This window comes from Crinia signifera, chromosome 6 (genome assembly GCF_055691185.1).
Source record: "Crinia signifera chromosome 6, ASM5569118v1, whole genome shotgun sequence".
NCBI classification, from domain to species: Eukaryota; Metazoa; Chordata; class Amphibia; order Anura; family Myobatrachidae; genus Crinia; species Crinia signifera.
In genome coordinates, this window is record NC_139222.1 from 59,093,573 (window position 1) to 59,165,661 (window position 72,089).

A 72,089-nucleotide genomic window follows, 5' to 3' on the forward strand; every position below is an offset into this window, starting at 1 on the left:
TATCATTTGGTGTCTAAGTCATGTTTCCCTTATTTTCCCTTCCCAGATACAAGCCCGTTTGAGTGTTTGGGGCACTTTTTAGCTAAAATCATCCTACAGGGCCTAACTGCATATGCTAAAGCCTGCATATTTTGAAGGGTGTAGTTGCCCCTGCAACCTCCAAAAATATCAGGATTTACTTCCCCAATAACCTGCTAACTCACCCCTGAAATACATACTTATTCACCCTATTTTGTTAATTGGACTCATTTCTCATTTGAAATGCCCATTTTTGGGGGGAAAGAAATGTGCGTCTTTAAAAGGTGATTTCTACGATACCCCACTTTTGCGCGTCGGACCTCAACTTTTCCGGTAAACGCAGAAAAACCGCAATTTTCAGGAGAAACGAGACAGACATCCCCTCCCTCTGCCACCCACCCGCCCAACTGACAGCCAGCCATTAGACATGCACAGATAGTTCTGAGGGTCTGTCTGTGATGTCATAAAGGGCCTGCTGATCAATGGGCAGCTTTCTGATTGGCTGCTGTATTTGATTGACAGATGGAAGCTGGCAGCTGATTGGCTGTCTAGCCTAAAGTGCTTTACACACCTCCCTGATGGTACCACTGGCTAAGACTCCACCTCAGCTCATTGGGTAATGAAAAATTAGAACAATTGATGGATGAAAGCAGGCAGGCCGGCCATTTTGGGACGCTCATTGGACTTGTTTAATGCAATGCACCTTTGTATATTCACATGCATTCGCTTCATGCTGTAACCACTGTGCATAAAAATTTGGAAACATGGCATACAGTGTATCATTTGGTGTCTAAGTCATGTTTCCCATATTTTCCCTTCCCAGATACAAGCCCGTTTGAGTGTTTGGGGCACTTTTTAGCTAAAATCATCCTACAGGGCCTAACTGCAAATGCTAAAGCCTGCCTATTTTGAATGGTGTAGTGGCCCCTGCAACCTCCAAAAATATCAGGATTTACTTCCCCAATAACCTGCTAACTCACCCCTGAAATACATACTTATTCACCCTATTTTGTTAATTGGACTCATTTCTCATTTGAAATGCCCATTTTTGGGGGGAAAGAAATGTGCGTCTTTAAAAGGTGATTTCTACGATACCCCACTTTTGCGCGTCGGACCTCAACTTTTCCGGTAAACGCAGAAAAACCGCAATTTTCAGGAGAAACGAGACAGACATCCCCTCCCTCTGCCACCCACCCGCCCAACTGACAGCCAGCCATTAGACATGCACAGATAGTTCTGAGGGTCTGTCTGTGATGTCATAAAGGGCCTGCTGATCAATGGGCAGCTTTCTGATTGGCTGCTGTATTTGATTGACAGATGGAAGCTGGCAGCTGATTGGCTGTCTAGCCTAAAGTGCTTTACACACCTCCCTGATGGTACCACTGGCTAAGACTCCACCTCAGCTCATTGGGTAATGAAAAAATTAGAACAATTGATGGATGAAAGCAGGCAGGCCGGCCATTTTGGGACGCTCATTGGACTTGTTTAATGCAATGCACCTTTGTATATTCACATGCATTCGCTTCATGCTGTAACCACTGTGCATAAAAATTTGGAAACATGGCATACAGTGTATCATTTGGTGTCTAAGTCATGTTTCCCATATTTTCCCTTCCCAGATACAAGCCCGTTTGAGTGTTTGGGGCACTTTTTAGCTAAAATCATCCTACAGGGCCTAACTGCAAATGCTAAAGCCTGCCTATTTTGAATGGTGTAGTGGCCCCTGCAACCTCCAAAAATATCAGGACTTACTTCCGCAATAACCTGCTAACTCACCCCTGAAATACATACTTATTCACCCTATTTTGTTCATTGGACTCATTTCTCATTTGAAATGCCCATTTTTGGGGGGCCAGAAATGTGCGTCTTTAAAAGGTGATTTATACGATACCCCACTTTTGCGCGTCGGACCTCAACTTTTCCCGTAAACGCAAAAAAAACGCAATTTTCAGGAGAAACGAGACAGACATCCCCTCCCTCTGCCACCCACCCGCCCAACTGACAGCCAGCCATTAGACATGCGCAGGTAGTTCTGAGGGTCTGTCTGTGATGTCATAAAGGGCCTGCTGATCAATGGGCAGCTTTCAAATTGGCTGCTGTATTTGATTGACAGATGGAAGCTGGCAGCTGATTGGCTGTCTAGCCTAAAGTGCTTTACACACCTCCCTGATGATACCACTGGCTAAGACTCCACCTCAGCTCATTGGGTAATGAAAAATTTAGAACAATTGATGGATGAAAGCAGGCAGGCCGGCCATTTTGGGACGCTCAGTGGACTTGTTTAATGCAATGCACCTTTGTATATTCACATGCATTCGCTTCATGCTGTAACCACTGTTCATAAAAATTTGGAAACATGGCATACAGTGTATCATTTGGTGTCTAAGTCATGTTTCCCATATTTTCCCTTCCCAGATACAAGCCCGTTTGAGTGTTTGGGGCACTTTTTAGCTAAAATCATCCTACAGGGCCTAACTGCAAATGCTAAAGCCTGCCTATTTTGAATGGTGTAGTGGCCCCTGCAACCTCTAAAAATATCAGGACTTACTTCCCCAATAACCTGCTAACTCACCCCTGAAATACATACTTATTCACCCAATTTTGTTCATTGGACTCATTTCTCATTTGAAATGCCCATTTTTGGGGGGCCAGAAATGTGCGTCTTTAAAAGTTGATTTCTACGATACCCCAGTTTTGCGCGTCGGACCTCAACTTTTCCCGTAATTGCAGAAAAACCGCAATTTTCAGGAGAAAGGAGACAGACATCCCCTCCCTCTGCCACCCACCCGCCCAACTGAAAGCCAGCCATTAGACATGCACAGATAGTTCTGAGGGTCTGTCTGTGATGTCATAAAGGGCCTGCTGATCAATGGGCAGCTTTCTGATTGGCTACTGTATTTGATTGACAGATGGAAGCTGGCAGCTGATTGGCTGTTTAGCCTAAAGTGCTTTACACACCTCCCTGATGGTACCACTGGCTAAGACTCCACCTCAGCTCATTGGGTAATGAAAAATTTAGAACAATTGATGGATGAAAGCAGGCAGGCCGGCCATTTTGGGACGCTCATTGGACTTGTTTAATGCAATGCACCTTTGCATTTTCACATGCATTCGCTTCATGCTGTAACCACTGTGCATAAAAATTTGGAAACATGGCATACAGTGTATTATTTGGTGTCTAAGTCATATTTCCCATATTTTCCCTTCCCAGATACAAGCCCGTTTGAGTGTTTGGGGCACTTTTTAGCTAAAATCATCCTACAGGGCCTAACTGCATATGCTAAAGCCTGCCTATTTTGAATGGTGTAGTTGCCCCTGCAACCTCCAAAAATATCAGTATTTAATTCCTCAATAACCTGCTAACTCACCCCTGAAATACATACTTATTCACCCTATTTTGTTAATTGGACTCATTTCTCATTTGAATTGCCCATTTTTTGGGGGCCAGAAATGTGCGTCTTTAAAAGGTGATTTCTACGATACCCCACTTTTGCGCGTCGGACCTCAACTTTTCCCGTAAACGCAGAAAAACCGAAATTTTCAGGAGAAACGAGACAGACATCCCCTCCCTCTGCCACCCACCCGCCCAACTGACAGCCAGCCATTAGACATGCACAGATAGTTCTGAGGGTCTGTCTGTGATGTCATAAAGGGCCTGCTGATCAATGGGCAGCTTTCTGATTGGCTGCTGTATTTGATTGACAGATGGAAGCTGGCAGCTGATTGGCTGTCTAGCCTAAAGTGCTTTACACACCTCCCTGATGGTACCACTGGCTAAGACTCCACCTCAGCTCATTGGGTAATGAAAAATTTAGAACAATTGATGGATGAAAGCAGGCAGGCAGGCCATTTTGGGACGCTCAGTGGACTTGTTTAATGCAATGCACCTTTGTATATTCACATGCATTCGCTTCATGCTGTAACCACTGTGCATAAAAATTTGGAAACATGGCATACAGTGTATCATTTGGTGTCTATGTCATGTTTCCCTTATTTTCCCTTCCCAGATACAAGCCCGTTTGTGTGTTTGGGGCACTTTTTAGCTAAAATCATCCTACAGGGCCTAACTGCATATGCTAAAGCCTGCCTATTTTGAATGGTTTAGTTGCCCCTGCAACCTCCAAAAATATCAGGATTTACATCCCCAATAACCTGCTAACTCACCCCTGAAATACATACTTATTCACCCTATTTTGTTAATTGGACTCATTTCTCATTTGAAATGCCCATTTTTGGGGGGCCATAAATGTGCGTCTTTAAAAGGTGATTTATATGATACCCCACTTTTGCGCGTCGGACCTTAACTTTTCCCGTAAACGCAGAAAAAACGCAATTTTCAGGAGAAACGAGACAGACATCCCCTCCCTCTGCCACCCACCCGCCCAACTGACAGCCAGCCATTAGACATGCGCAGGTAGTTCTGAGGGTCTGTCTGTGATGTCATAAAGGGCCTGCTGATCAATGGGCAGCTTTCTGATTGGCTGCTGTATTTGATTGACAGATGGAAGCTGGCAGCTGATTGGCTGTCTAGCCTAAAGTGCTTTACACACCTCCCTGATGATACCACTGGCTAAGACTCCACCTCAGCTCATTGGGTAATGAAAAATTTAGAACAATTGATGGATGAAAGCAGGCAGGCCGGCCATTTTGGGACGCTCAGTGGACTTGTTTAATGCAATGCACCTTTGTATATTCACATGCATTCGCTTCATGCTGTAACCACTGTGCATAAAAATTTGGAAACATGGCATACAGTGTATCATTTGGTGTCTAAGTCATGTTTCCCATATTTTCCCTTCCCAGATACAAGCCCGTTTGAGTGTTTTGGGCACTTTTTAGCTAAAATCATCCTACAGGGCCTAACTGCATATGCTAAAGCCTGCCTATTTTGAAGGGTGTAGTTGCCCCTGCAACCTTCAAAAATATCAGGATTTACTTCCCCAATAACCTGCTAACTCACCCCTGAAATACATACTTATTCACCCTATTTTGTTCATTGGACTCATTTCTCATTTGAAATGCCCATTTTTGGGGGGAAAGAAATGTGCGTCTTTAAAAGGTGATTTCTACGATACCCCACTTTTGCGCGTCGGACCTCAACTTTTCCGGTAAACGCAGAAAAACCGCAATTTTCAGGAGAAACGAGACAGACATCCCCTCCCTCTGCCACCCACCCGCCCAACTGACAGCCAGCCATTAGACATGCACAGATAGTTCTGAGGGTCTGTCTGTGATGTCATAAAGGGCCTGCTGATCAATGGGCAGCTTTCTGATTGGCTGCTGTATTTGATGGACAGATGGAAGCTGGCAGCTGATTGGCTGTCTAGCCTAAAGTGCTTTACACACCTCCCTGATGGTACCACTGGCTAAGACTCCACCTCAGCTCATTGGGTAATGAAAAAATTAGAACAATTGATGGATGAAAGCAGGCAGGCCGGCCATTTTGGGACGCTCATTGGACTTGTTTAATGCAATGCACCTTTGTATATTCACATGCATTCGCTTCATGCTGTAACCACTGTGCATACAAATTTGGAAACATGGCATACAGTGTATCATTTGGTGTCTAAGTCGTGTTTCCCATATTTTCCCTTCCCAGATACAAGCCCGTTTGAGTGTTTGGGGCACTTTTTAGCTAAAATCATCCTACAGGGCCTAACTGCAAATGCTAAAGCCTGCCTATTTTGAATGGTGTAGTGGCCCCTGCAACCTCCAAAAATATCAGGACTTACTTCCGCAATAACCTGCTAACTCACCCCTGAAATACATACTTATTCACCCTATTTTGTTTATTGGACTCATTTCTCATTTGAAATGCCCATTTTTGGGGGGCCAGAAATGTGCGTCTTTAAAAGGTGATTTATACGATACCCCACTTTTGCGCGTCGGACCTCAACTTTTCCCGTAAACGCAGAAAAACCGCAATTTTCAGGAGAAACGAGACAGACATCCCCTCCCTCTGCCACCCACCCGCCCAACTGACAGCCAGCCATTAGACATGCACAGATAGTTCTGAGGGTCTGTCTGTGATGTCATAAAGGGCCTGCTGATCAATGGGCAGCTTTCTGATTGGCTGCTGTATTTGATTGACAGATGGAAGCTGGCAGTTGATTGGCTGTCTAGCCTAAAGTGCGTTACACACCTCCCTGATGGTACCACTGGCTAAGACTCCACCTCAGCTCATTGGGTAATGAAAAATTTAGAACAATTGATGGATGAAAGCAGGCAGGCCGGCCATTTTGGGACGCTCAGTGGACTTGTTTAATGCAATGCACCTTTGTATATTCACATGCGTTCGCTTCATGCTGTAACCACTGTTCATAAAAATTTGGAAACATGGCATACAGTGTATCGGTGTCTAAGTCATGTTTCCCATATTTTCCCTTCCCAGATACAAGCCCGTTTGAGTGTTTGGGGAACTTTTTAGCTAAAATCATCCTACAGGGCCTAACTGCATTTGCTAAAGCCTGCCTATTTTGAAGGGTGTAGTTGCCCCTGCAACCTCCAAAAATATCAGGATTTACTTCCCCAATAACCTGCTAACTCACCCCTGAAATACATACTTATTCACCCTATTTTGTTCATTGGACTCATTTCTCATTTGAAATGCCCATTTTTGAGGGGAAGGAAATGTGCGTCTTTAAAAGGTGATTTCTACGATACCCCACTTTTGCGCGTCGGACCTCAACTTTTCCCGTAAACGCAGAAAAACCGAAATTTTCAGGAGAAACGAGACAGACATCCCCTCCCTCTGCCACCCACCCGCCCAACTGACAGCCAGCCATTAGACATGCACAGATAGTTCTGAGGGTCTGTCTGTGATGTCATAAAGGGCCTGCTGATCAATGGGCAGCTTTCTGATTGGCTACTGTATTTGATTGACAGATGGAAGCTGGCAGCTGATTGGCTGTTTAGCCTAAAGTGCGTTACACACCTCCCTGATGGTACCACTGGCTAAGACTCCACCTCAGCTCATTGGGTAATGAAAAATTTAGAACAATTGATGGATGAAAGCAGGCAGGCCGGCCATTTTGGGACGCTCATTGGACTTGTTTAATGCAATGCACCTTTGCATTTTCACATGCATTCGCTTCATGCTGTAACCACTGTGCATAAAAACTTGGAAACATGGCATACAGTGTATTATTTGGTGTCTAAGTCATATTTGCCATATTTTCCCTTCCCAGATACAAGCCCGTTTGAGTGTTTGGGGCACTTTTTAGCTAAAATCATCCTACAGGGCCTAACTGCATATGCTAAAGCCTGCCTATTTTGAAGGGTGTAGTTGCCCCTGCAACCTCCAAAAATATCAGGATTTACTTCCCCAATAACCTGCTAACTCACCCCTGAAATACATACTTATTCACCCTATTTTGTTAATTGGACTCATTTCTCATTTGAATTGCCCATTTTTGGGGGGCCAGAAATGTGCGTCTTTAAAAGTTGATTTCTACGATACCCCAGTTTTGCGCGTCGGACCTCAACTTTTCCCGTAATTGCAGAAAAACCGCAATTTTCAGGAGAAACGAGACAGACATCCCCTCCCTCTGCCACCCACCCGCCCAACTGACAGCCAGCCATTAGACATGCACAGATAGTTCTGAGGGTCTGTCTGTGATGTCATAAAGGGCCTGCTGATCAATGGGCAGCTTTCTGATTGGCTGCTGTATTTGATTAACAGATGGAAGCTGGCAGCTGATTGGCTGTCTAGCCTAAAGTGCTTTACACACCTCCCTGATGGTACCACTGGCTAAGACTCAACCTCAGCTCATTGGGTAATGAAAAATTTAGAACAATTGATGGATGAAAGCAGGCAGGCCGGCCATTTTGGGACGCTCATTGGACTTGTTTAATGCAATGCACCTTTGCATTTTCACATGCATTCGCTTCATGCTGTAACCACTGTGCATAAAAATTTGGAAACATGGCATACAGTGTATTATTTGGTGTCTAAGTCATATTTCCCATATTTTCACTTCCCAGATACAAGCCCGTTTGAGTGTTTGGGGCACTTTTTAGCTAAAATCATCCTACAGGGCCTAACTGCATATGCTAAAGCCTGCCTATTTTGAATGGTGTAGTTGCCCCTGCAACCTCCAAAAATATCAGGATTTACTTCCCCAATAACCTGCTAACTCACCCCTGAAATACATACTTATTCACCCTATTTTGTTAATTGGACTGATTTCTCATTTGAAATGCCCATTTTTGGGGGGCCAGAAATGTGCGTCTTTAAAAGGTGATTTCTACGATACCCCACTTTTGCGCGTCGGACCTAAACTTTTCCCGTAATTGCAGAAAAAACGCAATTTTCAGGAGAAACGAGACAGACATCCCCTCCCTCTGCCACCCACCCGCCCAACTGAAAGCCAGCCATTAGACATGCACAGATAGTTCTGAGGGTCTGTCTGTGATGTCATAAAGGGCCTGCTGATCAATGGGCAGCTTTCTGATTGGCTACTGTATTTGATTGACAGATGGAAGCTGGCAGCTGATTGGCTGTTTAGCCTAAAGTGCTTTACACACCTCCCTGAAGGTACCACTGGCTAAGACTCCACCTCAGCTCATTGGGTAATGAAAAATTTTGAACAATTGATGGATGAAAGCAGGCAGGCCGGCCATTTTGGGACGCTCAGTGGACTTGTTTAATGCAATGCACCTTTGTATATTCACATGCATTCGCTTCATGCTGTAACCACTGTGCATAAAAATTTGGAAACATGGCATACAGTGTATCATATGGTGTCTAAGTCATGTTTCCCTTATTTTCCCTTCCCAGATACAAGCCTGTTTGAGTGTTTGGGGCACTTTTTAGCTAAAATCATCCTACAGGGCCTAACTGCATATGCTAAAGCCTGCCTATTTTGAAGGGTGTAGTTGCCCCTGCAACCTCCAAAAATATCAGGATTTACTTCCCCAATAACCTGCTAACTCACCCCTGAAATACATACTTATTCACCCTATTTTGTTAATTGGACTCATTTCTCATTTGAAATGCCCATTTTTGGGGGGAAAGAAATGTGCGTCTTTAAAAGGTGATTTCTACGATACCCCACTTTTGCGCGTCGGACCTCAACTTTTCCCGTAATTGCAGAAAAACCGCAATTTTCAGGAGAAACGAGACAGACATCCCCTCCCTCTGCCACCCACCCGCCTAACTGAAAGCCAGCCATTAGACATGCACAGATAGTTCTGAGGGTCTGTCTGTGATGTCATAAAGGGCCTGCTGATCAATGGGCAGCTTTCTGATTGGCTACTGTATTTGATTGACAGATGGAAGCTGGCAGCTGATTGGCTGTTTAGCCTAAAGTGCTTTACACACCTCCCTGATGGTACCACTGGCTAAGACTCCACCTCAGCTCATTGGGTAATGAAAAATTTAGAACAATTGATGGATGAAAGCAGGCAGGCCGTCCATTTTGGGACGCTCATTGGACTTGTTTAATGCAATGCACCTTTGTATATTCACATGCATTCGCTTCATGCTGTAACCACTGTGCATAAAAATTTGGAAACATGGCATACAGTGTATCATTTGGTGTCTAAGTCATGTTTCCCATATTTTCCCTTCCCAGATACAAGCCCGTTTGAGTGTTTGGGGCACTTTTTAGCTAAAATCATCCTACAGGGCCTAACTGCATATGCTAAAGCCTGCCTATTTTGAAGGGTGTAGTTGCCCCTGCAACCTCCAAAAATATCAGGATTTACTTCCCCAATAACCTGCTAACTCACCCCTGAAATACATACTTATTCACCCTATTTTGTTAATTGGACTCATTTCTCATTTGAAATGCCCATTTTTGGGGGGAAAGAAATGTGCGTCTTTAAAAGGTGATTTCTACGATACCCCACTTTTGCGCGTCGGACCTCAACTTTTCCCGTAATTGCAGAAAAACCGCAATTTTCAGGAGAAACGAGACAGACATCCCCTCCCTCTGCCACCCACCCGCCTAACTGAAAGCCAGCCATTAGACATGCACAGATAGTTCTGAGGGTCTGTCTGTGATGTCATAAAGGGCCTGCTGATCAATGGGCAGCTTTCTGATTGGCTACTGTATTTGATTGACAGATGGAAGCTGGCAGCTGATTGGCTGTTTAGCCTAAAGTGCTTTACACACCTCCCTGATGGTACCACTGGCTAAGACTCCACCTCAGCTCATTGGGTAATGAAAAATTTAGAACAATTGATGGATGAAAGCAGGCAGGCCGTCCATTTTGGGACGCTCATTGGACTTGTTTAATGCAATGCACCTTTGTATATTCACATGCATTCGCTTCATGCTGTAACCACTGTGCATAAAAATTTGGAAACATGGCATACAGTGTATCATTTGGTGTCTAAGTCATGTTTCCCATATTTTCCCTTCCCAGATACAAGCCCGTTTGAGTGTTTGGGGCACTTTTTAGCTAAAATCATCCTACAGGGCCTAACTGCATATGCTAAAGCCTGCCTATTTTGAAGGGTGTAGAGTGCCCCTGCAACCTCCAAAAATATCAGGATTTACTTCCCCAATAACCTGCTAACTCACCCCTGAAATACATACTTATTCACCCTATTTTGTTCATTGGACTCATTTCTCATTTGAAATGCCCATTTTTGAGGGGAAGGAAATGTGCGTCCTTAAAAGGTGATTTCTACGATACCCCACTTTTGCGCGTCGGACCTCAACTTTTCCCGTAAACGCAGAAAAACCGCAATTTTCAGGAGAAACGAGACAGACATCCCCTCCCTCTGCCACCCACCCGCCCAACTGACAGCCAGCCATTAGACATGCACAGATAGTTCTGAGGGTCTGTCTGTGATGTCATAAAGGGCCTGCTGATCAATGGGCAGCTTTCTGATTGGCTACTGTATTTGATTGACAGATGGAAGCTGGCAGCTGATTGGCTGTTTAGCCTAAAGTGCGTTACACACCTCCCTGATGGTACCACTGGCTAAGACTCCACCTCAGCTCATTGGGTAATGAAAAATTTAGGACAATTGATGGATGAAAGCAGGCAGGCCGGCCATTTTGGGACGCTCATTGGACTTGTTTAATGCAATGCACCTTTGCATTTTCACATGCATTCGCTTCATGCTGTAACCACTGTGCATAAAAACTTGGAAACATGGCATACAGTGTATTATTTGGTGTCTAAGTCATATTTCCCATATTTTCCCTTCCCAGATACAAGCCCGTTTGAGTGTTTGGGGCACTTTTTAGCTAAAATCATCCTACAGGGCCTAACTGCATATGCTAAAGCCTGCCTATTTTGAAGGGTGTAGTTGCCCCTGCAACCTCCAAAAATATCAGGATTTACTTCCCCAATAACCTGCTAACTCACCCCTGAAATACATACTTATTCACCCTATTTTGTTAATTGGACTCATTTCTCATTTGAATTGCCCATTTTTGGGGGGCCAGAAATGTGTGTCTTTAAAAGTTGATTTCTACGATACCCCAGTTTTGCGCGTCGGACCTCAACTTTTCCCGTAATTGCAGAAAAACCGCAATTTTCAGGAGAAACGAGACAGACATCCCCTCCCTCTGCCACCCACCCGCCCAACTGACAGCCAGCCATTAGACATGCACAGATAGTTCTGAGGGTCTGTCTGTGATGTCATAAAGGGCCTGCTGATCAATGGGCAGCTTTCTGATTGGCTGCTGTATTTGATTAACAGATGGAAGCTGGCAGCTGATTGGCTGTCTAGCCTAAAGTGCTTTACACACCTCCCTGATGGTACCACTGGCTAAGACTCCACCTCAGCTCATTGGGTAATGAAAAATTTAGAACAATTGATGGATGAAAGCAGGCAGGCCGGCCATTTTGGGACGCTCATTGGACTTGTTTAATGCAATGCACCTTTGCATTTTCACATGCATTCGCTTCATGCTGTAACCACTGTGCATAAAAATTTGGAAACATGGCATACAGTGTATTATTTGGTGTCTAAGTCATATTTCCCATATTTTCACTTCCCAGATACAAGCCCGTTTGAGTGTTTGGGGCACTTTTTAGCTAAAATCATCCTACAGGGCCTAACTGCATATGCTAAAGCCTGCCTATTTTGAATGGTGTAGTTGCCCCTGCAACCTCCAAAAATATCAGGATTTACTTCCCCAATAACCTGCTAACTCACCCCTGAAATACATACTTATTCACCCTATTTTGTTAATTGGACTGATTTCTCATTTGAAATGCCCATTTTTGGGGGGCCAGAAATGTGCGTCTTTAAAAGGTGATTTCTACGATACCCCACTTTTGCGCGTCGGACCTCAACTTTTCCCGTAATTGCAGAAAAACCGCAATTTTCAGGAGAAACGAGACAGACATCCCCTCCCTCTGCCACCCACCCGCCCAACTGAAAGCCAGCCATTAGACATGCACAGATAGTTCTGAGGGTCTGTCTGTGATGTCATAAAGGGCCTGCTGATCAATGGGCAGCTTTCTGATTGGCTACTGTATTTGATTGACAGATGGAAGCTGGCAGCTGATTGGCTGTTTAGCCTAAAGTGCTTTACACACCTCCCTGAAGGTACCACTGGCTAAGACTCCACCTCAGCTCATTGGGTAATGAAAAATTTAGAACAATTGATGGATGAAAGCAGGCAGGCCGGCCATTTTGGGACGCTCAGTGGACTTGTTTAATGCAATGCACCTTTGTATATTCACATGCATTCGCTTCATGCTGTAACCACTGTGCATAAAAATTTGGAAACATGGCATACAGTGTATCATTTGGTGTCTAAGTCATGTTTCCCTTATTTTCCCTTCCCAGATACAAGCCCGTTTGAGTGTTTGGGGCACTTTTTAGCTAAAATCATCCTACAGGGCCTAACTGCATATGCTAAAGCCTGCCTATTTTGAAGGGTGTAGTTGCCCCTGCAACCTCCAAAAATATCAGGATTTACTTCCCCAATAACCTGCTAACTCACCCCTGAAATACATACTTATTCACCCTATTTTGTTAATTGGACTCATTTCTCATTTGAAATGCCCATTTTTGGGGGGAAAGAAATGTGCGTCTTTAAAAGGTGATTTCTACGATACCCCACTTTTGCGCGTCGGACCTCAACTTTTCCCGTAAACGCAGAAAAACCGCAGTTTTCAGGAGAAACGAGACAGACATCCCCTCCCTCTGCCACCCACCCGCCCAACTGACAGTCAGCCATTAGACATGCACAGATAGTTCTGAGGGTCTGTCTGTGATGTCATAAAGGGCCTGCTGATCAATGGGCAGCTTTCTGATTGGCTGCTGTATTTGATTGACAGATGGAAGCTGGCAGCTGATTGGCTGTCTAGCCTAAAGTGCTTTACACACCTCCCTGATGGTACCACTGGCTAAGACTCCACCTCAGCTCATTGGGTAATGAAAAATTTAGAACAATTGATGGATGAAAGCAGGCAGGCCGGCCATTTTGGGACGCTCATTGGACTTGTTTAATGCAATGCACCTTTGTATTTTCACATGTATTCGCTTCATGCTGTAACCACTGTGCATAAAAATTTGGAAACATGGCATACAGTGTATCATTTGGTGTCTAAGTCATGTTTCCCATATTTTCCCTTCCCAGATACTAGCCCGTTTGAGTGTTTGGGGCACTTTTTATCTAAAATCATCCTACAGGGCCTAACTGCATATGCTAAAGCCTGCCTATTTTGAATGGTGTAGTTGCCCCTGCAACCTCCAAAAATATCAGGATTTACTTCCCCAATAACCTGCTAACTCACCCCTGAAATACATACTTATTCACCCTATTTTGTTAATTGGACTGATTTCTCATTTGAAATGCCCATTTTAGGGGGGCCAGAAATGTGCGTCTTTAAAAGGTGATTTCTACGATACCCCACTTTTGCGCGTCGGACCTCAACTTTTCCCGTAATTGCAGAAAAACCGCAATTTTCAGGAGACACGAGACAGACATCCCCTCCCTCTGCCACCCACCCGCCCAACTGAAAGCCAGCCATTACACATGCACAGATAGTTCTGAGGGTCTGTCTGTGATGTCATAAAGGGCCTGCTGATCAATGGGCAGCTTTCTGATTGGCTACTGTATTTGATTGACAGATGGAAGCTGGCAGCTGATTGGCTGTTTAGCCTAAAGTGCGTTACACACCTCCCTGATGGTACCACTGGCTAAGACTTCACCTCAGCTCATTGGGTAATGAAAAATTTAGAACAATTGATGGATGAAAGCAGGCAGGCCGGCCATTTTGGGACCCTCATTGGACTTGTTTAATGCAATGCACCTTTGCATTTTCACATGCATTCGCTTCATGCTGTAACCACTGTGCATAAAAATTTGGAAACATGGGATACAGTGTATTATTTGGTGTCTAAGTCATATTTCCCATATTTTCCCTTCCCAGATACAAGCCCGTTTGAGTGTTTGGGGCACTTTTTAGCTAAAATAATCCTACAGGGCCTAACTGCATATGCTAAAGCCTGCCTATTTTGAATGGTGTAGTTGCCCCTCAACCTCCAAAAATATCAGGATTTACTTCCCCAATAACCTGCTAACTCACCCCTGAAATACATACTTATTCACCCTATTTTGTTAATTGGACTGATTTCTCATTTGAAATGCCCATTTTAGGGGGGCCAGAAATGTGCGTCTTTAAAAGGTGATTTCTACGATACCCCACTTTTGCGCGTCGGACCTCAACTTTTCCCGTAATTGCAGAAAAACCGCAATTTTCAGGAGAAACGAGACAGACAACCCCTCCCTCTGCCAGCCACCCGCCCAACTGAAAGCCAGCCATTAGACATGCACAGATAGTTCTGAGGGTCTGTCTGTGATGTCATAAGGGGCCTGCTGATCAATGGGCAGCTTTCTGATTGGCTGCTGTATTTGATTGACAGATGGAAGCTGGCAGCTGATTGGCTGTCTAGCCTAAAGTGCTTTACACACCTCCCTGATAGTACCACTGGCTAAGACTCCACCTCAGCTCATTGGGTAATGAAAAATTTAGAACAATTGATGGATGAAAGCAGGCAGGCCGGCCATTTTGGGACGCTCATTGGACTTGTTTAATGCAATGCACCTTTGTATTTTCACATGTATTCGCTTCATGCTGTAACCACTGTGCATAAAAATTTGGAAACATGGCATACAGTGTATCATTTGGTGTCTAAGTCATGTTTCCCATATTTTCCCTTCCCAGATACTAGCCCGTTTGAGTGTTTGGGGCACTTTTGATCTAAAATCATCCTACAGGGCCTAACTGCATATGCTAAAGCCTGCCTATTTTGAATGGTGTAGTTGCCCCTGCAACCTCCAAAAATATCAGTATTTACTTCCCCAATAACCTGCTAACTCACCCCGGAAATACATACTTATTCACCCTATTTTGTTAATTGGACTCATTTCTCATTTGAATTGCCCATTTTTGGGGGGCCAGAAATGTGCGTCTTTAAAAGTTGATTTCTACGATACCCCAGTTTTGCGCGTCGGACCTCAACTTTTCCCGTAATTGCAGAAAAAAAGCAATTTTCAGGAGAAACGAGACAGACATCCCCTCCCTCTGCCACCCACCCGCCCAACTGAAAGCCAGCCATTAGACATGCACAGATAGTTCTGAGGGTCTGTCTGTGATGTCATAAAGGGCCTGCTGATCAATGGGCAGCTTTCTGATTGGCTACTGTGTTTGATTGACAGATGGAAGCTGGCAGCTGATTGGCTGTTTAGCCTAAAGTGCTTTACACACCTCCCTGATGGTACCACTGGCTAAGACTCCACCTCAGCTCATTGGGTAATGAAAAATTTAGAACAATTGATGGATGAAAGCAGGCAGGCCGGCCATTTTGGGACGCTCATTGGACTTGTTTAATGCAATGCACCTTTGTATTTTCACATGTATTCGCTTCATGCTGTAACCACTGTGCATAAAAATTTGGAAACATGGCATACAGTGTATCATTTGGTGTCTAAGTCATGTTTCCCATATTTTCCCTTCCCAGATACTAGCCCGTTTGAGTGTTTGGGGCACTTTTTATCTAAAATCATCCTACAGGGCCTAACTGCATATGCTAAAGCCTGCCTATTTTGAAGGGTGTAGTTGCCCCTGCAACCTCCAAAAATATCAGGATTTACTTCCCCAATAACCTGCTAACTCACCCCTGAAATACATACTTATTCACCCTATTTTGTTAATTGGACTCATTTCTCATTTGAAATGCCCATTTTTGGGGGGAAAGGAATGTTCTTCTTTAAAAGGTGATTTCTACGATACCCCACTTTTGCGCGTCGGACCTCAACTTTTCCCGTAAACGCAGCAAAACCGCAATTTTCAGGAGAAACGAGACAGACATCCCCTCCCTCTGCCACCCACCCGCCCAACTGACAGCCAGCCATTAGACATGCACAGATAGTTCTGAGGGTCTGTCTGTGATGTCATAAAGGGCCTGCTGATCAATGGGCAGCTTTCTGATTGGCTGCTGTATTTGATTGACAGATGGAAGCTGGCAGCTGATTGGCTGTCTAGCCTAAAGTGCTTTACACACCTCCCTGATGGTACCACTGGCTAAGACTCCACCTCAGCTCATTGGGTAATGAAAAATTTAGAACAATTGATGGATGAAAGCAGGCAGGCCGGCCATTTTGGGACGCTCATTGGACTTGTTTAATGCAATGCACCTTTGTATTTTCACATGTATTCGCTTCATGCTGTAACCACTGTGCATAAAAATTTGGAAACATGGCATACAGTGTATCATTTGGTGTCTAAGTCATGTTTCCCATATTTTCCCTTCCCAGATACTAGCCCGTTTGAGTGTTTGGGGCACTTTTTATCTAAAATCATCCTACAGGGCCTAACTGCATATGCTAAAGCCTGCCTATTTTGAATGGTGTAGTTGCCCCTGCAACCTCCAAAAATATCAGTATTTACTTCCCCAATAACCTGCTAACTCACCCCGGAAATACATACTTATTCACCCTATTTTGTTAATTGGACTCATTTCTCATTTGAATTGCCCATTTTTGGGGGGCCAGAAATGTGCGTCTTTAAAAGTTGATTTCTACGATACCCCAGTTTTGCGCGTCGGACCTCAACTTTTCCCGTAATTGCAGAAAAACCGCAATTTTCAGGAGAAACGAGACAGACATCCCCTCCCTCTGCCACCCACCCGCCCAACTGAAAGCCAGCCATTAGACATGCACAGATAGTTCTGAGGGTCTGTCTGTGATGTCATAAAGGGCCTGCTGATCAATGGGCAGCTTTCTGATTGGCTACTGTGTTTGATTGACAGATGGAAGCTGGCAGCTGATTGGCTGTTTAGCCTAAAGTGCTTTACACACCTCCCTGATGGTACCACTGGCTAAGACTCCACCTCAGCTCATTGGGTAATGAAAAATTTAGAACAATTGATGGATGAAAGCAGGCAGGCCGGCCATTTTGGGACGCTCATTGGACTTGTTTAATGCAATGCACCTTTGTATTTTCACATGTATTCGCTTCATGCTGTAACCACTGTGCATAAAAATTTGGAAACATGGCATACAGTGTATCATTTGGTGTCTAAGTCATGTTTCCCATATTTTCCCTTCCCAGATACTAGCCCGTTTGAGTGTTTGGGGCACTTTTTATCTAAAATCATCCTACAGGGCCTAACTGCATATGCTAAAGCCTGCCTATTTTGAAGGGTGTAGTTGCCCCTGCAACCTCCAAAATTATCAGGATTTACTTCCCCAATAACCTGCTAACTCACCCCTGAAATACATACTTATTCACCCTATTTTGTTAATTGGACTCATTTCTCATTTGAAATGCCCATTTTTGGGGGGAAAGGAATGTTCGTCTTTAAAAGGTGATTTCTACGATACCCCACTTTTGCGCGTCGGACCTCAACTTTTCCCGTAAACGCAGAAAAAACGCAATTTTCAGGAGAAACGAGACAGACATCCCCTCCCTCTGCCACCCACCCGCCCAACTGACAGCCAGCCATTAGACATGCACAGATAGTTCTGAGGGTCTGTCTGTGATGTCATAAAGGGCCTGCTGATCAATGGGCAGCTTTCTGATTGGCTACTGTATTTGATTGACAGATGGAAGCTGGCAGCTGATTGGCTGTTTAGCCTAAAGTGCGTTACACACCTCCCTGATGGTACCACTGGCTAAGACTCCACCTCAGCTCATTGGGTAATGAAAAATTTAGAACAATTGATGGATGAAAGCAGGCAGGCCGGCCATTTTGGGACGCTCATTGGACTTGTTTAATGCAATGCACCTTTGCATTTTCACATGCATTCGCTTCATGCTGTAACCACTGTGCATAAAAACTTGGAAACATGGCATACAGTGTATTATTTGGTGTCTAAGTCATATTTCCCATATTTTCCCTTCCCAGATACAAGCCCGTTTGAGTGTTTGGGGCACTTTTTAGCTAAAATCATCCTACAGGGCCTAACTGCAAATGCTAAAGCCTGACTATTTTGAATGGTGTAGTGGCCCCTGCAACCTCCAAAAATATCAGGACTTACTTCCCCAATAACCTGCTAACTCACCCCTGAAATACATACTTATTCACCCAATTTTGTTCATTGGACTCATTTCTCATTATAAATGCCCATTTTTGGGGGGCCAGAAATGTGCGTCTTTAAAAGTTGATTTCTACGATACCCCAGTTTTGCGCGTCGGACCTCAACTTTTCCCGTAATTGCAGAAAATCCGCAATTTTCAGGAGAAACGAGACAGACATCCCCTCCCTCTGCCACCCACCCGCCCAACTGAAAGCCAGCCATTAGACATGCACAGATAGTTCTGAGGGTCTGTCTGTGATGTCATAAAGGGCCTGCTGATCAATGGGCAGCTTTCTGATTGGCTACTGTATTTGATTGACAGATGGAAGCTGGCAGCTGATTGGCTGTTTAGCCTAAAGTGCTTTACACACCTCCCTGATGGTACCATTGGCTAAGACTCCACCTCAGCTCATTGGGTAATGAAAAATTTAGAACAATTGATGGATGAAAGCAGGCAGGCCGGCCATTTTGGGACGCTCATTGGACTTGTTTAATGCAATGCACCTTTGTATTTTCACATGCATTCGCTTCATGCTGTAACCACTGTGCATAAAAATTTAGAAACATGGCATACAGTGTATTATTTGGTGTCTAAGTCATATTTCCCATATTTTCCCTTCCCAGATACAAGCCCGTTTGAGTGTTTGGGGCACTTTTTAGCTAAAATCATCCTACAGGGCCTAACTGCATATGCTAAAGCCTGCCTATTTTGAATGGAGTAGTTGCCCCTGCAACCTCCAAAAATATCAGTATTTACTTCCCCAATAACCTGCTAACTCACCCCTGAAATACATACTTATTCACACTATTTTGTTAATTGGACTCATTTCTCATTTGAATTGCCCATTTTTTGGGGGCCAGAAATGTGCGTCTTTAAAAGGTGATTTCTACGATACCCCACTTTTGCGCGTCGGACCTCAACTTTTCCCGTAAACGCAGAAAAACCGCAATTTTCAGGAGAAACGAGACAGACATCCCCTCCCTCTGCCACCCACCCGCCCAACTGAAAGCCAGCCATTAGACATGCACAGATAGTTCTGAGGGTCTGTCTGTGATGTCATAAAGGGCCTGCTGATCAATGGGCAGCTTTCTGATTGGCTGCTGTATTTGATTGACAGATGGAAGCTGGCAGCTGATTGGCTGTCTAGCCTAAAGTGCTTTACACACCTCCCTGATGGTACCACTGGCTAAGATTCCACCTCAGCTCATTGGGTAATGAAAAATATAGAACAATTGATGGATGAAAGCAGGCAGGCCGGCCATTTTGGGACGCTCATTGGACTTGTTTAATGCAATGCACCTTTTTCTATTTTCACATGCATTCGCTTCATGCTGTAACCACTGTGCATAAAAATTTGGAAACATGGCATACAGTGTATCATTTGGTGTCTAAGTCATGTTTCCCATATTTTCCCTTCCCAGATACAAGCCCGTTTGAGTGTTTGGGGCACTTTTTAGCTAAAATCATCCTAAGGGGCCTAACTGCATATGCTAAAGCCTTCCTTTTTTTGAATGGTGTAGTTGCCCCTGCAACCTCCAAAAATATCAGGACTTACTTCCCCAATAACCGTCTAACTCACCCCTAAAATACATACTTATTCACGCTATTTTGTTCATTGGACTTATTTCTCATTTGAAATGCCCATTTTTGGGGGGCCATAAATGTGCGTCTTTAAAAGGTGATTTCTACGATACCCCACTTTTGCGCGTCGGACCTCAACTTTTCCCGTAAACGCAGAAAAACCGCAATTTTCAGGAGAAACGAGACAGACATCCCCTCCCTCTGCCACCCACCCGCCCAACTGACAGCCAGCCATTAGACATGCACAGATAGTTCTGAGGGTCTGTCTGTGATGTCATAAAGGGCCTGCTGATCAATGGGCAGCTTTCTGATTGGCTGCTGTATTTGATTGACAGATGGAAGCTGGCAGCTGATTGGCTGTCTAGCCTAAAGTGCTTTACACACCTCCCTGATGGTACCACTGGCTAAGACTCCACCTCAGCTCATTGGGTAATGAAAAATTTAGAACAATTGATGGATGAAAGCAGGCAGGCCGGCCATTTTGGGACGCTCAGTGGACTTGTTTAATGCAATGCACCTTTGTATATTCACATGCATTCGCTTCATGCTGTAACCACTGTGCATAAAAATTTGGAAACATGGCATACAGTGTATCATTTGGTGTCTAAGTCATGTTTCCCATATTTTCCCTTCCCAGATACAAGCCCGTTTGAGTGTTTGGGGCACTTTTTAGCTAAAATCATCCTACGGGGCCTAACTGCATATGCTAAAGCCTGCCTATTTTGAATGGTGTAGTGGCCCCTGCAACCTCCAAAAATATCAGGACTTACTTCCCCAATAACCTGCTAACTCACCCCTGAAATACATACTTATTCACCCTATTTTGTTAATTGGACTCATTTCTCATTTGAATTGCCCATTTTTGGGGGGCCAGAAATGTGCGTCTTTAAAAGTTGATTTCTACGATACCCCAGTTTTGCGCGTCGGACCTCAACTTTTCCCGTAATTGCAGAAAAACCGCAATTTTCAGGAGAAACGAGACAGACATCCCCTCCCTCTGCCACCCACCCGCCCAACTGAAAGCCAGCCATTAGACATGCACAGATAGTTCTGAGGGTCTGTCTGTGATGTCATAAAGGGCCTGCTGATCAATGGGCAGCTTTCTGATTGGCTACTGTATTTGATTGACAGATGGAAGCTGGCAGCTGATTGGCTGTTTAGCCTAAAGTGCGTTACACACCTCCCTGATGGTACCACTGGCTAAGACTCCACCTCAGCTCATTGGGTAATGAAAAATTTAGAACAATTGATGGATGAAAGCAGGCAGGCCGGCCATTTTGGGACGCTCATTGGACTTGTTTAATGCAATGCACCTTTGCATTTTCACATGCATTCGCTTCATGCTGTAACCACTGTGCATAAAAACTTGGAAACATGGCATACAGTGTATTATTTGGTGTCTAAGTCATATTTCCCATATATTCCCTTCCCAGATACAAGCCCGTTTGAGTGTTTGGGGCACTTTTTAGCTAAAATCATCCTACAGGGCCTAACTGCAAATGCTAAAGCCTGACTATTTTGAATGGTGTAGTGGCCCCTGCAACCTCCAAAAATATCAGGACTTACTTCCCCAATAACCTGCTAACTCACCCCTGAAATACATACTTATTCACCCAATTTTGTTCATTGGACTCATTTCTCATTATAAATGCCCATTTTTGGGGGGTCAGAAATGTGCGTCTTTAAAAGTTGATTTCTACGATACCCCAGTTTTGCGCGTCGGACCTCAACTTTTCCCGTAATTGCAGAAAAACCGCAATTTTCAGGAGAAACGAGACAGACATCCCCTCCCTCTGCCACCCACCCGCCCAACTGAAAGCCAGCCATTAGACATGCACAGATAGTTCTGAGGGTCTGTCTGTGATGTCATAAAGGGCCTGCTGATCAATGGGCAGCTTTCTGATTGGCTACTGTATTTGATTGACAGATGGAAGCTGGCAGCTGATTGGCTGTTTAGCCTAAAGTGCTTTACACACCTCCCTGATGGTACCATTGGCTAAGACTCCACCTCAGCTCATTGGGTAATGAAAAATTTAGAACAATTGATGGATGAAAGCAGGCAGGCCGGCCATTTTGGGACGCTCATTGGACTTGTTTAATGCAATGCACCTTTGCATTTTCACATGCATTCGCTTCATGCTGTAACCACTGTGCATAAAAACTTGGAAACATGGCATACAGTGTATTATTTGGTGTCTAAGTCATATTTCCCATATTTTCCCTTCCCAGATACAAGCCCGTTTGAGTGTTTGGGGCACTTTTTAGCTAAAATCATCCTACAGGGCCTAACTGCATATGCTAAAGCCTGCCTATTTTGAATGGTGTAGTTGCCCCTGCAACCTCCAAAAATATCAGTATTTACTTCCCCAATAACCTGCTAACTCACCCCTGAAATACATACTTATTCACACTATTTTGTTAATTGGACTCATTTCTCATTTGAATTGCCCATTTTTTGGGGGCCAGAAATGTGCGTCTTTAAAAGGTGATTTCTACGATACCCCACTTTTGCGCGTCGGACCTCAACTTTTCCCGTAAACGCAGAAAAACCGCAATTTTCAGGAGAAACGAGACAGACATCCCCTCCCTCTGCCACCCACCCGCCCAACTGAAAGCCAGCCATTAGACATGCACAGATAGTTCTGAGGGTCTGTCTGTGATGTCATAAAGGGCCTGCTGATCAATGGGCAGCTTTCTGATTGGCTGCTGTATTTGATTGACAGATGGAAGCTGGCAGCTGATTGGCTGTCTAGCCTAAAGTGCTTTACACACCTCCCTGATGGTACCACTGGCTAAGATTCCACCTCAGCTCATTGGGTAATGAAAAATATAGAACAATTGATGGATGAAAGCAGGCAGGCCGGCCATTTTGGGACGCTCATTGGACTTGTTTAATGCAATGCACCTTTGTATTTTCACATGCATTCGCTTCATGCTGTAACCACTGTGCATAAAAATTTGGAAACATGGCATACAGTGTATCATTTGGTGTCTAAGTCATGTTTCCCATATTTTCCCTTCCCAGATACAAGCCCGTTTGAGTGTTTGGGGCACTTTTTAGCTAAAATCATCCTAAGGGGCCTAACTGCATATGCTAAAGCCTTCCTTTTTTTGAATGGTGTAGTTGCCCCTGCAACCTCCAAAAATATCAGGACTTACTTCCCCAATAACCTGCTAACTCACCCCTAAAATACATACTTATTCACGCTATTTTGTTCATTGGACTTATTTCTCATTTGAAATGCCCATTTTTGGGGGGCCATAAATGTGCGTCTTTAAAAGGTGATTTCTACGATACCCCACTTTTGCGCGTCGGACCTCAACTTTTCCCGTAAACGCAGAAAAACCGCAATTTTCAGGAGAAACGAGACAGACATCCCCTCCCTCTGCCACCCACCCGCCCAACTGACAGCCAGCCATTAGACATGCACAGATAGTTCTGAGGGTCTGTCTGTGATGTCATAAAGGGCCTGCTGATCAATGGGCAGCTTTCTGATTGGCTGCTGTATTTGATTGACAGATGGAAGCTGGCAGCTGATTGGCTGTCTAGCCTAAAGTGCTTTACACACCTCCCTGATGGTACCACTGGCTAAGACTCCACCTCAGCTCATTGGGTAATGAAAAATTTAGAACAATTGATGGATGAAAGCAGGCAGGCCGGCCATTTTGGGACGCTCAGTGGACTTGTTTAATGCAATGCACCTTTGTATATTCACATGCATTCGCTTCATGCTGTAACCACTGTGCATAAAAATTTGGAAACATGGCATACAGTGTATCATTTGGTGTCTAAGTCATGTTTCCCATATTTTCCCTTCCCAGATACAAGCCCGTTTGAGTGTTTGGGGCACTTTTTAGCTAAAATCATCCTACGGGGCCTAACTGCATATGCTAAAGCCTGCCTATTTTGAATGGTGTAGTGGCCCCTGCAACCTCCAAAAATATCAGGACTTACTTCCCCAATAACCTGCTAACTCACCCCTGAAATACATACTTATTCACCCTATTTTGTTAATTGGACTCATTTCTCATTTGAATTGCCCATTTTTGGGGGGCCAGAAATGTGCGTCTTTAAAAGTTGATTTCTACGATACCCCAGTTTTGCGCGTCGGACCTCAACTTTTCCCGTAATTGCAGAAAAACCGCAATTTTCAGGAGAAACGAGACAGACATCCCCTCCCTCTGCCACCCACCCGCCCAACTGAAAGCCAGCCATTAGACATGCACAGATAGTTCTGAGGGTCTGTCTGTGATGTCATAAAGGGCCTGCTGATCAATGGGCAGCTTTCTGATTGGCTACTGTATTTGATTGACAGATGGAAGCTGGCAGCTGATTGGCTGTTTAGCCTAAAGTGCGTTACACACCTCCCTGATGGTACCACTGGCTAAGACTCCACCTCAGCTCATTGGGTAATGAAAAATTTAGAACAATTGATGGATGAAAGCAGGCAGGCCGGCCATTTTGGGACGCTCATTGGACTTGTTTAATGCAATGCACCTTTGCATTTTCACATGCATTCGCTTCATGCTGTAACCACTGTGCATAAAAACTTGGAAACATGGCATACAGTGTATTATTTGGTGTCTAAGTCATATTTCCCATATATTCCCTTCCCAGATACAAGCCCGTTTGAGTGTTTGGGGCACTTTTTAGCTAAAATCATCCTACAGGGCCTAACTGCAAATGCTAAAGCCTGACTATTTTGAATGGTGTAGTGGCCCCTGCAACCTCCAAAAATATCAGGACTTACTTCCCCAATAACCTGCTAACTCACCCCTGAAATACATACTTATTCACCCAATTTTGTTCATTGGACTCATTTCTCATTATAAATGCCCATTTTTGGGGGGTCAGAAATGTGCGTCTTTAAAAGTTGATTTCTACGATACCCCAGTTTTGCGCGTCGGACCTCAACTTTTCCCGTAATTGCAGAAAAACCGCAATTTTCAGGAGAAACGAGACAGACATCCCCTCCCTCTGCCACCCACCCGCCCAACTGAAAGCCAGCCATTAGACATGCACAGATAGTTCTGAGGGTCTGTCTGTGATGTCATAAAGGGCCTGCTGATCAATGGGCAGCTTTCTGATTGGCTACTGTATTTGATTGACAGATGGAAGCTGGCAGCTGATTGGCTGTTTAGCCTAAAGTGCTTTACACACCTCCCTGATGGTACCATTGGCTAAGACTCCACCTCAGCTCATTGGGTAATGAAAAATTTAGAACAATTGATGGATGAAAGCAGGCAGGCCGGCCATTTTGGGACGCTCATTGGACTTGTTTAATGCAATGCACCTTTGCATTTTCACATGCATTCGCTTCATGCTGTAACCACTGTGCATAAAAACTTGGAAACATGGCATACAGTGTATTATTTGGTGTCTAAGTCATATTTCCCATATTTTCCCTTCCCAGATACAAGCCCGTTTGAGTGTTTGGGGCACTTTTTAGCTAAAATCATCCTACAGGGCCTAACTGCATATGCTAAAGCCTGCCTATTTTGAATGGTGTAGTTGCCCCTGCAACCTCCAAAAATATCAGTATTTACTTCCCCAATAACCTGCTAACTCACCCCTGAAATACATACTTATTCACACTATTTTGTTAATTGGACTCATTTCTCATTTGAATTGCCCATTTTTTGGGGGCCAGAAATGTGCGTCTTTAAAAGGTGATTTCTACGATACCCCACTTTTGCGCGTCGGACCTCAACTTTTCCCGTAAACGCAGAAAAACCGCAATTTTCAGGAGAAACGAGACAGACATCCCCTCCCTCTGCCACCCACCCGCCCAACTGAAAGCCAGCCATTAGACATGCACAGATAGTTCTGAGGGTCTGTCTGTGATGTCATAAAGGGCCTGCTGATCAATGGGCAGCTTTCTGATTGGCTGCTGTATTTGATTGACAGATGGAAGCTGGCAGCTGATTGGCTGTCTAGCCTAAAGTGCTTTACACACCTCCCTGATGGTACCACTGGCTAAGATTCCACCTCAGCTCATTGGGTAATGAAAAATATAGAACAATTGATGGATGAAAGCAGGCAGGCCGGCCATTTTGGGACGCTCATTGGACTTGTTTAATGCAATGCACCTTTGTATTTTCACATGCATTCGCTTCATGCTGTAACCACTGTGCATAAAAATTTGGAAACATGGCATACAGTGTATCATTTGGTGTCTAAGTCATGTTTCCCATATTTTCCCTTCCCAGATACAAGCCCGTTTGAGTGTTTGGGGCACTTTTTAGCTAAAATCATCCTAAGGGGCCTAACTGCATATGCTAAAGCCTTCCTTTTTTTGAATGGTGTAGTTGCCCCTGCAACCTCCAAAAATATCAGGACTTACTTCCCCAATAACCTGCTAACTCACCCCTAAAATACATACTTATTCACGCTATTTTGTTCATTGGACTTATTTCTCATTTGAAATGCCCATTTTTGGGGGGCCATAAATGTGCGTCTTTAAAAGGTGATTTCTACGATACCCCACTTTTGCGCGTCGGACCTCAACTTTTCCCGTAAACGCAGAAAAACCGCAATTTTCAGGAGAAACGAGACAGACATCCCCTCCCTCTGCCACCCACCCGCCCAACTGACAGCCAGCCATTAGACATGCACAGATAGTTCTGAGGGTCTGTCTGTGATGTCATAAAGGGCCTGCTGATCAATGGGCAGCTTTCTGATTGGCTGCTGTATTTGATTGACAGATGGAAGCTGGCAGCTGATTGGCTGTCTAGCCTAAAGTGCTTTACACACCTCCCTGATGGTACCACTGGCTAAGACTCCACCTCAGCTCATTGGGTAATGAAAAATTTAGAACAATTGATGGATGAAAGCAGGCAGGCCGGCCATTTTGGGACGCTCAGTGGACTTGTTTAATGCAATGCACCTTTGTATATTCACATGTATTCGCTTCATGCTGTAACCACTGTGCATAAAAATTTGGAAACATGGCATACAGTGAATCATTTGGTGTCTAAGTCATGTTTCCCATATTTTCCCTTCCCAGATACTAGCCCGTTTGAGTGTTTGGGGCACTTTTTAGCTAAAATCATCCTACGGGGCCTAACTGCATATGCTAAAGCCTTCCTTTTTTTGAATGGTGTAGTTGCCCCTGCAACCTCCAAAAATATCAGGACTTACTTCCCCAATAACCTGCTAACTCACCCCTAAAATACATACTTATTCACTCTATTTTGTTCATTGGACTTATTTCTCATTTGAAATGCCCATTTTTGGGGGGCAATAAATGTGCGTCTTTAAAAGGTGATTTCTACGATACCCCACTTTTGCGCGTCGGACCTCAACTTTTCCCGTAAACGCAGAAAAAACGCAATTTTCAGGAGAAACGAGACAGACATCCCCTCCCTCTGCCACCCACCCGCCCAACTGAAAGCCAGCCATTAGACATGCACAGATAGTTCTGAGGGTCTGTCTGTGATGTCATAAAGGGCCTGCTGATCAATGGGCAGCTTTCTGATTGGCTGCTGTATTTGATTGACAGATGGAAGCTGGCAGCTGATTGGCTGTCTAGCCTAAACTGCTTTACACACCTCCCTGATGGTACCACTGGCTAAGACTCCACCTCAGCTCATTAGGTAATGAAAAATTTAGAACAATTGATGGATGAAAGCAGGCAGGCCGGCCATTTTGGGACGCTCATTGGACTTGTTTAAAGCAATGCACCTTTGTATTTTCACATGCATTCGCTTCATGCTGTAACCACTGTGCATAAAAATTTGGAAACATGGCATACAGTGTATCATTTGGTGTCTAAGTCATGTTTCCCATGTTTTTCCTTCCCAGATACTAGCCCGTTTCAGTGTTTGGGGCACTTTTTAGCTAAAATCATCCTACGGGGCCTAACTGCATATGCTAAAGCCTGCCTATTTTGAATGGTCTAGTGGCCCCTGCAACCTCCAAAAATATCAGGACTTACTTCCCCAATAACCTGCTAACTCACCCCTGAAATACATACTTATTCACCCTATTTTGTTAACTGGACTCATTTCTCATTTGAATTGCCCATTTTTTGGGGGCCAGAAATGTGCGTCTTTAAAAGGTGATTTCTACGATACCCCACTTTTGCGCGTCGGACCTCAACTTTTCCCGTAAACGCAGAAAAACCGCAATTTTCAGGAGAAACGAGACAGACATCCCCTCCCTCTGCCACCCACCCGCCCAACTGAAAGCCAGCCATTAGACATGCACAGATAGTTCTGAGGGTCTGTCTGTGATGTCATAAAGGGCCTGCTGATCAATGGGCAGCTTTCTGATTGGCTGCTGTATTTGATTGACAGATGGAAGCTGGCAGCTGATTGGCTGTTTAGCCTAAAGTGCTTTACACACCTCCCTGATGGTACCATTGGCTAAGACTCCACCTCAGCTCATTGGGTAATGAAAAATTTAGAACAATTGATGGATGAAAGCAGGCAGGCCGGCCATTTTGGGACGCTCATTGGACTTGTTTAATGCAATGCACCTTTGTATTTTCACATGCATTCGCTTCATGCTGTAACCACTGTGCATAAAAATTTAGAAACATGGCATACAGTGTATTATTTGGTGTCTAAGTCATATTTCCCATATTTTCCCTTCCCAGATACAAGCCCGTTTGAGTGTTTGGGGCACTTTTTAGCTAAAATCATCCTACAGGGCCTAACTGCATATGCTAAAGCCTGCCTATTTTGAATGGTGTAGTTGCCCCTGCAACCTCCAAAAATATCAGTATTTACTTCCCCAATAACCTGCTAACTCACCCCTGAAATACATACTTATTCACACTATTTTGTTAATTGGACTCATTTCTCATTTGAATTGCCCATTTTTTGGGGGCCAGAAATGTGCGTCTTTAAAAGGTGATTTCTACGATACCCCACTTTTGCGCGTCGGACCTCAACTTTTCCCGTAAACGCAGAAAAAACGCAATTTTCAGGAGAAACGAGACAGACATCCCCTCCCTCTGCCACCCACCCGCCCAACTGAAAGCCAGCCATTAGACATGCACAGATAGTTCTGAGGGTCTGTCTGTGATGTCATAAAGGGCCTGCTGATCAATGGGCAGCTTTCTGATTGGCTGCTGTATTTGATTGACAGATGGAAGCTGGCAGCTGATTGGCTGTCTAGCCTAAACTGCTTTACACACCTCCCTGATGGTACCACTGGCTAAGACTCCACCTCAGCTCATTAGGTAATGAAAAATTTAGAACAATTGATGGATGAAAGCAGGCAGGCCGGCCATTTTGGGACGCTCATTGGACTTGTTTAAAGCAATGCACCTTTGTATTTTCACATGCATTCGCTTCATGCTGTAACCACTGTGCATAAAAATTTGGAAACATGGCATACAGTGTATCATTTGGTGTCTAAGTCATGTTTCCCATGTTTTTCCTTCCCAGATACTAGCCCGTTTCAGTGTTTGGGGCACTTTTTAGCTAAAATCATCCTACGGGGCCTAACTGCATATGCTAAAGCCTGCCTATTTTGAATGGTCTAGTGGCCCCTGCAACCTCCAAAAATATCAGGACTTACTTCCCCAATAACCTGCTAACTCACCCCTGAAATACATACTTATTCACCCTATTTTGTTAACTGGACTCATTTCTCATTTGAATTGCCCATTTTTTGGGGGCCAGAAATGTGCGTCTTTAAAAGGTGATTTCTACGATACCCCACTTTTGCGCGTCGGACCTCAACTTTTCCCGTAAACGCAGAAAAACCGCAATTTTCAGGAGAAACGAGACAGACATCCCCTCCCTCTGCCACCCACCCGCCCAACTGAAAGCCAGCCATTAGACATGCACAGATAGTTCTGAGGGTCTGTCTGTGATGTCATAAAGGGCCTGCTGATCAATGGGCAGCTTTCTGATTGGCTGCTGTATTTGATTGACAGATGGAAGCTGGCAGCTGATTGGCTGTTTAGCCTAAAGTGCTTTACACACCTCCCTGATGGTACCATTGGCTAAGACTCCACCTCAGCTCATTGGGTAATGAAAAATTTAGAACAATTGATGGATGAAAGCAGGCAGGCCGGCCATTTTGGGACGCTCATTGGACTTGTTTAATGCAATGCACCTTTGTATTTTCACATGCATTCGCTTCATGCTGTAACCACTGTGCATAAAAATTTAGAAACATGGCATACAGTGTATTATTTGGTGTCTAAGTCATATTTCCCATATTTTCCCTTCCCAGATACAAGCCCGTTTGAGTGTTTGGGGCACTTTTTAGCTAAAATCATCCTACAGGGCCTAACTGCATATGCTAAAGCCTGCCTATTTTGAATGGTGTAGTTGCCCCTGCAACCTCCAAAAATATCAGTATTTACTTCCCCAATAACCTGCTAACTCACCCCTGAAATACATACTTATTCACACTATTTTGTTAATTGGACTCATTTCTCATTTGAATTGCCCATTTTTTGGGGGCCAGAAATGTGCGTCTTTAAAAGGTGATTTCTACGATACCCCACTTTTGCGCGTCGGACCTCAACTTTTCCCGTAAACGCAGAAAAACCGCAATTTTCAGGAGAAACGAGACAGACATCCCCTCCCTCTGCCACCCACCCGCCCAACTGAAAGCCAGCCATTAGACATGCACAGATAGTTCTGAGGGTCTGTCTGTGATGTCATAAAGGGCCTGCTGATCAATGGGCAGCTTTCTGATTGGCTGCTGTATTTGATTGACAGATGGAAGCTGGCAGCTGATTGGCTGTCTAGCCTAAACTGCTTTACACACCTCCCTGATGGTACCACTGGCTAAGACTCCACCTCAGCTCATTGGGTAATGAAAAATTTAGAACAATTGATGGATGAAAGCAGGCAGGCCGGCCATTTTGGGACGCTCATTGGACTTGTTTAATGCAATGCACCTTTGTATTTTCACATGCATTCGCTTCATGCTGTAACCACTGTGCATAAAAATTTAGAAACATGGCATACAGTGTATTATTTGGTGTCTAAGTCATATTTCCCATATTTTCCCTTCCCAGATACAAGCCCGTTTGAGTGTTTGGGGCACTTTTTAGCTAAAATCATCCTACAGGGCCTAACTGCATATGCTAAAGCCTGCCTATTTTGAATGGTGTAGTTGCCCCTGCAACCTCCAAAAATATCAGTATTTACTTCCCCAATAACCTGCTAACTCACCCCTGAAATACATACTTATTCACACTATTTTGTTAATTGGACTCATTTCTCATTTGAATTGCCCATTTTTTGGGGGCCAGAAATGTGCGTCTTTAAAAGGTGATTTCTACGATACCCCACTTTTGCGCGTCGGACCTCAACTTTTCCCGTAAACGCAGAAAAACCGCAATTTTCAGGAGAAACGAGACAGACATCCCCTCCCTCTGCCACCCACCCGCCCAACTGAAAGCCAGCCATTAGACATGCACAGATAGTTCTGAGGGTCTGTCTGTGATGTCATAAAGGGCCTGCTGATCAATGGGCAGCTTTCTGATTGGCTGCTGTATTTGATTGACAGATGGAAGCTGGCAGCTGATTGGCTGTCTAGCCTAAAGTGCTTTACACACCTCCCTGATGGTACCACTGGCTAAGATTCCACCTCAGCTCATTGGGTAATGAAAAATATAGAACAATTGATGGATGAAAGCAGGCAGGCCGGCCATTTTGGGACGCTCATTGGACTTGTTTAATGCAATGCACCTTTGTATTTTCACATGCATTCGCTTCATGCTGTAACCACTGTGCATAAAAATTTGGAAACATGGCATACAGTGTATCATTTGGTGTCTAAGTCATGTTTCCCATATTTTCCCTTCCCAGATACAAGCCCGTTTGAGTGTTTGGGGCACTTTTTAGCTAAAATCATCCTAAGGGGCCTAACTGCATATGCTAAAGCCTTCCTTTTTTTGAATGGTGTAGTTGCCCCTGCAACCTCCAAAAATATCAGGACTTACTTCCCCAATAACCTGCTAACTCACCCCTGAAATACATACTTATTCACCCTATTTTGTTAATTGGACTCATTTCTCATTTGAATTGCCCATTTTTTGGGGGCCAGAAATGTGCGTCTTTAAAAGGTGATTTCTACGATACCCCACTTTTGCGCGTTGGACCTCAACTTTTCCCGTAAACGCAGAAAAACCGCAATTTTCAGGAGAAACGAGACAGACATCCCCTCCCTCTGCCACCCACCCGCCCAACTGAAAGCCAGCCATTAGACATGCACAGATAGTTCTGAGGGTCTGTCTGTGATGTCATAAAGGGCCTGCTGATCAATGGGCAGCTTTCTGATTGGCTGCTGTATTTGATTGACAGATGGAAGCTGGCAGCTGATTGGCTGTCTAGCCTAAAGTGCTTTACACACCTCCCTGATGGTACCACTGGCTAAGATTCCACCTCAGCTCATTGGGTAATGAAAAATATAGAACAATTGATGGATGAAAGCAGGCAGGCCGGCCATTTTGGGACGCTCAGTGGACTTGTTTAATGCAATGCACCTTTGTATATTCACATGCATTCGCTTCATGCTGTAACCACTGTGCATAAAAATTTGGAAACATGGCATACAGTGTATCATTTGGTGTCTAAGTCATGTTTCCCATATTTTCCCTTCCCAGATACAAGCCCGTTTGAGTGTTTGGGGCACTTTTTAGCTAAAATCATCCTACGGGGCCTAACTGCATATGCTAAAGCCTGCCTATTTTGAATGGTGTAGTGGCCCCTGCAACCTCCAAAAATATCAGGACTTACTTCCCCAATAACCTGCTAACTCACCCCTGAAATACATACTTATTCACCCTATTTTGTTCATTGGACTCATTTCTCATTTGAAATGCCCATTTTTGGGGGGCCAGAAATGTGCGTCTTTAAATGGTGATTTCTACGATACCCCACTTTTGCGCGTCGGACCTCAACTTTTCCCTTAAACGCAGAAAAACCGCAATTTTCAGGAGAAACGAGACAGACATCCCCTCCCTCTGCCACCCACCCGCCCAACTGAAAGCCAGCCATTAGACATGCACAGATAGTTCTGAGGGTCTGTCTGTGATGTCATAAAGGGCCTGCTGATCAATGGGCAGCTTTCTGATTGGCTGCTGTATTTGATTGACAGATGGAAGCTGGCATCTGATTGGCTGTCTAGCCTAAACTGCTTTACACACCTCCCTGATGGTACCACTGGCTAAGACTCCACCTCAGCTCATTAGGTAATGAAAAATTTAGAACAATTGATGGATGAAAGCAGGCAGGCCGGCCATTTTGGGACGCTCATTGGACTTGTTTAAAGCAATGCACCTTTGTATTTTCACATGCATTCGCTTCATGCTGTAACCACTGTGCATAAAAATTTGGAAACATGGCATACAGTGTATCATTTGGTGTCTAAGTCATGTTTCCCATGTTTTTCCTTCCCAGATACTAGCCCGTTTCAGTGTTTGGGGCACTTTTTAGCTAAAATCATCCTACGGGGCCTAACTGCATATGCTAAAGCCTGCCTATTTTGAATGGTCTAGTGGCCCCTGCAACCTCCAAAAATATCAGGACTTACTTCCCCAATAACCTGCTAACTCACCCCTGAAATACATACTTATTCACCCTATTTTGTTAATTGGACTCATTTCTCATTTGAATTGCCCATTTTTTGGGGGCCAGAAATGTGCGTCTTTAAAAGGTGATTTCTACGATACCCCACTTTTGCGCGTCGGACCTCAACTTTTCCCGTAAACGCAGAAAAACCGCAATTTTCAGGAGAAACGAGACAGACATCCCCTCCCTCTGCCACCCACCCGCCCAACTGAAAGCCAGCCATTAGACATGCACAGATAGTTCTGAGGGTCTGTCTGTGATGTCATAAAGGGCCTGCTGATCAATGGGCAGCTTTCTGATTGGCTGCTGTATTTGATTGACAGATGGAAGCTGGCAGCTGATTGGCTGTCTAGCCTAAAGTGCTTTACACACCTCCCTGATGGTACCACTGGCTAAGATTCCACCTCAGCTCATTGGGTAATGAAAAATATAGAACAATTGATGGATGAAAGCAGGCAGGCCGGCCATTTTGGGACGCTCATTGGACTTGTTTAATGCAATGCACCTTTGTATTTTCACATGCATTCGCTTCATGCTGTAACCACTGTGCATAAAAATTTGGAAACATGGCATACAGTGTATCATTTGGTGTCTAAGTCATGTTTCCCATATTTTCCCTTCCCAGATACAAGCCCGTTTGAGTGTTTGGGGCACTTTTTAGCTAAAATCATCCTACGGGGCCTAACTGCATATGCTAAAGCCTGCCTATTTTGAATGGTGTAGTGGCCTCTGCAACCTCCAAAAATATCAGGACTTACTTCCCCAATAACCTGCTAACTCACCCCTAAAATACATACTTATTCATGCTATTTTGTTCATTGGACTTATTTCTCATTTGAAATGCCCATTTTTGGGGGGCCATAAATGTGTGTCTTTAAAAGGTGATTTCTACGATACCCCACTTTTGCGCGTCGGACCTCAACTTTTCCCGTAAACGCAGAAAAACCGCAATTTTCAGGAGAAACGAGACAGACATCCCCTCCCTCTGCCACCCACCCGCCCAACTGATAGCCAGCCATTAGACATGCACAGATAGTTCTGAGGGTCTGTCTGTGATGTCATAATGGGCCCTCTGATCAATGGGCAGCTTTCTGATTGGCTGCTGTATTTGATTGACAGATGGAAGCTGGCAGCTGATTGGCTGTCTAGCCTAAACTGCTTTACACACCTCCCTGATGGTACCACTGGCTAAGACTCCACCTCAGCTCATTGGGTAATGAAAAATTTAGAACAATTGATGGATGAAAGCAGGCAGGCCGGCCATTTTGGGACGCTCATTGGACTTGTTTAATGCAATGCACCTTTGTATTTTCACATGCATTCGCTTAATGCTGTAACCACTGTGCATAAAAATTTGGAAACATGGCATACAGTGTATTATTTGGTGTCTAAGTCATATTTCCCATATTTTCCCTTCCCAGATACAAGCCCGTTTGAGTGTTTGGGGCACTTTTTAGCTAAAATCATCCTACGGGGCCTAACTGCATATGCTAAAGCCTTCCTTTTTTTGAATGGTGTAGTTGCCCCTGCAACCTCCAAAAATATCAGGACTTACTTCCCCAATAACCTGCTAACTCACCCCTAAAATACATACTTATTCACGCTATTTTGTTCATTGGACTTATTTCTCATTTGAAATGCCCATTTTTGGGGGGCCAGAAATGTGCGTCTTTAAAAGGTGATTTCTACGATACCCCACTTTTGCGCATCGGACCTCAACTTTTCCCGTAAACGCAGAAAAACCTCAATTTTCAGGAGAAACGAGACAGACATCCCCTCCCGCTGCCACCCACCCGCCCAACTGAAAGCCAGCCATTAGACATGCACAGATAGTTCTGAGGGTCTGTCTGTGATGTCATAAGGGGCCTGCTGATCAATGGGCAGCTTTCTGATTGGCTGCTGTATGTGATTGACAGATGGAAGCTGGCAGCTGATTGGCTGTCTAGCCTAAAGTGCTTTACACACCTCCCTGATGGTACCACTGGCTAAGATTCCACCTCAGCTCATTGGGTAATGAAAAATATAGAACAATTGATGGATGAAAGCAGGCAGGCCGGCCATTTTGGGACGCTCATTGGACTTGTTTAATGCAATGCACCTTTGTATTTTCACATGCATTCGCTTCATGCTGTAACCACTGTGCATAAAAATTTGGAAACATGGCATACAGTGAATCATTTGGTGTCTAAGTCATGTTTCCCATATTTTCCCTTCCCAGATACAAGCCCGTTTGAGTGTTTGGGGCACTTTTTAGCTAAAATCATCCTACGGGGCCTAACTGCATATGCTAAAGCCTGCCTATTTTGAATGGTCTAGTGGCCCCTGCAACCTCCAAAAATATCAGGACTTACTTCCCCAATAACCTGCTAACTCACCCCTGAAATACATACTTATTCACCCTATTTTGTTAATTGGACTCATTTCTCATTTGAATTGCCCATTTTTTGGGGGCCAGAAATGTGCGTCTTTAAAAGGTGATTTCTACGATACCCCACTTTTGCGCGTTGGACCTCAACTTTTCCCGTAAACGCAGAAAAACCGCAATTTTCAGGAGAAACGAGACAGACATCCCCTCCCTCTGCCACCCACCCGCCCAACTGAAAGCCAGCCATTAGACATGCACAGATAGTTCTGAGGGTCTGTCTGTGATGTCATAAAGGGCCTGCTGATCAATGGGCAGCTTTCTGATTGGCTGCTGTATTTGATTGACAGATGGAAGCTGGCAGCTGATTGGCTGTCTAGCCTAAAGTGCTTTACACACCTCCCTGATGGTACCACTGGCTAAGATTCCACCTCAGCTCATTGGGTAATGAAAAATATAGAACAATTGATGGATGAAAGCAGGCAGGCCGGCCATTTTGGGACGCTCATTGGACTTGTTTAATGCAATGCACCTTTGTATTTTCACATGCATTCGCTTCATGCTGTAACCACTGTGCATAAAAATTTGGAAACATGGCATACAGTGTATCATTTGGTGTCTAAGTCATGTTTCCCATATTTTCCCTTCCCAGATACAAGCCCGTTTGAGTGTTTGGGGAACTTTTTAGCTAAAATCATCCTACAGGGCCTAACTGCATATGCTAAAGCCTGCCTATTTTGAATGGTGTAGTTGCCCCTGCAACCTCCAAAAATATCAGTATTTACTTCCCCAATAACCTGCTAACTCACCCCTGAAATACATACTTATTCACCCTATTTTGTTAATTGGACTCATTTCTCATTTGAATTGCCCATTTTTTGGGGGCCAGAAATGTGCGTCTTTAAAAGGTGATTTCTACGATACCCCACTTTTGCGCGTCGGTCCTCAACTTTTCCCGTAAACGCAGAAAAACCGCAATTTTCAGGAGAAACGAGACAGACATCCCCTCCCTCTGCCACCCACCCGCCCAACTGAAAGCCAGCCATTAGACATGCACAGATAGTTCTGAGGGTCTGTCTGTGATGTCATAAAGGGCCTGCTGATCAATGGGCAGCTTTCTGATTGGCTGCTGTATTTGATTGACAGATGGAAGCTGGCAGCTGATTGGCTGTCTAGCCTAAAGTGCTTTACACACCTCCCTGATGGTACCACTGGCTAAGACTCCACCTCAGCTCATTGGGTAATGAAAAATTTTGAACAATTGATGGATGAAAGCAGGCAGGCCGGCCATTTTGGGACGCTCATTGGACTTGTTTAATGCAATGCACCTTTGTATTTTCACATGCATTCGCTTCATGCTGTAACCACTGTGCATAAAAATTTGGAAACAAGGCATACAGTGTATCATTTGGTGTCTAAGTCATGTTTCCCATGTTTTTCCTTCCCAGATACTAGCCCGTTTGAGTGTTTGGGGCACTTTTTAGCTAAAATCATCCTACGGGGCCTAACTGCATATGCTAAAGCCTGCCTATTTTGAATGGTCTAGTGGCCCCTGCAACCTCCAAAAATATCAGGACTTACTTCCCCAATAACCTGCTAACTCACCCCTGAAATACATACTTATTCACCCTATTTTGTTAATTGGACTCATTTCTCATTTGAAATGCCCATTTTTGGGGGGCCAGAAATGTGCGTCTTTAAAATGTGATTTCTACGATACCCCACTTTTGCGCGTCGGACCTTAACTTTTCCCGTAAACGCAGAAAAACCGCAATTTTCAGGAGAAACGAGACAGACATCCCCTCCCTCTGCCACCCACCCGCCCAACTGAAAGCCAGCCATTAGACATGCACAGATAGTTCTGAGGGTCTGTCTGTGATGTCATAAAGGGCCTGCTGATCAATGGGCAGCTTTCTGATTGGCTGCTGTATTTGATTGACAGATGGAAGCTGGCAGCTGATTGGCTGTCTAGCCTAAAGTGCTTTACACACCTCCCTGATGGTACCACTGGCTAAGACTCCACCTCAGCTCATTGGGTAATGAAAAATTTAGAACAATTGATGGATGAAAGCAGGCAGGCCGGCCATTTTGGGACGCTCAGTGGACTTGTTTAATGCAATGCACCTTTGTATTTTCACATGCATTCGCTTCATGCTGTAACCACTGTGCATAAAAATTTGGAAACATGGCATACAGTGTATCATTTGGTGTCTAAGTCATGTTTCCCATATTTTCCCTTCCCAGATACAAGCCCGTTTGAGTGTTTGGGGCACTTTTTAGCTAAAATCATCCTACGGGGCCTAACTGCATATGCTAAAGCCTGCCTATTTTGAATGGTGTAGTGGCCCCTGCAACCTCCAAAAATATCAGGACTTACTTCCCCAATAACCTGCTAACTCACCCCTGAAATACATACTTATTCACCCTATTTTGTTAATTGGACTCATTTCTCATTTGAAATGCCCATTTTTGGGGGGCCAGAAATGTGCGTCTTTAAAATGTGATTTCTACGATACCCCACTTTTGCGCGTCGGACCTTAACTTTTCCCGTAAACGCAGAAAAACCGCAATTTTCAGGAGAAACGAGACAGACATCCCCTCCCTCTGCCACCCACCCGCCCAACTGAAAGCCAGCCATTAGACATGCACAGATAGTTCTGAGGGTCTGTCTGTGATGTCATAAAGGGCCTGCTGATCAATGGGCAGCTTTCTGATTGGCTGCTGTATTTGATTGACAGATGGAAGCTGGCAGCTGATTGGCTGTCTAGCCTAAAGTGCTTTACACACCTCCCTGATGGTACCACTGGCTAAGACTCCACCTCAGCTCATTGGGTAATGAAAAATTTAGAACAATTGATGGATGAAAGCAGGCAGGCCGGCCATTTTGGGACGCTCAGTGGACTTGTTTAATGCAATGCACCTTTGTATTTTCACATGCATTCGCTTCATGCTGTAACCACTGTGCATAAAAATTTGGAAACATGGCATACAGTGTATCATTTGGTGTCTAATTCATGTTTCCCATGTTTTTCCTTCCCAGATACTAGCCCGTTTGAGTGTTTGGGGCACTTTTTAGCTAAAATCATCCTACAGGGCCTAACTGCATATGCTAAAGCCTGCCTATTTTGAATGGTCTAGTGGCCCCTGCAACCTCCAAAAATATCAGGACTTACTTCCCCACTAACCTGCTAACTCACCCCTGAAATACATACTTATTCACCCTATTTTGTTAATTGGACTCATTTCTCATTTGAAATGCCCATTTTTGGGGGGCAAGAAATGTGCGTCTTTAAAATGTGATTTCTACGATACCCCACTTTTGCGCGTCGGACCTCAACTTTTCCCGTAAACGCAGAAAAACCGCAATTTTCAGGAGAAACGAGACAGACATCCCCTCCCTCTGCCACCCACCCGCCCAACTGACAGCCAGCCATTAGACATGCACAGATAGTTCTGAGGGTCTGTCTGTGATGTCATAAAGGGCCTGCTGATCAATGGGCAGCTTTCTGATTTGCTGCTGTATTTGATTGACAGATGGAAGCTGGCAGCTGATTGGCTGTCTAGCCTAAACTGCTTTACACACCTCCCTGATGGTACCACTGGCTAAGACTCCACCTCAGCTCATTGGGTAATGAAAAATTTAGAACAATTGATGGATGAAAGCAGGCAGGCCGGCCATTTTGGGACGCTCAGTGGACTTGTTTAATGCAATGCACCTTTGTATATTCACATGCATTCGCTTCATGCTGTAACCACTGTGCATAAAAATTTGGAAACATGGCATACAGTGTATCATTTGGTGTCTAAGTCATGTTTCCCATATTTTCCCTTCCCAGATACAAGCCCGTTTGAGTGTTTGGGGCACTTTTTAGCTAAAATCATCCTACGGGGCCTATGTGCATATGCTAAAGCCTGCCTATTTTGAATGGTGTAGTGGCCCCTGCAACCTCCAAAAATATCAGGACTTACTTCCCCAATAACCTGCTAACTCACCCCTGAAATACATACTTATTCACCCTATTTTGTTCATTGGACTCATTTCTCATTTGAAATGCCCATTTTTGGGGGGCCAGAAATGTGCGTCTTTAAAAGGTGATTTCTACGATACCCCACTTTTGCGCGTCGGACCTCAACTTTTCCCGTAAACGCAGAAAAACCGCAATTTTCAGGAGAAACGAGACAGACATCCCCTCCCTCTGCCACCCACCCGCCCAACTGAAAGCCAGCCACTAGACATGCACAGATAGTTCTGAGGGTCTGTCTGTGATCTCATAAAGGGCCTGCTGATCAATGGGCAGCTTTCTGATTGGCTGCTGTATTTGATTGACAGATGGAAGCTGGCAGCTGATTGGCTGTCTAGCCTAAAGTGCTTTACACACCTCCCTGATGGTACCACTGGCTAAGATTCCACCTCAGCTCATTGGGTAATGAAAAATATAGAACAATTGATGGATGAAAGCAGGCAGGCCGGCCATTTTGGGACGCTCATTGGACTTGTTTAATGCAATGCACCTTTGTATTTTCACATGCATTCGCTTCATGCTGTAACCACTGTGCATAAAAATTTGGAAACATGGCATACAGTGAATCATTTGGTGTCTAAGTCATGTTTCCCATATTTTCCCTTCCCAGATACAAGCCCGTTTGAGTGTTTGGGGCACTTTTTAGCTAAAATCATCCTACGGGGCCTAACTGCATATGCTAAAGCCTTCCTTTTTTTGAATGGTGTAGTTGCCCCTGCAACCTCCAAAAATATCAGGACTTACTTCCCCAATAACCTGCTAACTCACCCCTAAAATACATACTTATTCACTCTATTTTGTTCATTAGACTTATTTCTCATTTGAAATGCCCATTTTTGGGGGGCCATAAATGTGCGTCTTTAAAAGGTGATTTCTACGATACCCCACTTTTGCGCGTCGGACCTCAACTTTTCCCGTAAACGCAGAAAAACCGCAATTTTCAGGAGAAACGAGACAGACATCCCCTCCCTCTGCCACCCACCCGCCCGCCCAACTGAAAGCCAGCCATTAGACATGCACAGATAGTTCTGAGGGTCTGTCTGTGATGTCATAAAGGGCCCTCTGATCAATGGGCAGCTTTCTGATTGGCTGCTGTATTTGATTGACAGATGGAAGCTGGCAGCTGATTGGCTGTCTAGCCTAAACTGCTTTACACACCTCCCTGATGGTACCACTGGCTAAGACTCCACCTCAGCTCATTAGGTAATGAAAAATTTAGAACAATTGATGGATGAAAGCAGGCAGGCCGGCCATTTTGGGACGCTCATTGGACTTGTTTAAAGCAATGCACCTTTGTATTTTCACATGCATTCGCTTCATGCTGTAACCACTGTGCATAAAAATTTGGAAACATGGCATACAGTGTATCATTTGGTGTCTAAGTCATGTTTCCCATGTTTTTCCTTCCCAGATACTAGCCCGTTTCAGTGTTTGGGGCACTTTTTAGCTAAAATCATCCTACGGGGCCTAACTGCATATGCTAAAGCCTGCCTATTTTGAATGGTCTAGTGGCCCCTGCAACCTCCAAAAATATCAGGACTTACTTCCCCAATAACCTGCTAACTCACCCCTGAAATACATACTTATTCACCCTATGTTGTTCATTGGACTCATTTCTCATTTGAAATGCCCATTTTTGGGGGGCCAGAAATGTGCGTCTTTAAAAGGTGATTTCTACGATACCCCACTTTTGCGCGTCGGACCTCAACTTTTCCCGTAAACGCAGAAAAACCGTAATTTTCAGGAGAAACGAGACAGACATCCCCTCCCTCTGCCACCCACCCGCCCAACTGACAGCCAGCCATTAGACATGCACAGATAGTTCTGAGGGTCTGTCTGTGATGTCATAAAGGGCCTGCTGATCAATGGGCAGCTTTCTGATTGGCTGCTGTATTTGATTGACAGATGGAAGCTGGCATCTGATTGGCTGTCTAGCCTAAAGTGCTTTACACACCTCCCTGATGGTACCACTGGCTAAGACTCCACCTCAGCTCATTGGGTAATGAAAAATTTAGAACAATTGATGGATGAAAGCAGGCAGGCCGGCCATTTTGGGATGCTCATTGGACTGGTTTAATGCAATGCACCTTTGTATATTCACATGCATTCGCTTCATGCTGTAACCACTGTGCATAAAAATTTGGAAACATGGCATACAGCGTATCATTTGGTGTCTAAGTCATGTTTCCCATATTTTCCCTTCCCAGATACAAGCCCGTTTGAGTGTTTGGGGCACTTTTTAGCTAAAATCATCCTACGGGGCCTAACTGCATATGCTAAAGCCTGCCTATTTTGAATGGTGTAGTGGCCCCTGCAACCTCCAAAAATATCAGGACTTACTTCCCCAATAACCTGCTAACTCACCCCTGAAATACATACTTATTCACCCTATTTGGTTCATTGGACTCATTTCTCATTTGAAATGCCCATTTTTGGGGAGCCAGAAATGTGCGTCTTTAAAAGGTGATTTCTACGATACCCCACTTTTGCGCGTCGGACCTCAACTTTTCCCGTAAACGCAGAAAAACCGCAATTTTCAGGAGAAACGAGACAGACATCCCCTCCCTCTGCCACCCACCCGCCCAACTGACAGCCAGCCATTAGACATGCACAGATAGTTCTGAGGGTCTGTCTGTGATGTCATAAAGGGCCTGCTGATCAATGGGCAGCTTTCAAATTGGCTGCTTTATTTGATTGACAGATGTAAGCTGGCAGCTGATTGGCTGTCTAGCCTAAAGTGCTTTACACAGCTCCCTAATGATACCACTGGCTAAGACTCCACCTCAGCTCATTGGGTAATGAAAAATTTAGAACAATTGATGGATGAAAGCGGGCAGGCAGGCCATTTTGGGACGCTCAGTGGACTTGTGTAATGCAATGCACCTTTGTATATTCACATGCATTCGCTTCATGCTGTAACCACTGTGCATAAAAATTTGGAAACATGGCATACAGTGTATCATTTGGTGTCTAAGTTATGTTTCCCATATTTTCCCTTCCCAGATACAAGCCCGTTTGAGTGTTTGGGGCACTTTTTAGCTAAAATAATCCTACAGGGCCTAACTGCATATGCTAAAACCTGCCTATTTTGAATGGTGTAGTGGCCCCTGCAACCTCCAAAAATATCAGGACTTACTTCCCCAATAACCTGCTAACTCACCCCTGAAATACATACTTTTTCACCCTATTTTGTTCATTGGACTCATTTCTCATTTGAAATGCCCATTTTTGGGGAGCCAGAAATGTGCGTCTTTAAAAGGTGATTTCTACGATACCCCACTTTTGCGCGTCGCACCTCAACTTTTCCCGTAAACGCAGAAAAACCGCAATTTTCAGGAGAAACGAGACAGACATACCCTCCCTCTGCCACCCACCCGCCCAACTGAAAGCCAGCCATTAGACATGCACAGATAGTTCTGAGGGTCTGTCTGTGATGTCATAAAGGGCCTGCTGATCAATGGGCAGCTTTCTGATTGGCTGCTGTATTTGATTGACAGATGGAAGCTGGCAGCTGATTGGCTGTCTAGCCTAAAGTGCTTTACACACCTCCCTGATGGTACCACTGGCTAAGACTCCACCTCAGCTCATTGGGTAATGAAAAATTTAGAACAATTGATGGATGAAAGCAGGCAGGCCGGCCATTTTGGGACGCTCATTGGACTTGTTTCATGCAATGCACCTTTGTATTTTCACATGCATTCGCTTCATGCTGTAACCACTGTGCATAAAAATTTGGAAACATGGCATACAGTGTATCATTTGGTGTCTAAGTCATGTTTCCCATATTTTCCCTTCCCAGATACTAGCCCGTTTGAGTGTTTGGGGCACTTTTTAGCTAAAATCATCCTACGGGGCCTAACTGCATATGCTAAAGCCTGCCTATTTTGAATGGTGTAGTGGCCCCTGCAACCTCCAAAAATATCAGGACTTACTTCCCCAATAACCTGCTAACTCACCCCTGAAATACATACTTATTCACCCTATTTTGTTCATTGGACTCATTTCTCATTTGAAATGCCCATATTTGGGGGGCCAGAAATGTGCGTCTTTAAAAGGTGGTTTCTACGATACCCCACTTTTTCGCGTCGGACCTCAACTTTTCCCGTAAACGCAGAAAAAACGCAATTTTCAGGAGAAACGAGACAGACATCCCCTCCCTCTGCCACCCACCCGCCCAACTGACAGCCAGCCATTAGACATGCACAGATAGTTCTGAGGGTCTGTCTGTGATGTCATAAAGGGCCTGCTGATCAATGGGCAGCTTTCTGATTGGCTGCTGTATTTGATTGACAGATGGAAGCTGGCAGCTGATTGGCTGTCTAGCCTAAAGTGCTTTACACACCTCCCTGATGGTACCACTGGCTAAGACTCCACCTCAGCTCATTGGGTAATGAAAAATTTAGAACAATTGATGGATGAAAGCAGGCAGGCCGGCCATTTTGGGACGCTCATTGGACTTGTTTAATGCACCTTTGTATTTTCACATGCATTCGCTTCATGCTGTAACCACTGTGCATAAAAATTTGAAAACATGGCATACAGTGTATCATTTGGTGTCTAAGTCATGTTTCCCATATTTTCCCTTCCCAGATACTAGCCCGTTTGAGTGTTTGGGACACTTTTTAGCTAAAATCATCCTACAGGGCCTAACTGCATATGCTAAAGCCTGCCTATTTTGAATGGTGTAGTGGCCACTGCAACCTCCAAAAATATCAGGACTTACTTCCCCAATAACCTGCTAACTCACCCCTGAAATACATACTTATTCACCCTATTTTGTTCATTGGACTAATTTCTCATTTGAAATGCCCATTTTTGGGGGGCCAGAAATGTGCGTCTTTAAAAGGTGTTTTCTACGATACCCCACTTTTGCGCGTCAGACCTCAACTTTTCCCGTAAACGCAAAAAAACCGCAATTTTCAGGAGAAACGAGACAGACATCCCCTCCCTCTGCCACCCACCCGCCCAACTGACAGCCAGCCATTAGACATGCACAGATAGTTCTGAGGGTCTGTCTGTGATGTCATAAAGGGCCTGCTGATCAATGGGCAGCTTTCTGATTGGCTGCTGTATTTGATTGACAGATGGAAGCTGGCAGCTGATTGGCTGTCTAGCCTAAAGTGCTTTACACACTTCCCTGATGGTACCACTGGCTAAGACTCCACCTCAGCTCATTGGGTAATGAAAAATTTAGAACAATTGATGGATGAAAGCAGGCAGGCCGGCCATTTTGGGATGCTCATTGGACTTGTTTAATGCACCTTTGTATTTTCACATGCATTCGCTTCATGCTGTAACCACTGTGCATAAAAATTTGGAAACATGGCATACAGTGTATCATTTGGTGTCTAAGTCATGTTTCCCATATTTTCCCTTCCCAGATACAAGCCCGTTTGAGTGTTTGGGACACTTTTTAGCTAAAATCATCCTACAGGGCCTAACTGCATATGCTAAAGCCTGCCTATTTTGAATGGTGTAGTGGCCACTGCAACCTCCAAAAATATCAGGACTTACTTCCCCAATAACCTGCTAACTCACCCCTGAAATACATACTTATTCACCCTATTTTGTTCATTGGACTAATTTCTCATTTGAAATGCCCATTTTTGGAGAGCCAGAAATGTGCGTCTTTAAAAGGTGATTTCTACGATACCCCACTTTTGCGCGTCGGATCTCAACTTTTCCCGTAAACGCAGAAAAACCGCAATTTTCAGGAGAAACGAGACAGACATCCCCTCCCTCTGCCACCCACCCGCCCAACTGACAGCCAGCCATTAGACATGCACAGATAGTTCTGAGGGTCTGTCTGTGATGTCATAAAGGGCCTGCTGATCAATGGGCAGCTTTCTGATTGGCTGCTGTATTTGATTGACAGATGGAAGCTGGCAGCTGATTGGCTGTCTAGCCTAAAGTGCTTTACACACCTCCCTGAGGATACCACTGGCTAAGACTCCACCTCAGCTCATTGGGTAATGAAAAATTTAGAACAATTGATGGATGAAAGCAGGCAGGCCGGCCATTTTGGGACGCTCAGTGGACTTGTTTAATGCAATGCACCTTTGTATATTCACATGCATTCGCTTCATGCTGTAACCACTGTGCATAAAAATTTGGAAACATGGCATACAGCGTATCATTTGGTGTCTAATTCATGTTTCCCATATTTTCCCTTCCCAGATACAAGCCCGTTTGAGTGTTTGGGGCACTTTTTAGCTAAAATCATCCTACAGGGCCTAACTGCATATGCTAAAGCCTGCCTATTTTGAATGGTGTAGTGGCCCCTGCAACCTCCAAAAATATCAGGACTTACTTCCCCAATAACCTGCTAACTCACCCCTGAAATACATACTTATTCACCATATCTGTTCATTGGACTCATTTCTCATTTGAAATGCCCATTTTTGGGGGGCCAGAAATGTGCGTCTTTAAAAGGTGATTTCTACGATACCCCACTTTTGCGCGTCAGACCTCAACTTTTCCCGTAAACGCAAAAAAAACGCAATTTCCAGTAGAAACGAGACAGATATCCCCTCCCTCTGCCACCCACCCGCCCAACTGACAGTCAGCCATTAGACATGCACAGATACTTCTGAGGGTCTCTCTGTGATGTCATAAAGGGCCTGCTGATCTATGGGCAGCTTTCTGATTGGCTGCTGTATTTGATTGACAGATGGAAGCTGGCAGCTGATTGGCTGTCTAGCCTAAAGTGCTTTACACACCTCCCTGATGGTACCACTGGCTAAGACTCCACCTCAGCTCATTGGGTAATGAAAAATTTAGAACAATTGATGGATGAAAGCAGGCAGGCCGGCCATTTTGGGACGCTCATTGGACTTGTTTAATGCAATGCACCTTTGTATTTTCACATGCATTCGCTTCATGCTGTAACCACTGTGCATAAAAATTTGGAAACATGGCATACAGTGTATCATTTGGTGTCTAAGTCATGTTTCCCATGTTTTTCCTTCCCAGATACTAGCCATTTGAGTGTTTGGGGCACTTTTTAGCTAAAATCATCCTACGGGGCCTAACTGCATATGCTAAAGCCTGCCTATTTTGAATGGTCTAGTGGCCCCTGCAACCTCCAAAAATATCAGGACTTACTTCCCCAATAACCTGCTAACTCACCCCTGAAATACATACTTATTCACCCTATTTTGTTAATTGGACTCATTTCTCATTTAAAATGCCAGTTTTTGGGGGGCCAGAAATGTGCGTCTTTAAAAGGTGATTTCTACGATACCCCACTTTTGCGCGTCGGACCTCAACTTTTCCCGTAAACGCAGAAAAACCGCAATTTTCAGGAGAAACGAGACAGACATCCCCTCCCTCTGCCACCCACCCGCCCAACTGACAGCCAGCCATTAGACATGCACAGATAGTTCTGAGGGTCTGTCTGTGATGTCATAAAGGGCCTGCTGATCAATGGGCAGCTTTCTGATTGGCTGCTGTATTTGCTTGACAGATGGAAGCTGGCAGCTGATTGGCTGTCTAGCCTAAAGTGCTTTACACACCTCCCTGATGGTACCACTGGCTAAGACTCCACCTCAGCTCATTGGGTAATGAAAAATTTAGAACAATTGATGGATGAAAGCAGGCAGGCCGGCCATTTTGGGACGCTCATTGGACTTGTTTAATGCAATGCACCTTTGTATATTCACATGCATTCGCTTCATGCTGTAACCACTGTGCATAAAAATTTGGAAACATGGCATACACTGTATCATTTGGTGTCTAAGTCATGTTTCCCATATTTTCCCTTCCCAGATACAAGCCCGTTTGAGTGTTTGGGACACTTTTTAGCTAAAATCATCCTACAGGGCCTAACTGCATATGCTAAAGCCTGCCTATTTTGAATGGTGTAGTGGCCACTGCAACCTCCAAAAATATCAGGACTTACTTCCCCAATAACCTGCTAACTCACCCCTGAAATACATACTTATTCACCCTATTTTGTTCATTGGACTAATTTCTCATTTGCAATGCCCATTTTTGGGGAGCCAGAAATGTGCGTCTTTAAAAGGTGATTTCTACGATACCCCACTTTTGCGCGTCGGATCTCAACTTTTCCCGTAAACGCAGAAAAACCTAAATTTTCAGGAGAAACGAGACAGACATCCCCTCCCTCTGCCACCCACCCGCCCAACTGACAGCCAGCCATTAGACATGCACAGATAGTTCTGAGGGTCTGTCTGTGATGTCATAAAGGGCCTGCTGATCAATGGGCAGCTTTCTGATTGGCTGCTGTATTTGATTGACAGATGGAAGCTGGCAGCTGATTGGCTGTCTAGCCTAAAGTGCTTTACACACCTCCCTGAGGATACCACTGGCTAAGACTCCACCTCAGCTCATTGGGTAATGAAAAATTTAGAACAATTGATGGATGAAAGCAGGCAGGCCGGCCATTTTGGGACGCTCAGTGGACTTGTTTAATGCAATGCACCTTTGTATATTCACATGCATTCGCTTCATGCTGTAACCACTGTGCATAAAAATTTGGAAACATGGCATACAGAGTATCATTTGGTGTCTAATTCATGTTTCCCATATTTTCCCTTCCCAGATACAAGCCCGTTTGAGTGTTTGGGGCACTTTTTAGCTAAAATCATCCTACAGGGCCTAACTGCATATGCTAAAGCCTGCCTATTTTGAATGGTGTAGTGGCCGCTGCAACCTCCAAAAATATCAGGACTTACTTCCCCAATAACCTGCTAACTCACCCCTGAAATACATACTTATTCACCATATCTGTTCATTGGACTCATTTCTCATTTGAAATGCCCATTTTTGGGGGGCCAGAAATGTGCGTCTTTAAAAGGTGTTTTCTACGATACCCCACTTTTGCGCGTCAGACCTCAACTTTTCCCGTAAACGCAAAAAAAACGCAATTTTCAGGAGAAACGAGACAGATATCCCCTCCCTCTGCCACCCACCCGCCCAACTGACAGTCAGCCATTAGACATGCACAGATAGTTCTGAGGGTCTCTCTGTGATGTCATAAAGGGCCTGCTGATCTATGGGCAGCTTTCTGATTGGCTGCTGTATTTGATTGACAGATGGAAGCTGGCAGCTGATTGGCTGTCTAGCCTAAAGTGCTTTACACACCTCCCTGATGGTACCACTGGCTAAGACTCCACCTCAGCTCATTGGGTAATGAAAAATTTAGAACAATTGATGGATGAAAGCAGGCAGGCCGGCCATTTTGGGACGCTCATTGGACTTGTTTAATGCAATGCACCTTTGTATTTTCACATGCATTCGCTTCATGCTGTAACCACTGTGCATAAAAATTTGGAAACATGGCATACAGTGTATCATTTGGTGTCTAAGTCATGTTTCCCATGTTTTTCCTTCCCAGATACTAGCCATTTGAGTGTTTGGGGCACTTTTTAGCTAAAATCATCCTACGGGGCCTAACTGCATATGCTAAAGCCTGCCTATTTTGAATGGTCTAGTGGCCCCTGCAACCTCCAAAAATATCAGGACTTACTTCCCCAATAACCTGCTAACTCACCCCTGAAATACATACTTATTCACCCTATTTTGTTAATTGGACTCATTTCTCATTTAAAATGCCAGTTTTTGGGGGGCCAGAAATGTGCGTCTTTAAAAGGTGATTTCTACGATACCCCACTTTTGCGCGTCGGACCTCAACTTTTCCCGTAAACGCAGAAAAACCGCAATTTTCAGGAGAAACGAGACAGACATCCCCTCCCTCTGCCACCCACCCGCCCAACTGACAGCCAGCCATTAGACATGCACAGATAGTTCTGAGGGTCTGTCTGTGATGTCATAAAGGGCCTGCTGATCAATGGGCAGCTTTCTGATTGGCTGCTGTATTTGCTTGACAGATGGAAGCTGGCAGCTGATTGGCTGTCTAGCCTAAAGTGCTTTACACACCTCCCTGATGGTACCACTGGCTAAGACTCCACCTCAGCTCATTGGGTAATGAAAAATTTAGAACAATTGATGGATGAAAGCAGGCAGGCCGGCCATTTTGGGACGCTCATTGGACTTGTTTAATGCAATGCACCTTTGTATATTCACATGCATTCGCTTCATGCTGTAACCACTGTGCATAAAAATTTGGAAACATGGCATACACTGTATCATTTGGTGTCTAAGTCATGTTTCCCATATTTTCCCTTCCCAGATACAAGCCCGTTTGAGTGTTTGGGACACTTTTTAGCTAAAATCATCCTACAGGGCCTAACTGCATATGCTAAAGCCTGCCTATTTTGAATGGTGTAGTGGCCACTGCAACCTCCAAAAATATCAGGACTTACTTCCCCAATAACCTGCTAACTCACCCCTGAAATACATACTTATTCACCCTATTTTGTTCATTGGACTAATTTCTCATTTGCAATGCCCATTTTTGGGGAGCCAGAAATGTGCGTCTTTAAAAGGTGATTTATACGATACCCCACTTTTGCGCGTCGGATCTCAACTTTTCCCGTAAACGCAGAAAAACCTAAATTTTCAGGAGAAACGAGACAGACATCCCCTCCCTCTGCCACCCACCCGCCCAACTGACAGCCAGCCATTAGACATGCACAGATAGTTCTGAGGGTCTGTCTGTGATGTCATAAAGGGCCTGCTGATCAATGGGCAGCTTTCTGATTGGCTGCTGTATTTGATTGACAGATGGAAGCTGGCAGCTGATTGGCTGTCTAGCCTAAAGTGCTTTACACACCTCCCTGATGGTACCACTGGCTAAGACTCCACCTCAGCTCATTGGGTAATGAAAAATTTAGAACAATTGATGGATGAAAGCAGGCAGGCCGGCCATTTTGGGACGCTCATTGGACTTGTTTAATGCAATGCACCTTTGTATATTCACATGCATTCGCTTAATGCTGTAACCACTGTGCATAAAAATTTGGAAACATGGCATACAGTGTATCATTTGGTGTCTAAGTCATGTTTCCCATATTTTCCCTTTCCAGATACAAGCCCGTTTGAGTGTTTGGGGCACTTTTTAGCTAAAATCATCCTACGGGGCCTAACTGCATATGCTAAAGCCTGCCTATTTTGAATGGTGTAGTGGCCCCTGCAACCTCCAAAAATATCAGGACTTACTTCCCCAATAACCTGCTAACTAACCCCTGAAATACATACTTATTCACCCTATTTTGTTAATTGGACTCATTTCTCATTTGAAATGCCCATTTTTGGGGGGCCAGAAATGTGCGTCTTTAAAAGGTGATTTCTACGATACCCCACTTTTATGCGTCGGACCTCAACTTTTCCCGTTAACGCAGAAAAACCGCAATTTTCAGGAGAAACGAGACAGACATCCCCTCCCTCTGCCACCCACCCGCCCAACTGACGGCCAGCCATTAGACATGCACAGATAGTTCTGAGGGTCTGTCTGTGATGTCATAAAGGGCCTGCTGATCAATGGGCAGCTTTCTGATTGGCTGCTGTATTTGATTGACAGATGGAAGCTGGCAGCTGATTGGCTGTCTAGCCTAAAGTGCTTTACACACCTCCCTGATGGTACCACTGGCTAAGACTCCACCTCAGCTCATTGGGTAATGAAAAATTTAGAACAATTGATGGATGAAAGCAGGCAGGCCGGCCATTTTGGGACGCTCATTGGACTTGTTTAATGCAATGCACCTTTGTATATTCACATGCATTCGCTTAATGCTGTAACCACTGTGCATAAAAATTTGGAAACATGGCATACAGTGTATCATTTGGTGTCTAAGTCATGTTTTCCATGTTTTTCCTTCCCAGATACTAGCCCGTTTGAGTGTTTGGGGCACTTTTTAGCTAAAATCATCCTACAGGGCCTAACTGCATATGCTAAAGCCTGCCTATTTTGAATGGTGTAGTGGCCCCTGCAACCTCCAAAAATATCAGGACTTACTTCCCCAATAACCTGCTAACTCACCCCTGAAATACATACGTATTCACCCTATTTTGTTCATTGGACTCATTTCTCATTTGAAATGCCCATTTTTGGGGAGCCAGAAATGTGCGTCTTTAAAAGGTGATTTCTACGATACCCCACTTTTGCGCGTCGGACCTCAACTTTTCCCATAAACGCAGAAAAACCGCAATTTTCAGGAGAAACGAGACAGACATCCCCTCCCTCTGCCACCCACCCGCCCAACTGACAGCCAGCCATTAGACATGCACAGATAGTTCTGAGGGTCTGTCTGTGATGTCATAAAGGGCCTGCTGATCAATGGGCAGCTTTCTGATTGGCTGCTGTATTTGCTTGACAGATGGAAGCTGGCAGCTGATTGGCTGTCTAGCCTAAAGTGCTTTACACACCTCCCTGATGGTACCACTGGCTAAAGCTGGGTACACATATCTACAATTTCATTTTTCTTGCGACCGTTCGATCGACCGAATTCACGTTCGGCCGTCCGAAACATACGACCGATCTGCGCGTACACATATGTACAATTTTACTTGCGACGTCCGATGTACTCCCGTCCAAACAATCGCAAGAAAAAGATTGTACCACCGTACACACTCTCCCGTTCTGGCTATTCACACAATAAAAATGTACACAACATTATCATAATGGGCTTGATTAAAAGAGCATACCAAAACGAGGCGTGATCACGGAACAAAGAATCGTTCGTGTAGTACAGTGAATAGAGCCGTGACTATTCAGATCATTGCTAGCTGTACTGGATATACGTACGTACGTTCGTTCGTCTATCGGTGTATTTGGGCCTTTTTAATTATGAGCTTGAGGAGAAGGAAGGCTCGTGCGTGCATTTTGGCTGCTATGGCCATTAGATTGCGGGCTATTAAAAAAAGAAAAAGGACCAAGAATCGGAGCTGCTGGACCAGAGACTGGCTTCTGAGGAGAGACACCTTCTCCCACATGCCATTGCTACAGGAGATACGGGAGAACAATCCTGATGATTTCAGGAATTATCTCCGTATGGATGACGCTACCTTCATGGAGCTGCTGACACTGGTTACCCCTTTAATAGAGAGAGAGGACACCTATTTCAGGAGGCCTATTTCTGCAGAGCAGAGACTGGTGGCAACGCTGCGTTACCTGGCAACAGGCAGGACCCTTGCCGACCTGAGATTCACCACCGCAATATCATCTCAAGCGCTGGGGTTGATAATACCAGACACCTGTGATGCCATCGTCCAAGTTCTACAGGACAAATACATGAAGGTAAATATGGAAATTACGTACATGTCCCCCATATGTATAGCTGTGCACATACCTGTACCCTATATGTATATCTTTACAATGCCTGTTGATTTAATCTTTTACACCAGTGGGTGGGGGGTCATTTTGATAAGGCGGGTAATAGCTTTGAGGCTGCAATGGGGGAGGGCTGATGGGTCTAAAATCAACCCAACAGATTATTAATACGCATATACTTTTATATTGCAGTTTCCATCGACCAAGGAGGAGTGGCAAAATATTGCACGTGATTTCCGTGATCTTTGGAATTTCCCTAATTGTGGTGGAGCTATCGATGGCAAACACGTCAGGATCATGCCCCCTGCAAAGAGTGGATCTTTTTATTATAATTATAAGGGGTTCTTCAGCATTGTTCTAATGGCCATCGCTAATGCCCGATACGAGTTTGTATTTGTGGACATTGGGAAAAATGGTAGAGTTTCAGATGGAGGAGCCCTGGAGAATACCTTTTTCCACGACCAACTGAAAAAAAATGAACTGAATCTGCCAGAGCGGACTGAAAATGAGCATGGTTTGAACTTTGTTTTTGTGGCGGATGAGGCCTTTGCATTGCACCCTAATGTCCTTAAACCCTACCCACAAAGGGCACTGAACAGGGAACGACGCATTTTTAACTATCGCCTGTCACGTGCCAGGCGAGTGGTTGAAAATGCGTTTGGGATTCTAAGTAATAAATTCAGAATTTTTCACAGTCCCATCAATCTGCGCCTAGATAAGATTGACAAAGTGGTGCTGGCCTGTTGTGTGCTGCACAACTACATGCGCAGAAAAGCGGTGCACACACAACAACTGGGGGCTACAGTGGACGAGAGCCAAGTTGTTGACGAGCCTATTGGTCTGACAGCTTTGGCAACTAATTTAAACACCAGAAATGCATCAACGCAAGCAAAGTTGTCAAGAGACGAGTACTTGAATTATTTCAATGGTGTTGGGGCTGTGGAGTGGCAGAATGACATGATTGCTTAAAAATGTACCTTTTTGTCATTGTAAATATATTGTTTTTTGGTGTGTAATAATCAATATTTTGCCAATAAAATTTGTATACTCACAGTTCCGCACAAGTTGTCCTCTGCGTCTTCTTGCAGCAAGGAGGGGGAGGTGGAGGCCGAATCACGGCAAGTGAGTGGTAGTACTCAGGTGCCAGGCATTCCTGGAGGGCACAATGCCACGGCACCTGGAGTGCAGACTGTACCCAGTACTGGTGTTTATGTACTAGCAAGTAGTTGCTCCACCACACCTATTTCTATGCCAATTTCTCCTGGTACTTTTGTACAGTCTCCAGGAGCAATACATGAAGGTAAATATTGAAACAACATGCATGTACCCCATATGTATATCTGTGCCCTATAGTCACCCTGCATGGTAAATGATATTTTCATACGGACACCAACTAGATTACAGAATTTTTAATTTTTATATAAATTATTAACTTATAAACTTATAAAAAATATAACATAAATAACAAGTAAATAAATAATAAAGAAATACTTAAACATAAAAATATTTAAAACAATAATGCACTTAAATAAACTATATAAAATATTTACATATGGTGGTAAACTTGTCCCACCCCATAATCCCCTGTATCCATCGGTGGTTGGGAGGGAGATGGACTTTCCAATAAACTCTGGAAGGGGCCACCAGGTGGACCTGGTGGGAGCGTATTAGCCAACGTTGCCGGTTGGTGCTGCCTTTGCCCAGTTGGTGGCTGTAAATGTTGATACTGGGGATATTGCACCAGGTGAAATACCGCTTGTTGGGGTATAGGAGCTGGGCTGATGGGTTGAAATTCAACCCTAGGCAGAGGGGTCTCATCGGTGAGACGTGTGTGCCGGGACAGAGTCCCCACACGGGCCCGGTACAGCGTCTCATAAAATATGCGCTCTACCTCCACCCTTGTAGCCGGGTCCAACTTTCGCAAATTGTCAGCTAATACACTCCCCACCCGGTCCGCATCATCCTCATCCATGCTCATCAATCTGTTGGCAGACTCCAGGATCTTGGTGGTTGCCACGTCCGCAGCATCTGGAGTCTGCCTCGGCCTTTTGCGCCCTCTTCTTGATGGTGCTTCTGCTGTACTTTGAGCGCTTGATTGAGGTTCAGCGCTGGTCGTGGCGGTTGGTGTGGGGGTGGAGCAGAGGGCCGGTGAAGGCAGCTGTGATGCCACCTCCAGCGATGCCGAAGATTCCTCCTCGGCAAATAGCGATGGCTGTAACAAAACAAGATGATGTATCACTATCGATTTTTAAAACTTCCATATATTTTTATATCTACGCAGAAGAACGCAGCCCACACACCACCATGTTGCTGCCATGGATGAAAGTGAGCTAGTTGAAGAGGCGTTATGACTGGCATCTCTGGAAACTAATTATTTAGATACCAGACATACCAAATACTAATTTAAACACCAGAAATGCATCTATGCGTGCTAAATTAACAGGGATGAATACATGCAGTATTTTATTGGTGTTGGCGCTGTGGATTGGCAGAATGATATTATTTCGTTAATTTTAGACAACAAAAAATATTACAATAATCCGCGCCAGAAAGACTACAACAGTGTAGATACCAGGGATTACCAATGCCAACCAAAAGTTCCAAATACAAAAAATGTGGTAAATGCACTTGCGATGTCTGAATATTGATCACTGTGTTCTCAGGCGGATAAGAGTATAGCACACAAAGAAAACACAGGTGTGTACCTCCAAGATTTATTTGACCTCTTCATTGAGCTGAATCGCTATACCAGAGATATGTGCAGACAAAAATATTTTCAGAGTAAACATTTAAAACAGAATGAAATTAGTGGTATCCCTATTGTATTGGATCAACACGATCTACTTGCAGTGAATATTTTACAGGACCTAGAAAGAGAGAGTTGTACACCTATGAATGGGGTTACTCCGATTTTCAATCTGGAGAATGAAAACATCAATAAGAATAAAACCCTACTAAGGAAAAAGTCTGAGTTTTACCCCATCCAATATAAAAACGGTTGCATAGAAGCTTTTTATTCACTTACCCTAGATGATTTTTCTTCAATGTGTTCAAAAAATAGGAACTCAAAAGTAAAAAAGAGATCTGATAACTTACATAACAATGAAAGAAAAGCCCTGAAAAGTTTACAAAAAGATCAGTCGATTATTATTAAAGGGGCTGATAAGGGGGGAGGAACAGTGGTCTTAAATAAAACAGATTATGTAAAGGAGGCCTATCGGCAACTGGATAACATCAAATTCTATGAAAAACTATTAAAAGATCCCACAAATGAATATTGTGATCAACTTAAGATATTTTTACTCAAGGGGACTGATGAAGGTGCGATAACCAAAAGGGAATATTCTTTTTTATTTAATGCACACCCTATTATCCCCACTTATTATCATTTGCCAAAAATTCACAAATCACTTTCTTCACCTCCTGGACGTCCAATTATTTCTGGTGTTGGGTCCCTTACAACTTCACTTTCTGCTTTTGTTGACACTTTTTTACAGCCACATGTACGGTCACTCAGGTCCTACATCAAAGACACTACTCATTTTTTGTCCATCATCCAAAGTTGTAACTGGCAGGAGAACTATATGTTCCTAACCTGTGACGTAGAGTCCCTATATACCAACATCCCACATTCCCAAGGGATTAGGGCTCTAGAAAAATTCTTGTCGGTTGATGTGGACCTGAGTGACAGTAGAAGGAAATTTATTTTGGATTCTGTTGCATTTATTCTTTCCCATAATTACTTCACTTTTGATGGTTCTTTCTTTCTTCAGATTCTGGGTACCGCCATGGGCACCAAGTTCGCCCCGAGTTTTGCTAACCTCTATATGGGACTGTTCGAAGAGCAGTACATTTGGGGGGGGGCGTTCGGGGCGTGCTTGGTATCCTATGGTAGGTACATAGATGATATGTTTTTTGTTTGGCAAGGGGGACACTTAGAAGCACTTAAATTTATTGATTATTTGAATCACAACACATTTGGTTTGAAATTCACCCACACTATTAATTTGAAGCAAATTACCTTTTTGGATATCGCTCTCCATATTGATGATGACAATAAAATCGTCACATCCACGTTTATAAAAGAAGTGGATTGTAGTCGATATTTAAATTATAAGAGCTGTCATCATCGCCCCTGGGTGAATAATATCCCAAAAAGCCAACTGTTGCGTATTAAGAGAAACTGTTCCGACCCCCTATCTTTTGAAAAACAAGCAGATAACCTAATTTTGTCCTTTCTTGATCAGGGATATCCGTTCGAAGTCCTTAATTCAGCTCTGGAAGAGGTCAAGAAAATCGATAGAGACTCTTTGCTTACAGATTCAACTGTTAAAACTTTAAATAATGTTAACAATGCCTCTGAAAATAGCCAAGACTTTAATTTTAAACCATTGTTTATCTCCAAATTTAATTCCCATTCTTTAGAAGTGAAGAGGATTATCAATAAAAATTATAAAATCTTAAAAACTGATAGACATCTTGCTCCAGTTTTAGAGGATAAACCAAAAATAGTGTTTAAGAAAAATCTTAATCTTAAGAATGCATTGGCTCCGAGTCATTTTAAAGTATTAGAACCGTCTAAGATTACAACACCAATCGTAGGCTGCCACAAGTGTGGCAGGAATAGATGTATAACTTGTAAATTCTTGATAGACAAGAGTAAACAATTCACATCCTTCTCTAATCAGTCAACACATAGAATTAAAAGTTTTTTGAACTGTAACTCGTCGTATGTGATCTATTTGATCACTTGCGACTGTGGGTTACAATATGTAGGCCGAACGACCCGTTCTCTAAACATAAGGTTCCTTGAACATAGAAGAAATGTGATTAACCAAGTAAAAACCCATAGCATCTCCAGACATGTTAAAGAGAAACATCAGGGTAATGTGGAGGTTCTCAAAATCCAAGCAATAGAAGGGATTGCAAGTTCAAAAAGAGGAGGGGATCATTTTTCCACTCTTTGCAAACGTGAAGCTTTTTGGATTTTTTCCCTAGGTTCCTTAACCCCCCTCGGATTGAACGAATCCATTGAACTGAATAATATAGGGAATTGAATTCTCTTCTGGATAATTATATTTGTTCTTGGAACTCCCTCTAATTACATGTCATCTTTACTAGTTTATTTTCAAGTACCTATTATAGGCTGGTTCTCCTCTTTCAACTGCTTCTTCTAATTTTTCTGGGTATTGATATAGATTATGATGTGAATTTATAGGGTTTTCGGACGGATAATCAGAATAGAAGGTTAAAAATACGAATATATTCATTCCCATAGAATTATCTATATAAAATTATCTAGAGGTATATATATATATACATTGATAATGGTGTTATTAATTGGCTATATAATAACACTCTATATACCCACTATGTTTTTTGGTTGTTGTAAATAAATTAATCTGATTCTTAGACTAAATATTTAATAATAAATTTGATCTGTATCTGTATGTTTAAATATTTCCCGTGCGCTATACTTCTTTGCTTGATATCTTTTATTATTTAAAAAAATCCCTCTCTTTGCCCTTTGGGTACATATGGGTGTATATATCTAAACAGAGAATTATCTTTAGCTAAATGCAATGTTATATGTTTGGTTATAATTCTATATAGATAATAACCAAGTGTAAAAATAATTATAGATCTAAACATTATGTATTTAAACAATCCTTTAAGATTGGTTTAATTTCTAATTAAATGTTATTATTATCGTCACCTTTATTACATTGGTGTGAGTCTCTTAATTATAACTATATATAGAGAATGTATATACACCCATATTATGTCCTTTTGGTGACGAGAGAGTGGAATAATTGATAGAAGATATAACACATAAATACATAAATAATTAAAATAAAAAATAAATGGTTATATAGATAAGAAATAAATAATGTGTACCCACTGTAGAACCTAAAATACATGGGCTATTGCTGTTATAATTATGTGTATTTATGGGAGGCTGATCTTAGTTGTCCCTGGTTGAACTTGAACCCTGGTTTCTTGGTTGCCTGCGGCTCTGTCTTGCTAGCGGCGCCACAGACACCACACTATGTCTATTGTTACTGACAGACATCTCAATATGAGGACAATGGTTACTAATTAGTGTGTAATAGGTTCTACCATTTATCTGAAATTTACTAAGTGCCTGTTTCATACCGCTGTTTAGAACTACTAGTAATAATATTTCTACTGTTATAATTCGTTGCCTTCCTAATATTCTCCTTTTTGCTTGGACTGAGAAACTTGCCATTGAACTACATATATATGTGTTTATAATATTTTATTGGATTGATACCGTCCTGATTACAAATACAACTCAGGTGATCCTTTTTTAGCTGTGCTATCCTGATTGGTGAATAACCATTTAAATAACCACAGCATAATAGTGGGAGTATCTTCTGAGGAAACCGTCAAGCCTATACGACGGAGAAACGCGTCAAGACTCCCCCCCGCCACTGATGCCTTCGATGTCCGTTTATTGATCCGTGTCCTGTGTCCACCCGCACCTCACTGCGCTCATTGAAAGCACCGTCTCCAAGCGACATAGAGGTCTACACACCCTCGCTACAAACAGAGGACAGCGCAAGCTGTTAAAGGACCCGTCGGGAGTTGAGGTAGCTATCAAACAGCGATTACATCTGTTCCCCCGCAGCGTCCGTCAGTAGGCGGTCGGCTCCCTGACACAGCGAGCAGGTCTCGTTGCTGTGGTCAGGTCGTGGAAAATCCTTCATGCGGCTAGTACCTGAAGGCAGCTGTTATCACGTAAAAACATCATTATATGTGCACCTCATGCTAACAGAGCGAGTGAGTAGTTTACGGGTGGCTAAGTGAACTTTGCATGTTTACCACTGACTCTCTATACAAATAAGTCCAAGCCACGGAATAACTACAAATATTCACACTATTGGCAAGCGCTGGACTGTTTATATTTCAATCGTCTATCATACTACAGTTGGTTACAAACAAAGCAAGTGGATACAAATATCTTGATTAACAAAATTGCCATCTGAATACAAAATTGCCAGTGTTCTGAGATCTATTGGCATAAGGACACAGGTTTTTTTCCCAAAGGAAATTAAAATTATTACCATTATCCTTTCTAAAGGATCATTGTTTAAATTATGTGTTTTATGAGATGTTATGTTTTTTTATGAGTAAATAAATTTGTATATTTTTATATGATTAAATTCCATAGTGTTTCTTGCGCTCTCTAGAAAAATATTCTATTTTGCTTCTTGGATAAGAGTATAGCTCCACCACTGAGAAGAACCAGAATTAGGGCCACAGAGAAGGTCAAATTGACGATGTATAACCAAAAGGGGGGGGTATCGCCCCCTGCAACTGACCTCTCTGTTGTGCCCAACAGAGAGGTCAGTTGCAGGGGGCGATACCCCCCCCTTTTAATTTTACATGTTCACAATTTTTATACTGTACTTGCTGTTATATTTATCTGGTTTGAAAAAAAAATTTAAAATAAAATCCGTCTACTTACTGTGCCGCAAATGGTGTCATCAGAAACCTCTTGGTTGCATGCGGAGGTGGAGGGGGCAGGCTGGTTCCTTGAAGTGTTGCTGACCGAATCCCTGGGCAGCTCCTGGTCCACCGTGAAGGCCAGCAGGTCGTAGTACCACAGCCTGGGCACATAGACTTGGTCTGCCCCTGCCCCAGACCGCTTTGAGGACTCAACCTTATTCAGTTCTTTTTTAAAGACGGTCCTCATATTGGCAATCCGAGTCCGGACCCACTCTACATTTGCTGTGGGGTAGTATGTTTGGCTCACCCTCACCAGCTCCTCCAGAGCAGATAGCCTCTTCTGCCGATTGGAATGGTCTCTGGATTTTGTGTTCCAGAGACAATTTTGATCCCTGTAGGCCTCAATGAAGTCCTTCATGAACTCGACATTTTTTTCTGCCATGGTTGAATTTCTGTTCCAAAAAATAAAATAAAAAGGCATATTATTTTCTTGATACACAAAGCACACCATAAACCATTTAATGTACATGTGTTCAGTCTGTGGGCCACTAGATATACTGTAGCTATAGTACAGGAGTTGAAACTCTGTGGGACATAGGATACACGGTCACTACAAGCCCCAGCATACCCATGGCCCACAGATTGAAGTCCCTGTCATAGAAAACTACACATTTTGTTTTAATACTCACCGAAATAAATGTCGATACAGTCCGGAAAATTCGCTGCGCTGCTCCGATCAATCCAACAGCAACGACGGAATATTCTTTCGTGCTGAACGTGGCTTGAAACACAGTGATTGGATGAGCACAGGAATCTCCGCCCCACTCACGTGCTTCGCGTCACACAGACACGGGACATCGAGGAGCCATGTCGGAGGGTCTGGCGCCACCGCATATGGGGGAGGCCAGTACAGCACCTTTGTTTTCCAATTCAGCACTGATAACAACAGATAAAGAAATCGCTGACAACAAGGAGAAAAAAGTGACGCGCGCATCCGCCATGTCATCTGCAGAGGTGGAACTGATGGTCAAAATGCTGGATAGAAGGGACTACGATTGTTCGAGAAAAACATACCCCAAGACAAATTATAGAAAAGAAATTATTATGCAGCGTGTATGCAAGGAGATAAAGGAGAAGTTTGGGAAAAGAAGGTCCAAATACCAGCTCCAAAAACGGTGGTCGGACCTGAAGCACAAGGAGCAGGCCAAGCTCAAGAAAATTCGTGGAATTATTAAAAGAAGTGAGTCCAATGCCCTAGGTGGCTTTATTAATATACTGTCTTGATCCATTACATTTTGTGTGTTTTGCTGACATGTTGCTTGTTTTTACTCAGAGGAAATCCAATCCAGGAGAAGACATGAGGAAGGCAGAGACAGGGCCTCCAACCTAAAAATAAAGAAGGAGAGTACAACAGGTAAGGTTTTGTACCAGCACACCAACAGAACAACACATGTTTTATACACACAACAAGGGGTAGTAATATGTCACTTTACCTTGTCACTATAGATGATATCCAGGCTGAGCAGCCGATGGAAGGGACCACAGAGGGCCACCAAGTGATTGCGATCACCAGCAGTGTAGATGGTGAGTGTATACTGCAAATCATCTTTATGGGATAGTGACGTATCATTTGTGGAAAGGTAAACATTTCTTTATCTGTACTTATTATAGATATCATCGAGATTTCAAATGTCAGTGCAGAGGGGGAGAAGAACACACCATCACCTGACACGTCCAGCGACGAAAGCACAATGCAAGAAAACATGACACAAGTCCATAAATGTCTACAAGAACTAAGCGGGAAAGTCCAAACCGTAGCCCAAAAAATTACGAAAATCCAAAAAGGCGTAGCAGTAGTACACTCTTTATATGAAAAAATTTATAACGGTTTGCATTATAAAGTCAAAAAATAGTTTGTGTACTTTATTTTACTTTTTTCTCCTTCTTGTTTATTTGGAGGCCAGCAGCATGCACCTTAAAATGGTGCATGTCATGGCAAGCAGTCCCACGGCAGCAATGCATCACATGTGAGCAGGCCGGGATGTTCCCATGTGATGCGTTGCTGCCGTGGGACCGCTTTCCACTACATACACCACCATGTTCAAATGTGTTTTTATGTTTTTTGGGTGGGTGGGCGTTCCTGCTAAACCTTCACACGTGGCACTTATGTCATGGCAAGCGGTCCCACGGCAGCAATGCATCACATGTGAGCAGGCCGGGATGTTCCCATGTGATGCGTTGCTGCCTTGGGACCGCTTTCCACTACATACACCACCGTGTTCAAATGTGTTTTCATGTTTTTGGGGTGGGTGGGCGTTCCTGCTAAACCTTCACACGTGGCACTTATGTCATGGCAAGCGGTCCCACGGCAGCAATGCATCACATGTGAGCAGGCCGGGATGTTCCCATGTGATGCGTTGCTGCCGTGGGACCGCTTTCCACTACATACACCACCATGTTCAAATGTGTTTTAATGTTTTTTGGGTGGGTGGGCGTTCCTGCTAAACCTTCACACGTGGCACTTATGTCATGGCAAGCGGTCCCACGGCAGCAATGCATCACATGTGAGCAGGCCGGGATGTTCCCATGTGATGCGTTGCTGCCGTGGGACCGCTTTCCACTACATACACCACCATGTTCAAATGTGTTTTTATGTTTTTTGGGTGGGTGGGCGTTCCTGCTAAACCTTCACACGTGGCACTTATGTCATGGCAAGCGGTCCCACGGCAGCAATGCATCACATGTGAGCAGGCCGGGATGTTCCCATGTGATGCGTTGCTGCCGTGGGACCGCTTTCCACTACATACACCACCGTGTTCAAATGTGTTTTTATGTTTTTTGGGTGGGTGGGCGTTCCTGCTAAACCTTCACACGTGGCACTTATGTCATGGCAAGCAGTCCCACGGCAGCAATGCATCACATGTGAGCAGGCCGGGATGTTCCCATGTGATGCGTTGCTGCCGTGGGACCGCTTTCCACTACATACACCACCATGTTCAAATGTGTTTTTATGTTTTTTGGGTGGGTGGGCGTTCCTGCTACACCTTCACGCAAGCACCTGTATGTGATACTCTGTTCAGGTCCGACCACCCAAATAAACAAAGTGTTCACAGTATTTTTTGTCAGTATTTCTTAATAAATGTTAAGTGTTTATGCAGAACAATGAACATCACATATCTATCTATCTATCTATCTATCTATCTATCTATCTATCTATCTATCTATCTATCTATCTTCTATAACTATATCTGTCAGGAATGCACACACAACGATTATTTATTTCAAAAGGAATGCACACACAACGAATATTCTTTAACAGCATGGCGCGGAAAGTACGGGGGAGAAGACTTCCTGTTGTTTACATGCTGCGCTGATGGAGGGATGACGCAGCTAGTCAACACCCACATGGGCGTGCTGCTTTTGGGAGGAATGATCGCAGGAACGGGCTGCATATCGATCGAACGTGCGTACACATGTCACTTTTCTTTCGATATGGAGCCGTCCTGTCGGAAGAATATTAAGCAGCAAAGAACCTGCGACCGACCGACCGTGGACGGCCAAGAGCGTTTTTGGCCGTTTATCGATCGCAACGAAGGGATCGGGACAGCGTACACATATATACAATCGAACGGCCGTTCGTCCGCAGATCGGAAGAACGGCCCGACGATTGTACATATGTGTACCCAGCTTAAGACTCCACCTCAGCTCATTGGGTAATGAAAAATTTAGAACAATTGATGGATGAAAGCAGGCAGGCCGGCCATTTTGGGACGCTCATTGGACTTGTTTCATGCAATGCACCTTTGTATATTCACATGCATTCGCTTCATGCTGTAACCACTGTGCATAAAAATTTGGAAACATGGCATACACTGTATCATTTGGTGTCTAAGTCATGTTTCCCATATTTTCCCTTCCCAGATACAAGCCCGTTTGAGTGTTTGGGACACTTTTTAGCTAAAATCATCCTACAGGGCCTAACTGCATATGCTAAAGCCTGCCTATTTTGAATGGTGTAGTGGCCACTGCAACTTCCAAAAATATCAGGACTTACTTCCCCAATAACCTGCTAACTCACCCCTGAAATACATACTTATTCACCCTATTTTGTTCATTGGACTAATTTCTCATTTGCAATGCCCATTTTTGGGGAGCCAGAAATGTGCGTCTTTAAAAGGTGATTTCTACGATACCCCACTTTTGCGCGTCGGATCTCAACTTTTCCCGTAAACGCAGAAAAACCTAAATTTTCAGGAGAAACGAGACAGACATCCCCTCCCTCTGCCACCCACCCGTCCAACTGACAGCCAGCCATTAGACATGCACAGATAGTTCTGAGGGTCTGTCTGTGATGTCATAAAGGGCCTGCTGATCAATGGGCAGCTTTCAAATTGGCTGCTGTATTTGATTGACAGATGGAAGCTGGCAGCTGATTGGCTGTCTAGCCTAAAGTGCTTTACACACCTCCCTGAGGATACCACTGGCTAAGACTCCACCTCAGCTCATTGGGTAATGAAAAATTTAGAACAATTGATGGATGAAAGCAGGCAGGCCGGCCATTTTGGGACGCTCAGTGGACTTGTTTAATGCAATGCACCTTTGTATATTCACATGCATTCGCTTCATGCTGTAACCACTGTGCATAAAAATTTGGAAACATGGCATACAGTGTATCATTTGGTGTCTAATTCATGTTTCCCATATTTTCCCTTCCCAGATACAAGCCCGTTTGAGTGTTTGGGGCACTTTTTAGCTAAAATCATCCTACAGGGCCTAACTGCATATGCTAAAGCCTGCCTATTTTGAATGGTGTAGTGGCCCCTGCAACCTCCAAAAATATCAGGACTTACTTCCCCAATAACCTGCTAACTCACCCCTGAAATACATACTTATTCACCATATCTGTTCATTGGACTCATTTCTCATTTGAAATGCCCATTTTTGGGGGGCCAGAAATGTGCGTCTTTAAAAGGTGATTTCTACGATACCCCACTTTTGCACGTCAGACCTCAACTTTTCCCGTAAACGCAAAAAAAACGCAATTTTCAGGAGAAACGAGACAGACATCCCCTCCCTCTGCCACCCACCCGCCCAACTGACAGTCAGCCATTAGACATGCACAGATAGTTCTGAAGGTCTCTCTGTGATGTCATAAAGGGCCTGCTGATCAATGGGCAGCTTTCTGATTGGCTGCTGTATTTGATTGACAGATGGAAGCTGGCAGCTGATTGGCTGTCTAGCCTAAAGTGCTTTACACACCTCCCTGATGGTACCACTGGCTAAGACTCCACCTCAGCTCATTGGGTAATGAAAAATTTAGAACAATTGATGGATGAAAGCAGGCAGGCCGGCCATTTTGGGACGCTCATTGGACTTGTTTAATGCAATGCACCTTTGTATTTTCACATGCATTCGCTTCATGCTGTAACCACTGTGCATAAAAATTTGGAAACATGGCATACAGTGTATCATTTGGTGTCTAAGTCATGTTTCCCATGTTTTTCCTTCCCAGATACTAGCCATTTGAGTGTTTGGGGCACTTTTTAGCTAAAATCATCCTACGGGGCCTAACTGCATATGCTAAAGCCTGCCTATTTTGAATGGTCTAGTGGCCCCTGCAACCTCCAAAAATATCAGGACTTACTTCCCCAATAACCTGCTAACTCATCCCTGAAATACATACTTATTCACCCTATTTTGTTAATTGGACTCATTTCTCATTTAAAATGCCAGTTTTTGGGGGGCCAGAAATGTGCGTCTTTAAAAGGTGATTTCTACGATACCCCACTTTTGCGCGTCGGACCTCAACTTTTCCCGTAAACGCAGAAAAACCGCAATTTTCAGGAGAAACGAGACAGACATCCCCTCCCTCTGCCACCCACCCGCCCAACTGACAGCCAGCCATTAGACATGCACAGATAGTTCTGAGAGTCTGTCTGTGATGTCATAAAGGGCCTGCTGATCAATGGGCAGCTTTCTGATTGGCTGCTGTATTTGATTGACAGATGGAAGCTGGCAGCTGATTGGCTGTCTAGCCTAAAGTGCTTTACACACCTCCCTGATGGTACCACTGGCTAAGACTCCACCTCAGCTCATTGGGTAATGAAAAATTTAGAACAATTGATGGATGAAAGCAGGCAGGCCGGACATTTTGGGACGCTCATTGGACTTGTTTAATGCAATGCACCTTTGTATATTCACATGCATTCGCTTAATGCTGTAACCACTGTGCATACAAATTTGGAAACATGGCATACAGTGTATCATTTGGTGTCTAAGTCATGTTTTCCATGTTTTTCCTTCCCAGATACTAGCCCGTTTGAGTGTTTGGGGTACTTTTTAGCTAAAATCATCCTACGGGGCCTAACTGCATATGGTAAAGCCTGCCTATTTTGAATGGTCTAGTGGCCCCTGCAACCTCCAAAAATATCAGGACTTACTTCCCCAATAACCTGCTAACTCACCCCTCAAATACATACTTATTCACCCTATTTTGTTCATTGGACTCATTTCTCATTTGAAATGCCCATTTTTGGGGGGCCATAAATGTGCGTCTTTAAAAGGTGGTTTCTACGATACCCCACTTTTGCGCGACGGACCTCAACTTTTCCCGTAAACGCAGAAAAACCGCAATTTTCAGGAGAAACGAGACAGACATCCCCTCCCTCTGCCACTCACCCGCCCAACTGACAGCCAGCCATTAGACATGCACAGATAGTTCTGAGGGTCTGTCTGTGATGTCATAAAGGGCCTGCTGATCAATGGGCAGCTTTCTGATTGGCTGCTGTATTTGCTTGACAGATGGAAGCTGGCAGCTGATTGGCTGTCTAGCCTAAAGTGCTTTACACACCTCCCTGATGGTACCACTGGCTAAGACTCCACCTCAGCTCATTGGGTAATGAAAAATTTAGAACAATTGATGGATGAAAGCAGGCAGGCCGGCCATTTTGGGACACTCATTGGACTTGTTTAATGCAATGCACCTTTGTATATTCACATGCATTCGCTTAATGCTGTAACCACTGTGCATAAAAATTTGGAAACATGGCATACAGTGTATCATTTGGTGTCTAAGTCATGTTTCCCATATTTTCCCTTTCCAGATACAAGCCCGTTTGAGTGTTTGGGGCACTTTTTAGCTAAAATCATCCTACGGGGCCTAACTGCATATGCTAAAGCCTGCCTATTTTGAATGGTGTAGTGGCCCCTGCAACCTCCAAAAATATCAGGACTTACTTCCCCAATAACCTGCTAACTCACCCCTGAAATACATACGTATTCACCCTATTTTGTTAATTGGACTCATTTCTCATTTGAAATGCCCATTTTTGGGGGGCCAGAAATGTGCGTCTTTAAAAGGTGATTTCTACGATACCCCACTTTTGCGCGTCGGACCTCAACTTTTCCCGTAAACGCAGAAAAACCGCAATTTTCAGGAGAAACGAGACAGACATCCCCTCCCTCTGCCACCCACCCGCCCAACTGACAGCCAGCCATTAGACATGCACAGATAGTTCTGAGGGTCTGTCTGTGATGTCATAAAGGGCCTGCTGATCAATGGGCAGCTTTCTGATTGGCTGCTGTATTTGATTGACAGATGGAAGCTGGCAGCTGATTGGCTGTCTAGCCTAAAGTGCTTTACACACCTCCCTGAGGATACCACTGGCTAAGACTCCACCTCAGCTCATTGGGTAATGAAAAATTTAGAACAATTGATGGATGAAAGCAGGCAGGCCGGCCATTTTGGGACACTCATTGGACTTGTTTAATGCAATGCACCTTTGTATATTCACATGCATTCGCTTCATGCTGTAACCACTGTGCATAAAAATTTGGAAACATGGCATACAGCGTATCATTTGGTGTCTAATTCATGTTTCCCATATTTTCCCTTCCCAGATACAAGCCCGTTTGAGTGTTTGGGGCACTTTTTAGCTAAAATCATCCTACAGGGCCTAACTGCATATGCTAAAGCCTGCCTATTTTGAATGGTGTAGTGGCCCCTGCAACCTCCAAAAATATCAGGACTTACTTCCCCAATAACCTGCTAACTCACCCCTGAAATACATACTTATTCACCATATCTGTTCATTGGACTCATTTCTCATTTGAAATGCCCATTTTTGGGGGGCCAGAAATGTGCGTCTTTAAAAGGTGATTTCTACGATACCCCACTTTTGCACGTCAGACCTCAACTTTTCCCGTAAACGCAAAAAAAACGCAATTTTCAGGAGAAACGAGACAGACATCCCCTCCCTCTGCCACCCACCCGCCCAACTGACAGTCAGCCATTAGACATGCACAGATAGTTCTGAGGGTCTCTCTGTGATGTCATAAAGGGCCTGCTGATCAATGGGCAGCTTTCTGATTGGCTGCTGTATTTGATTGACAGATGGAAGCTGGCAGCTGATTGGCTGTCTAGCCTAAAGTGCTTTACACACCTCCCTGATGGTACCACTGGCTAAGACTCCACCTCAGCTCATTGGGTAATGAAAAATTTAGAACAATTGATGGATGAAAGCAGGCAGGCCGGCCATTTTGGGACGCTCATTGGACTTGTTTAATGCAATGCACCTTTGTATTTTCACATGCATTCGCTTCATGCTGTAACCACTGTGCATAAAAATTTGGAAACATGGCATACAGTGTATCATTTGGTGTCTAAGTCATGTTTCCCATGTTTTTCCTTCCCAGATACTAGCCATTTGAGTGTTTGGGGCACTTTTTAGCTAAAATCATCCTACAGGGCCTAACTGCATATGCTAAAGCCTGCCTATTTTGAATGGTCTAGTGGCCCCTGCAACCTCCAAAAATATCAGGACTTACTTCCCCAATAACCTGCTAACTCACCCCTGAAATACATACTTATTCACCCTATTTTGTTAATTGGACTCATTTCTCATTTAAAATGCCAGTTTTTGGGGGGCCAGAAATGTGCGTCTTTAAAAGGTGATTTCTACGATACCCCACTTTTGCGCGTCGGACCTCAACTTTTCCCGTAAACGCAGAAAAACCGCAATTTTCAGGAGAAACGAGACAGACATCCCCTCCCTCTGCCACCCACCCGCCCAACTGACAGCCAGCCATTAGACATGCACAGATAGTTCTGAGAGTCTGTCTGTGATGTCATAAAGGGCCTGCTGATCAATGGGCAGCTTTCTGATTGGCTGCTGTATTTGATTGACAGATGGAAGCTGGCAGCTGATTGGCTGTCTAGCCTAAAGTGCTTTACACACCTCCCTGATGGTACCACTGGCTAAGACTCCACCTCAGCTCATTGGGTAATGAAAAATTTAGAACAATTGATGGATGAAAGCAGGCAGGCCGGCCATTTTGGGACGCTCATTGGACTTGTTTAATGCAATGCACCTTTGTATATTCACATGCATTCGCTTAATGCTGTAACCACTGTGCATACAAATTTGGAAACATGGCATACAGTGTATCATTTGGTGTCTAAGTCATGTTTTCCATGTTTTTCCTTCCCAGATACTAGCCCGTTTGAGTGTTTGGGGTACTTTTTAGCTAAAATCATCCTACGGGGCCTAACTGCATATGGTAAAGCCTGCCTATTTTGAATGGTCTAGTGGCCCCTGCAACCTCCAAAAATATCAGGACTTACTTCCCCAATAACCTGCTAACTCACCCCTCAAATACATACTTATTCACCCTATTTTGTTCATTGGACTCATTTCTCATTTGAAATGCCCATTTTTGGGGGGCCATAAATGTGCGTCTTTAAAAGGTGGTTTCTACGATACCCCACTTTTGCGCGACGGACCTCAACTTTTCCCGTAAACGCAGAAAAACCGCAATTTTCAGGAGAAACGAGACAGACATCCCCTCCCTCTGCCACCCACCCGCCCAACTGACAGCCAGCCATTAGACATGCACAGATAGTTCTGAGGGTCTGTCTGTGATGTCATAAAGGGCCTGCTGATCAATGGGCAGCTTTCTGATTGGCTGCTGTATTTGATTGACAGATGGAAGCTGGCAGCTGATTGGCTGTCTAGCCTAAAGTGCTTTACACACCTCCCTGATGGTACCACTGGCTAAGACTCCACCTCAGCTCATTGGGTAATGAAAAATTTAGAACAATTGATGGATGAAAGCAGGCAGGCCGGCCATTTTGGGACACTCATTGGACTTGTTTAATGCAATGCACCTTTGTATATTCACATGCATTCGCTTCATGCTGTAACCACTGTGCATAAAAATTTGGAAACATGGCATACAGTGTATCATTTGGTGTCTAAGTCATGTTTCCCATATTTTCCCTTCCCAGATACAAGCGCGTTTGAGTGTTTGGGGCACTTTTTAGCTAAAATCATCCTACAGGGCCTAACTGCATATGCTAAAGCCTGCCTATTTTGAATGGTGTAGTGGCCCCTGCAACCTCCAAAAATATCAGGACTTACTTCCCCAATAACCTGCTAACTCACCCCTGAAATACATACGTATTCACCCTATTTTGTTCATTGGACTCATTTCTCATTTGAAATGCCCATTTTTGGAGAGCCAGAAATGTGCGTCTTTAAAAGGTGATTTCTACGATACCCCACTTTTGCGCGTCGGACCTCAACTTTTCCCGTAAACGCAGAAAAACCGCAATTTTCAGGAGAAACGAGACAGACATCCCCTCCCTCTGCCACCCACCCGCCCAACTGACAGCCAGCCATTAGACATGCACAGATAGTTCTGAGGGTCTGTCTGTGATGTCATAAAGGGCCTGCTGATCAATGGGCAGCTTTCTGATTGGCTGCTGTATTTGCTTGACAGATGGAAGCTGGCAGCTGATTGGCTGTCTAGCCTAAAGTGCTTTACACACCTCCCTGATGGTACCACTGGCTAAGACTCCACCTCAGCTCATTGGGTAATGAAAAATTTAGAACAATTGATGGATGAAAGCAGGCAGGCCGGCCATTTTGGGACGCTCATTGGACTTGTTTAATGCAATGCACCTTTGTATATTCACATGCATTCGCTTCATGCTGTAACCACTGTGCATAAAAATTTGGAAACATGGCATACACTGTATCATTTGGTGTCTAAGTCATGTTTCCCATATTTTCCCTTCCCAGATACAAGCCCGTTTGAGTGTTTGGGACACTTTTTAGCTAAAATCATCCTACAGGGCCTAACTGCATATGCTAAAGCCTGCCTATTTTGAATGGTGTAGTGGCCACTGCAACCTCCAAAAATATCAGGACTTACTTCCCCAATAACCTGCTAACTCACCCCTGAAATACATACTTATTCACCCTATTTTGTTAATTGGACTCATTTCTCATTTGAAATGCCCATTTTTGGGGGGCCAGAATTGTGCGTCTTTAAAAGGTGATTTCTACGATACCCCACTTTTGCGCGTCGGACCTCAACTTTTCCCGTA